The sequence below is a fragment of the Solanum lycopersicum genome, chromosome 1 (genome assembly GCF_036512215.1).
Source record: "Solanum lycopersicum chromosome 1, SLM_r2.1".
Taxonomy (NCBI): Eukaryota; Viridiplantae; Streptophyta; class Magnoliopsida; order Solanales; family Solanaceae; genus Solanum; species Solanum lycopersicum.
In genome coordinates this window covers 76294931-76353233 of record NC_090800.1, presented here as the reverse complement: position 1 = coordinate 76353233, position 58303 = coordinate 76294931, and the positions used below count along the sequence as shown (strand labels likewise).

The following is a 58303-nucleotide window of genomic DNA, read 5'->3' as shown; positions in this document are numbered from 1 at the left end:
AAAAATTGTAGATTGAAATGTTATTTTATTTATTTGTGAACTTTTGACGTTAATTTATATTTTTTCATACTTTTCATATTTTTTATTAATCAATTACTCATTTCCGAGATTTATCGAAAAATAAAAAATTTAAAAAATTGAAATATTAAATTTAAGGTTACTAAATTTATTTGTGAATTTTTGGCGTTAATTTTATATTTTTTTTCATATTTTTCTATATTTTATTAATCAATTACTCATTTTCGGGATTTACCATAAAAATAAAAATTCAAAGAAAATTGTTAAAAATAGGCCAGATAGTGAATTTAAAAGGAGCTGATTTACGGATCGTATTAGGTGTTTATGAGTCCAAATATCTTTTCATTTTCATATCAATGTTATGTGGTAAGATGAAAATGACATGACAATGTCATGTGGCATTCAAAGAAATAAAAAATGAGTTAGACATGTCCAAAATGACAACTAACGCCCATAAGGCATTTTTGGACCAAAAGTTGGACAGCGAGGGCATGAGTGAACCAAACTTTAAACGGATGGTATATTTAGACTTTTTCGAATAGTTTAAGGGCATATTTGACCCTTTTCCCATTAATAATAGTAAAATGATAAATACTTTTTTAAATTAAAATTAAAGGTGCAAATGTTTTTTGTTCATAATTATGACGTAATCTTTGTTCGAAAGCAGAGCGTGGGGTACCTGAGCCGCCATTAATGCATAAAATAGCGGTTTGTCTTATACCACATAAACAAATTTGGGGGTGTAACCGGATATTTGGATCGGTTATTTTTTAAAAAAATATATTATTATTATTTTTTCTTTTTTTGTTATTTTGTAATGTATAATTAAAATTAAATGTCTTAAAATTATTGTATTCATATATTTTTCTTTGATATCGATATGATTCAGTTAATTTTTGATTTTTTTACTTTAGTAATATTACGTAAAAACTACTATTATTAAAAAGAGTCACAAGTATGTTCTTGAAAAAGTGCTGCGATTCTTTACCAAGAAGTCAAGGATATAAAATTTTATCATTATATTGTTTGATCTTAAATATTTAATAGGAGTGCTTGCATAAGTTTTATTGTATTATTTATTAGAGAATCTAATATAGTTTCTTTTGACTTTAAACTTTATTAATTGAAAGTTAATTAAAGAGCAAATACTCAAAGTTGTCTAGTCATCAGTGGCCTAGGATATATATTATATTTATATTTAAAAAATATTATACTTATGTATCAAATTTAATATATTATTAATATATAAAATATGTTTAAATATATCGTAAAATTATTCGGTTTGATTCGAATCGAAGATTTTTTAATTTTTTATTTATAAATTAAAAAAATCATCCCAAATATTAAAAATGATTAAACAATTAAATAAAATTCACATTTTAATTAAAAAAAATAACACAATTCAATAAATTTATCATATTCTTTTAAAATCCCTAATAGCATTCACTAACCAGCCATAATATTTTACTATTGTTCTTCCTTTATTTTGTGGTTGTGAATTGGACGCAAGTGCTGAGAAGGGAATGAATTATGTGAGGATCTAGAAGGATTCATAAATTTTTTAAAAAAAAACAAATTTATGTATGTAAAATATATTTTTTATATTTATGTATTTGAATATAAATGTAGAAATTGGCTCACTAATTTAAAAAGTTCAAAACTTAATTTTAAGGTTTCAAGCTCAATTTCAATTATTTTTTAAAAAATTTTATAGTGAATTTACTTTTAAAGTTGTCCCAAAAAAAGTCAGATCAATGCTTAAACCATTTTAACAATTTATTACACACTAATATTTTTCACAAGTGAATTTGATATCACCCTTAAACCTATTTTTGTGCCTTATATCTGATCTATATTCTTCTGACTTCTAAATCAATATTTTTAATATAAGCATTTTACTAACGCAAGTATTTCAGTTGTTTCTCAAGACATCTCATTTTTTTTAATTAAGATTTTAATTGGAAAATTTTTATTTCAAATTTTACTTCTTTGTCGAGATGTAATAATTTCTATCACCCCCTTTGATTTTCTCGACCATGAAAGAATTGTCTCCTTTCGATCTCATCAATTGAAATAATTTTTTGTGGTGAATTTGAAAATAAGTGATAAAATTAGTAAAGATTTGACTTTTAATTTCAATAACGACAATAAAAAAATTTATGATTTTGACATAGATGTTGAAAATTATGGTTATGATTGTGATGACTTTCAACGATAGTGATGTGATTTTGATGGTGATTTAATTAAGTTTATTGTTGTTGTTATTTTTTTTTTTTATGATAGTAGTAGTTGTAGAAAGATTTTGATGGTAAATTTGATTATGAGTGGTGAAATCTACGATGATGGAGAAGTGAATTTAGTGATAATGACAACATAGTATTTGACTTGTAGATTGATATAATTGGACGAAGTGCGGTTCATTTACATTTAGGTCTAACGTCATCTAATTTTCTACCACATAAATTTATTTATTTCTTTCATATATACCACCAAACAAACATTCATAAATTAACAATTTCAAAATGACTTTGTTTCTTTCTTCAAAGTACATCATTTCTCTTATTTTATTTTTTTGTTTTTGTATTTGGAAATTTGCAAAAAATAGAACGTGACATGCCTTTGACTCTTTGTAATGTGCTTAGTCCTTGGCTTTTATAATTTCAAGGGAGATTGCAGCTTGCAACAGTCAAAATGGACGTCCAAAGTTGTTTCCAAGGATTAAGCTATATTAAATATATTTACCACCAAGGTTGTGGGGAAAAAGGAATAATAGATGTATACACTGACACTAAAATAAAATAAATAAAGGTTGTTGATGTAACAAATACGGCGGTAATTATAATAATATTTATATGAATATTTATAATCAACAATCATTTAATCGGATAATAATATTATATGAATATTTATAATCAATATCAAGTCCATCGGGTATGCTAGAGTTTCACATAAAAAGATAAAAATTTCACATCCCACCCAGTGTGGAACTTAACACTTGCATACTTTAACTCTTTGATATTACGATGAGAAATGAATTTTAACTTGATACTTATTCAATTAAAAATTAAAATTAATTAGTTTATGGAGTGATCATACTCAAGACGGTATAAGGACGCCAAAGTCTCACATCTATCTCATCTTATATCAAAATCGATCAATAAAGTAGTTTTCAAATTTGAGCATTTAAATGAAATTGCATTTGATCGAAATTTCAAAACAACCTTCTCATATTGTGAATAGGGGTGTAGAAAAATCGAATTGATGATAAAATAAATCAAAAAAAATGATATTGTTATTGAATTTTTAATGAGTTTATAATAAATATTCATTGGAGGGCAAGTAAATCGATAAATCAATAAGACGGTAATAATTCATTATTTTACGCTTTCAAATTATTAAATATTAATAATTTAATATATATAATTAGACACTATAACTATATCAGATTATTAGTACTCTACCAACTTCACCCTAGGCCGCTTTACTAGATTTACTATATACTCAAAACCTAAAGATTAAAGTAAGGGGTTCACAATTACAGCTATTTGATATTAGTTTTAGTTTTAGTTTTAGTCTTGTCGGACTAGCTTATTTTAGTTTTATTTTGTAATTGTAGGTTGTAGCATTTGCAAGTTTGTAAAGGTCCGTAATTTGATTAACATAAAAAATTTCATACTATGGTGATAAATGTAATTATTAGCCGTCGTACTATATTTTCTCTTATTGATTTAATTTAACATTATCTTTCTTGTTTCACTATATCAAAACATTTAGAGAAGTGAGAATACATTTGCGGACATTTTCTTATTAGGTAAATCAAAAATCGAATCGATAATGATTAAAAATCCATAAACCAAAAATCAATAAAAATATCTTATTAATTTGTTATTGAGTTAACCTATTTAAAAATCAAAAATCAATAAACCAAATTAATAATACATAAAATCAAATCGAACCGACCGATTCATTAAATCATAGCCCATTAAATAAACCTCCGCCACTACAGTTGAATGTCACTTCAAAATAATGTTTAAAAATAGTGATCCCTTTGTCAACCTCTTCGTGTCTCTTTTCAGTACTCTAGATTAATTCTATTAGAAAAGATTTGCAATCTTTTAAAATTGAAGTGGTACCACAATATCTGTGTGTTAAAGCAATGACAGGAAAATGGCATCGTGTACTAGTTTTTAGATTTTTGTTTGAATTTTTTGGAGTAGTCTATCTTGCTTTAGTACTGATTGTGACTGAGAATTATCTTATCAATATCACCTACTAGACTCCTCTTGTCTCTAGATAGAAATAAAGCTTCTCTATTTTGCTTTTCATGAGTATCTCGTGACAACCACCCCATAATTCTTTCGTTTGTCTGATATTAACTTGATATAAGATATAAGTTTTATCATTTGATACATTTTATGTAGCTTTGATTTAAACAGTATCAAAAAAAAAATTAGACAAACAAATTTAAATGAAGAAAATAATAGTTAAATCATTTTCTTTTTCATTCTATAGATTGATCGTCTCCAGCTCTAGAGAATATTATATCGACCAAGAGGGTGTTTTTGTTGATTTTTTAAATAGCTTATAAGTTAAAAAGTTGATCATACGAGCACTTTTTGTCTTTCCAAACACCTAAAAAATAAAATAAAAAAATTTAAAAGTTGAAAGCTAATTAAAATAAATCAATTCAAATTCTATTAGATATATTACTTATATTAAGCAATAATAATCAGGTAATATTATATTGTGTCACAATTAGGGTTATTTAAAATTGATAATTCGAACCGAAAAAAGTTATTGATTTATTAATAATGAATTTATTGATTTAGCGATTTTGATAACGATTTATTAATATGAAAAAAGTTCTTGATTTTCTTAGCAGGTTAACCGATAATCCGATAGTAAATCAAAATAATCATATTATACCATTTTGTATATAAAGTCATCCACTTAGAGTTTGATTTCCTACTTTTATTTCTGGTTATGCCAAATATTATTCAATATAAAAGTGTTTGACTTTGAGAAAGATGTAACTTGTGAACTCGTGTGCATAATTTATTTGGTTTGTCACCTTGTTTTAAAGTGATTTTCAATATTCATTTTATCAAATCTTAATATTAGATCGATAACTAAATATATAACAATTAAACATATAAACTAATAACCGATAAGTAAATATCGTAATACTTTTATAATAATTTAGCATCTTGATAATTTCTTGTAGAATTATATTTCTAGATGAATATTGTGACAAGTGCGATGACATATGTAGTGTGTATATATATGCACATGTTTATCTTCTTCTATTCCTTCTATGCAAGTCTTGGATAATGTAGGCAGTAATCATTTGAATATTTATGTGAACCCATTCCCAATGCAAAATTTGTCATAAAAATTGTAGAGATAAGAAAAAATGTAACTGGAAGTTGATGATGATAAGCAGTTTAAGTAGAATAACGAACTGTCAGAAGAGATTAAATAGTTAAAAGCAGACCAGGAAACTGACACATACCATACATATTTAGAAATCAATAACGTAAGCTATAGCCTATGCAATGTTTCATTTGACAAAATCAAACATATACTCTAGTTTATAGAATAAAGTATTAAGTAATATCATTTCAGAATGACCAAGGGTCAACCTTACTCTTGAAGGAACAAGATGAAGCCAAACATGTTTTAGCTTCCCTAGCTTCAACGACGTATGTGTCGAATCTGAGATTTCATTAAGGAGATTTGTATTATACAAATAGACTATTTATGTATTTGATATGGAAAGTAAATTTCTTAAGAATGACCAAGGGTCAGGCTTACTTTTGAAGGAAAAGATGAAGACAAACATGTTTTAGCTTCCCTAACTTCAACGATGTATTTATCGAGTTTGAAATTTTATTGAAGAAATTTGTATATCAGTAGATTATTTATGTATTTCATATGGAAAATAAGTTTCTTTAAGTATGACCAAGGGTCAGGCTTACTCTTGAAGGAACAAGATGAAGCCAAACATGGTTTAGCTTCCCTGGTTTTAACGACGTATTTGTCGAGTCTGAGATTTCATTAAGGAGATTCAATTTGTGTACAAATAGGCAATTTTGTATTTCACATGGAAAATAAGTTTCTCAAGAACGAGGAAAAGAGATTCACAATTTTAAATTTTGGAAAAAATAAATCGTGTCGATAAGAAAAAAATTATTCATATTTTGTAAGAGGATTTTATCGACATAGCTAGTTTCGACTTCTATTGATTTTATTGAATCAATAAATTAAATCTAGGGATATGATTCATTTATTTGATAAGATTAGATAAGAGCCGAGAAAGTATCAATAATTTTTACGTATATTAATAAAAAAAATATAATTTTAGAAGATTCAATGAAGTCCTTAGTATACTCTAATGTTTTTCAGATATTTGCACGACCTTTTTTGTTGTAATATTCTTGAAAATAGAAAATCAGAGTAGATCTAAATTTGTTATTTAGGAAAAAAATAAAAATAGATAGAAAGTGATAATTAAAGCCTTGTTTTACAAATAATTTTTTGTTCTGGCACATTCTATTACAATAATTTTTTGTTTTTTGGTACATTCTGTTGCATTAATTAGACGGTAGATGGATTCTGGCCACAATTTAAAATTTAAAAGACTATTTTTGTTTTTGTGCATTTCTGACCCTTCTGCCAACTTGTGTTTTGTGCATAAATCTTCTCTATCTGTCCTTCTCAAAACTTCTCTCAAAGGAAAGTTAATTTTTATTATACTACCAATTGTATAAATGGGGAAATCAAGCCCTGTTAACAGTAGTGAATCCTTCATAATGACTTTATGAAGGATCAACAATCAATATTAATTTGTTCAAATTAAACATGAATTCAATTTTAAAACTTACGCAAAGCGAATTTTAAAAATTATTTTATTATTGATATAGAGCAAGTTTCATGTATAAGCTTTCACGTTGTCTTAGTTGTTGATATTTAGTGATTACATTATAATTTGGTGTAACACATGATATGAAGGCTTTTGTGATACAGATTGAAACACTTTGTCAGGTGATTCTTGTTCTACCACTGGTTATGTCTTTACTTTAAGCGGTGATGCTGTTTGCTGGAGATCAAAAAAGTAAACTATAATTGTTAACTCTATCATGGAGGATGAACTTATTGCTTTAGCTTCAGCTAGTGAGGAGGCGAATTAGTTAAGAGATTTATCGTTTTAAATTTTTTATTTTAAAAAATCAATTCCTCCTATTTTAATTCATTGTGATAGCACTGCTGCAATTGGTAGAGTTCAAAACCGTTATTACAACGGCAAATCCAGACCTATAAGGAGGAAACACAGTAATGTAAGATCATATTTGACAATTTGTACCATTAATGTTGATTATGTCAAATCTTGTGATAATCTTGCAGATCCTCTTACTAAGGCCTTAACAAGAAAAAAGATCTGGAGCACATCGAAAGGGATAGGATTGAAGCCTATAAATCCTTGAGTCATATATGAGGAAACCTAACCTGGGGACTAGAGATCCTATAACCAGGTTCAAAGGGAAAAACTAATCATATGATGACTTGTGAAAAATGCACTATATTTTTATTCCCTCTCTATGATGTGAGCATTGTTTTCTGTAGTTTGTGAAGGTTGAGTTGATAAAACTCTTAATGAATATTTGTAGCCCGTATGGGTGGAGTGTTAATCTTACAGGAACACTCTCGACAGATTTCACCTATGTGATGTGTGGAAGTAGGTCGCTTCCTATGAGAATGGGGCTTATTCTCAAATGCACTTATGAAATCGGGATAGCACATGGCCATAACGTGTTGGTTGTTAAAGCTCATGTCAACACCTTGATTATTATGTGTGAGCAGTGATATTTTTTTTTCCTTAAGCAGTCATAGTTCAAGTCTGAGACCACTACGACTCTGGAGTAAAAGTTACGGTTTCACTAAGTGGAGGTTCAATGCAGAGCACACCTTCATTATGCATAGTAATCTTCCTTCAACTGATATACTCTCTTATCTAAATATTAAAATGAGTGGGGGATTGTTAGGTTATTAGTATTTTAATATTAATATTTGACATATTAAATTGCTTTTTTTTGGAGTTATAAGAATGACCGTTAATAGGCATTTGTGTCTTAAACTACCAATTTAATCATGTTATTAATCTTTGACTTGGTAGCCATGTAATGTCATTACTTTTGGCTGAATTCATTGTGAGATAAAAACATTCCAATAAACATTGGAATGGATAACTTCTGCATCATCCATTAGCATTGGTTATCCATCGCTTTATTTCATTCTTAATCCTCCATTTAACCTATGTAACTCTTATTGTAACCTAGATAACCTATGAAACTATTAAGGTCATTATCTTCACTATTTACTACCTCCATTATCGTCCTATTCATTACTACGAAGACTTCTTGTAGTATAAATAGTAGTGGTCTTCATTTGATTTGGTACACACAATACACAAGGAAAAAAACATAGAGTGAACGTGTTAGTCTAAAAGAGAGTTCTTATTAGTTGAAGGGAAGTGTTTTTTTTTGTGGAGCTTTGGACTCAACTCTTGTCCAGAGTGTTGAGTTATAATTTGTGAAGGTTGTTGTATCCTGGAGGGGACAAGTCAAAGAGGATTACTGCTAGACCGGTGAAAACATTTGCTGCAATGGGCTTGAATCTCCTTAAAGAGAGCGAGATATCCGCGCCTCAGCTTGAAAAGATTGGTTTTCTCCATTTTTTATTTTCAATTGTAATCTTGTATTTTTTGTTATCTAGTAAGTTTTTCACTAACAATTTTTTCTCAATAGTGTAAACATAGGGGGCCCATTTTGTCATTTTCTCTCTCCTTAATAACTTGTCTATTTTTAAATTGACACACCTATTAAGAAAATTATTATTAACATAATAAATTTATCATTTTACCCCCTCCCTCCTCCCCCCAAATTCCCTCTATTAATTATGAAGTAGATGAACAAAAAGTTTAAAATTTTCAAAAAATTCTATCTATTTCAAAGTAATATTGAAAGTATGATATACATTATTCTTTGTTGATAAGTTAAGATGGACAAATAATTTAACTACAATTTAATAAATGGACAAAGTAATTGAAGTTTCACGTATAAGCTTTCACGTTATCTTTATTGTTGATATTTATAATTTGGTATAACACATGATATGAATTATTTCACTTTTTTTATGTTCTCTATAAAACGCTATATAATTGTTATATTTTACCAAAAAAACATTTAAAAGTATCAAGAAAACGCTAAAAAAAATGAAACATAAAAAAAAAACACCAACGTTTATTCATTTGAAAATTGGTTATATTCGTCTTCATGCAAAAAGAGAGATGGATTGAAATTACCGATTTATTTCATATCTTGGGAATATTTTTTCTTTAAAAAAAAAGAATTCTATACTATGATTTATTTATTTTTCCAAAAAAAAGATGCCATAATCTATTTTAGATAAATATAAAAATTTAAACCAAATTGACGCATCTACACGGTACATCCCCATCTAAAACTCCTCAGGAGTGTAAACATAGATGGCCCATTTTGTCATTTCCTCTCTCCTTAATAACTTGTTCATTTTTTAATTGACACAGCTATTAAAAAAAATTATTAATATAGTAAATTTATCATTTTATCCCTATTAATTATGAAGTGCATGAACTAAAAACTTAAAATTTTCAAAAAAAAATTGTTCTTTTTTAAAAAGTTGATGGCGTCAGATTGATATATGTTATTCACAGTAACGTTTTAGGAGTAAAACGTTACTGAAAAATATGATTTAAAAGTAAAACGTTACTTCCAGTAACGTATATCAACCTAATGCTGTTAGTTTTTAAAAAATAAAATATACCCTAAAATGTATTTGTCCTTCTCGTGCTCTTCCAATCGCATGAGATGCAGCAACCCATTAAGTTCAATCAGCCTAGTTTTGTAAAATTTTAGAAAAATGTATTACTTTGGTAAATTATTTTATATAATGACTTAGTTTGGTTAAAAATTCAATTAATTACAAGTATGATATATATTATTCTTTCTTGATAAGTTAAAATGGAAAAATAATTTAACTACAATTTAATAAATGGACAAAGTAATTGAAGTTTAGAGAGAATATTTTCTTGAAAATGTGTATAGTTATAGTCCAATAGGGGAATCCTTGGCAATTGTTTTAATTTGTGATTGGTAATCAGTGAATCCAATGCTGCTATATATATTCTGTTTGAATATGTCTAGAATATTCTTCCATGTTTTTCTGTTACAAAATTGAATTTTTTGAAACTAGTTAAAGGCGGTGGGTTCGTGATAAACATATTAATTGGTCATTGTATTCACCACAGCTACATTCTTTTTTTCTTGGAACACAACTATATTATTATCCACCAATGAATTGAGTAGAAACTTCAGACTATGGTTTATTACATGTTACTATTAGTCGTCTAAAGTGGCACTTACAAGTTGCATGTGATATGATACATGCACACAACTATTATACATTATCATCAACTAATGAAATATTATATCCGTGTATTGCACGTGTATCTCATGTTAATTTTTTAAAATTCCACGCACACGTGCAAGTCCTATTTTGACAGTGGCATGTGACTATAGAACACAAGAATAATAATGGTGGAATACTATAGATCCACCAATGAAACTTACAGTTTCTTTAGCATTTTTCTGATAACTTGCAGAATGAGTCGTTTATTGGATGGTTCTTGAAAATGGCAAAACCCCATATCCCATACCTAGTGTTGATTAGGCCTAAATAAAGAAAAAATATATCTTATTACATAAATATTTTTATTATATTTATTAATTTTCTTGAAATAATATGTGTTTGTCTCACTCATTTGTAATTTCATACCATATATATTTTAAGTTAGATGCATTTGAATACATGTATTTTTGTTAGCAGACGAATTAAAATAGGAAGGGAGGCGAGTGAGAGAGTCGTGCGAATTCACTTGGATATAGTGTTCTAGAACAAATTTTATTGCATGACACTATGTATGTGAGTCCTGAGATACATGTAGCTGGTCATCGCGATGGATATATTCAAACTCCAAAATATAATAAGATTCGTCATATTGAAAACTAATATTCCCTCTGTCTGGAATTGTTTGTCATGTTGCGCTTATAAAAGTCAATTTGACTAATTTTCAAAGGTAAATTAACTTCAAAATCCGTGAATTTCGATAAAATAAAGGATGAACAGACCATCTGAGGTCTCCTATTGCATATATGATAGGTGGTAGAATATTGTATTTGCTCATCACATTTATTTTTCTTGTGAAATTTATCATTCTTTTTTTTTCTCCCACACTTCAAGTCTCAAGATATTTCAATTATTCTTTAAGTCCCAAGGACATCTTAATTAACATGATTATTTCATGAGCTTATAGCTTTTGACTTTTTAAATTTTTTTTTGGCTTAAACGAAAGTATTTTGATATATATATTATATTATATTTAACACACACAAAAATGCTTCAAAAATATATTACTTAAAAACACTTAAAATAAGTTAATTCGATAATTATCGTTATAAAGTTCCAAGTTAATTTAAAGTTGCTTAAACTTGCAAAAAAGTTTATAAACTTGATTAGGTCTTAAGTAGGGTCCTAAATGGCTATTTGTGCACTTCGTTCCATTTGAGAATCCTAGGCCCAATCATCAGAAATGGGCCAAAGGAAGATCAATTGGGTCAGTAAAATCAAAACTAAGATCTAAATGTTTACCCAGTGTGATACACTACACAAATTTCATAATAATAAGATTTTTTGGATAATTTATCTTTTTAGGTTTAATCTCATAACACTAACCTTCTTTGCGATTTGGATATCATGCATATCTCCTTAATTTTTTAAATCATTTATTCTGTTTACATACAGAAGAATCTCAATTATCCTAACGTAGATATTGAACAGTAATGTATGAAAAACTCAGCCAAAAACTAAAAGAGAAGAACAACTTTGTATAAGAATGGAAAATAATATGTAATTTAACAAGGCTAGTTTATTTAGACTATAAATTTGAAGCTCCTTAATGAGCTATAAACTCTAGTATCAAAAAGCAGTTAATTAGCCATCAAACTGACCATTCAATTAAGGGAAAAAAAAATTAGTCATTAAAAAAAATAAATTGGTTGTTACAGGAGTTTAATGCTGAACGAATCTTGATACATTATTGTACATATATTTTTGGTACACTCAAAAATAGTAAATCGACCCATTTCCCGAGCCCAATTTTTATGTGCGCCAGACTACCTTTTTACTTATGCTAACAGTTATCCACTATTGATTTGACATATTTCTTAAAAAACTACAATTATAAAAATAATTTTATTAATGATTAGAATAAATTAGGAATTAAGTACTGTAAAATTATCCATTGATTTCATAAAATGAACTGATATTGTTGGATATCTATTTTTAATATAGTGAATAAGTATCGTTAGACGGATGGAATAGCTCTTTACAACTCCAAAGAAGACCATATATAAAGGGACCCTTGAATTTTATAATGTGCAAGCTATATTTAAATATTATCAAAAATCAACTATAAGCAAGTTTGAATTTGAGATTGTAATGCTCTATTAAAGTATTTATATCACAAATTGATATTTACTTTGTGTTATGTTTAAGCAATGCCAACCTATAACAAATTATCTACACATATTACCTAACTTTTCTGCCAAGTAAAAAGTGCCTCCCCCAATGATTACAACAACAGACTTTATAAGGTGTAACACATGAAAACATTACAAGTTCAAACAATGTCTAGTTCTTTATGAGTAACAACATATAGTAAAGCAAAAAAGAGTTTTAACATGGAGTTGGACTACAAAACTAGTAAATTATCTATTAGTTAGCCCTTCAACTCTCCAGGTTGAACTTCAGTGTCTGGTGACTCTTCATAGGATATTGAGATCAACTCCGACCTGTATTTATCATCTCTTGCGTCGTTAAGAGATTTCACCACGTTCTCGTAGTTGGAATTTACAGGTACAGATTCAACAGAAGGATCTCTCTCTGGTTCACTATATGATATGGCGATTAGTGACTCCCGAGTCACTTCTTCAGAAATTTCCTTGCCAGATTCTTTCTTATCCATAAAATGATTCTCCTTCTCTGGTAAAATTACAATACTGAATGAAGATATAGATCAGTGAGACATGATATACAAAGAAAAACTGTAGTAAGCAGGAATAATAACATCGGTAAAATGCAACAAACATCTTGATGGACAAACAGGCAACGAAACATCAACAACTAATACAACATCAACATTATTAGATTTCAAATTCAGATAATGCTTATTGGTTCCCTCTTCAAATTCTACCACTTTCTGTGTCCTAAAGCAAAACTTCATGGGGACTATATGCACTACATTAAGTCGATCTCATCAGTTCACCACATGGAACACATGATTTAACATATTAAAGGCTTTAAGAGCCCCGTACTTCATAATCAATCTTTTGATCGCTAGCTATTTCAATATCAGTGTTCTTCAAGAAACGTTATAGGTGAAACATGAGTGTGCCACTAGGCCCAAAATAACATAGACAGGGGTTGTCAAGATAGAGATACATCACTTTGAGACAAAAAGGAGCACTTGGTTCCCACATAAACCACCAAACTTGAAAGTTGAAACTATACAAACGATAAAAAGTAAAAGGAAAAGGGGTATAATCTCACAAACTTATACATGTTATACACTTTCTCTAGAGAATTCTATAAAACGCAGCATGATTAAGAAGATGAACAAAAGAACATGAGACTTGCAAAAGAAGAAGTAGAGCAGCAGACTACTAAAGTTTGTTTACGGCATTATGTTAAGTGGAGCCACATCATAAGATCACTTACAACCACCTCTTCTACCAACAAAGAAACCAAATTCCCTCAGCATTGTATCCCTTTCACATGTTTACGAAATTGCACAAACAAGCTCTATCAATATTCTACCTTCTTAGCTAACTAGCGGATAAGTCTTAGGAAAGATAATAATATTGATGAATCAAATGTAAGATCCTGTTTACATTCTCAAGAAGCTAAACTTAAAAGAAGACACAGAAAGTCTAACATACTGAGTAGGTAATGCTTGGCCAACTATGTGAGTCCTATTGGAAGAAGTACAGAACAAAGTTCCAAATTCAAGAAACATGCATAAACAACACCATCACGTTCAGCTTAGTCTCCCTAACTATCCTAAACTTTCACCGGCAAAAGAAAAGAGACCTTCAGAGTTCCTACAATACCTATAGTGTCTTGGGAAACACATGTAGAAAAAGGACAGCAACTCTAACCAGGCGAAATTCATGCCATTAATACTTATGTTCAAGAACAACATTAGAATTTCAGGTATAGCAACTAAAAATTTTGATAAGCCACAAATTTTTCCATCCCTTAAGAAAACCTAAAAGATCCCTCTAAGTGGAAACAACAAAGCATTTAGGAATAAAAGTACAGTTGTTACCAAGTCAAACTCAAGATCCTGAAACAACTTCAAGGAAAACACAAAGGACAGATCATTTCATGAAATGATTTGAACCCTGTACTAAAACCACTATGACCAGAAAACCACAATACATAGTGCTTTAAGAGCTCAAATGACATGACTGATAGCTGGAATGCTATAACAAACAACTAGGCAAGCATAAGACCAAACCAATTTTAGTTGCTATAATTAAGTAACAACCATTACTTTGAAGGGAAAAAACTCTTTGCAAAAGGGGTTCACCTGTTATAACATCATGGCCATTCTGTTCTTTGAAACATCTTTTTTCTATCTACATAATTGACTTAGTCAAGACTCATCCAAAAAAAATCAAATATGGGGATCATGATACTCATTGACCCCTTCAGACTGGAAACTCTGTCAACTGGCTACAACAAGATCATACATAATATACTGAAAAAAGCCCACAATATTTATCAATCAAGAGATTTGTTGAAATAACCTAGAACCCAAAACTTGCAGAACATTCCCTTTTGTTATTCCAAACAACTTTTTTCCATCTAATTGACTTAGTCAAGACTCATCTGAATCAAACATGAAGATCATGATTGACCCTTTCAAACTGGAAATCTGTCAACTGCCTACAACAAGACCATAATGTGCTAAAATCCCCATAACTTTATCCATTACATACCCCCACAATTTGCTGAAACAACACAGAACCCAAAACTTGCAGAACAATACAGAAAAAAACAAACAAAACCTTTTTGAAACCCCCCTTAAACCAGCATAGTTGACCAATCTCATCAAACAACAACAAAAATCAAGAAAACTACCAAATCCCCCATATGCACCCCCAACCATCAAAAATCCAAGTTAAAAGCTCATGATTTTGCACAAGAAGAAAGGATATAAGATAAAACAGAACATAAATTCATTGATTCGTTACATACATGTAAAAGATTTAGCGAAAAGAGAGAGAAGAAGAGGGGCTCTGTTACCGTTCTTGAGTCTTGAAAAATGCTCCGAATCAGTTCCAGCTCACACCTTTGTCAGCATATTTCATGTCTTTATACTAATTGCTAGTGGCCTGGCCTTCACCTCACCTACACTTTTATTTTATTTTCTGTGTGAATATAATAAAGACAACTTGGGTACACGCAAGTTGCACGTTTTTCCAAATGTGGAAAATTATTTGTTCACATTTCAAACTCTACCATATTAATATTAATAGTTTGATATGGTCTATAAGAATATATATTTATATTATTTATGAATTAGTTTATGGTATAAATAAAATAGCATAATGATAAAATAAGCGAAAGATTTTGAGGGACAATTGCGTGCAATAAAATAGTTGGCATTACAAATATCATGAATTTGCATGTCACAATAAAATTTAAAATTTCTCTAAATTAGTAAACGCCATAAGATAATATTTTTTTCCTGATCCTAACTAAGCCCCGTGGAAAAAAATTACTGATTTTGATGAAAGATAATATATTCTCGAAAGATCTTTATATAAATACATGTCTCATTAATATTATAAATTAATTATTTCTTAAAATTATAAAAATATCTAAAACAATTTGGTGGTAATTTTGTTGATTATATGAGATAATTTAATGAAATATGAATTTTTATAAATTAAATTATATATATTTAAGAGTTTGTTGTAGCTATAATGACAATACTTATCTTAGAAGAAAGAAAGAAAAAAAATATATATATATATTATTATTAAGTTTTGGGATTAGTATTTCCATGGGATCTGTTTTTTGCTGCCAAGTTAGCTTTGTTTCCAGAAAGTGCTCCAATATTTTTTTACAAAATAACTTCCAGTTTTAATCCAAAGTAATTTAGTATTTCATTTTTGGCAAAAATTGAAAAAGAAAATTAATGCTGTTAGTTGATGATTTTTAGTTTTTTCTTTTTTTTTTTTAGAAAATGATAAGAATTAAAAAAAAGCACTTTTTTTTAAAATGACAAAGTTGATTAATGAATTCAAATTTTATCACGAACAATTTGTGTAAGTAGATAAAAAGAGGAAAGAAACAAATTATTTTTCTGCTGAATTTCGTGTCGTGTTTAACTAGCATATATATAATTTTTTATTATAAAATAAATTCAATTTTATCACTAACAACTCGTGTACGTAGATGAAAAAGGATAAAGAAACATATTATTTATCTATATAGTATTGTGTCGTATTTAACTAGCATACATAGATTTTTCGATTATAAAAGATACCAAATTGTATCACTAACAACTCGTGTACGTAGATGAAAAAGAGTAAAGAAACACATTATTTATCTATTTAGTTTTGTGTCGTGTTTCACTAGCATACATAGATTTTTCGATTATAAAAGATATCAAATTGTATCACTAACGACTCGTGCACGTAGATAAAAAAAAGTAAAGAAACACATTATTTATCCGTCGAGTTTCGTGTCGTGTTTCTATAGTTTTTTTCAATTATAAAAGAAATCAAATTTCATCACTAACAACTCGTGTACATAGATAAAAAGAGTAAAGAAATGCATTATTTATCTGTTGAGTTTCGTGTCGTGTTTCACTAGCATATATAGATTTTTCGATTATAAAAGAAATCAAATTTTATCACTAACAACTCATGTACGTAGACAAAAAAGAGTAAAGAAACACATTGTTTCACTAGCATATATAAAAAATTTATCATAAAAGAAATCAATTTTATCACCAACAACTCGTGTACATATTGTGTCGTGTTTCGCGAGCATACATAGATTTTTTCAGTTATAAAAGAAATCAAATTTTATCACTAACAACTCATGTACGTAGACAAAAAAGAGTAAAGAAACACATTATTTATTTGTTAAGTTTCGTGTCGTGTTTCAGTAGCATACAAAGATTTTTTTATTATAAAAGAAATCAAATTTTATTACTAACAACTCGTGTAAGTAGATAAAAAGAGGAAAGAAACATATTATTTAATTCTTGAGCGTGTCGTGTTTAACTAGCATATATAGAATTTTTTATTGTAAAATAAATCAAATTTTATCACTAACAACTCGTGTACGTAGATGAAAAAGGGTAAAGAAACACATTATTTATCTGTATAGTTTCGTGTCGTGTTTCACTAGCATACATAGATTTTTCTATTATAAAAGAAATCAAATTTTATCACTAACAACTCGTGTATGTAGATGAAAAAGAGTAAAGAAACACATTATTAATCTGTTTAGTTTCGTGTCGTGTTTCACTAAAATATATAGATTTTTTTATTATAAAAGATATCAAATTGTATCACTAACAATTCGTGTATGTAGATAAAAAAAAGTAAAGAAACACATTATTTAATCGTTGAGTTTCATGCCGTGTTTCTCTAGCATACATAGTTTTTTCAATTATAAAAGAAATCAAATTTCATCACTAACAACTCGTTTACGTAGATAAAAAGAGTAAGAAATACATTATTTATCTGTTGAGATTCGTGTCGTGTTAAACTAACATATATAGAATTTTCTATTATAAAAAAAAAATCAAATTTTAACACTAACAACTCGTGTACGTAGACATAAAAGAGTAAAGAAACACATTATTTATCTGTTGAGTTTCGTGTCGTGTTTCACTAGTATATATAGATTTTTTTTATTATAAAAGAAATTAAAAATTTTATCACTAACAACTCGTGTACGTATCGTGTCGTGTTTCACTAGCATACATAATTTTTTTAATTATAAAAGAAATTAAATTTTATCACTAATAACTTGTATATGTAAATGAAAAAGTGTAGAAAAACACATAATTAATGGATTAAGTTTCGTATCGTATTCCACTAGAATACATAGTTTTTTCTTTTATAAAACAAGAAGATAATTTTGTTTGTGCTATAATTTGCATTATTTAGTTGTCGACTAAAAATGAAATTTGACAACATGTAAATAGACTAATGTTTTGTAGAATCTTCAAATGTGGAAAAGAATAGTAGTTAGAAGTAAGGACCTATTTTCATGAACCGTAAAATCTTTTACAGCTCAACCAATATAATTAATTTAAACTAAAACAAAATACTCAAACGCTAGTTAAAGATATTTTATTTTATTCTATTTGCAACAAAATATAGAATTAAGAAAGAAAAGAAAAGAAAAGAAAAGAAAAATAACTCACTTATTTTTTAAACAAATAAAAACGTTGATCGCACAATTGGTTTTTTTTTATACGAAGGATTAAACACGTGTTATGAATTATTATTTTTATGAAGGGTAAAACATGTGTTACGGATTATTATTTTTATGTAGGGTTAAATACCTGTTACGAATTATTATTTTTACGTAGAGTTAAACGCGTGCTACGAATTATTATTTTTATGCAGGGTTAAATGTGTGTTACGAATTATTATTTTTATGCAGGATTAAACGTGTTACGAATTATTCTTTTTATGCAAGGTTAAACGCGTGATACAAATTATTATTTTATGCAGGGTTAAACGCGTGTTGCGAATTATTATTTTTATGCAATGTTAAACGCGTATTACAAATTATTGTTTTTATGCAGGATTAAACATGTGTTATGAATTACTATTTTTATGCAGGGTTAAACGCGTGTTACGAATTATTATTTTTATGCAGGATTAAATGCGTTGTGTTACAAATTATTATTTTTATGCAGGATTAAACGCGTGCTACATATTATTATTTTTATACAGAATCAAATGCGTATTACGAATTATTAGCTAGTTTTATACAGGATTAAACTCGTGTTACAAATTATTATTTTTATACAAAATTAAATACGCATTACGAATTCGAATCTTGCTCAACATGCAAAGATCGTGCAAGCGAAGAAAGGTAAGAAACATACTTACCTTTCTTGAGTTTCATATTGTGTTCCACTAGTCATTTTAATTTAGCTTTATTAAAAAAATAGATATTATTTATGTTCTATTTAGCGATATAAGTTATTGTATTTAAATGTAAAATAGATTATAAATTTTTTTTAAAATGATAATATATTAAGATAACCCTAATCGTAATAATGTATGTATATAAGACCAATATTAGATTATAAGCTTCTTTGATAATATCATTGTGGATCTCAGGCTCTTAGCAGTACATTATGCTATGGATTTGGGGAAACTAGAGAAAAAATTGGTTTCGAATACATTACACTAATTATTTATATTAATTTAAAATAAAGAGTATACGTATAGTTGATAAATAAGTACCTTGGAAAAAAAAAAGAGAGAATATGTACATATGTTATTTTCCTTGAAGATGTCAAATTAAATAAAAGTAAATATTCTGCATTTAATAGAAGCCTTGAAAGGAAAAAATATATTTTAGAATTATGTAATCTGTGTCTTTAATTGTTTTTAGATAATTCTTTTAATTATTCTTAATAACTTGTTTATTATAATAAATTAAGAAAAAATAAAAAAAATTTACTTGTTATATCCTTAATTAGTTACTCTGAAAAAAATACATTTTTTTAAAAAGGCATAAACACATAAATGTGTCATTTAACTTGACTTTAAATCATATTTATGCCCTTCAAGTTTGGATGTGCACAAATAAATATTTAAAATTGTATAAAGTTGAACAAATAGACACATATGTCCTACACGTCATTTTTTGTCCTACGTGTATTGTGCCGTGTAAAACTCATGTGTTTATTTATTTAAAAGTTGAATAGTTAAAACGTCTTTTTGTTTATTATAAAAGTTAAAGATCAAAATTAAAATTTAAAGTCAAATTTAAATTTTAATATATGAATTATACCTTTTTAAAATATCAATAAACTAAAAAGTTAATATTCAGCTATTAAGGCAAATGGTAAAGTAAAAGCCTAAAAGGAACATTAATGCAAAAATAACTAAAACCAAATATGTAGACGGTCATTTTTTAGCATATTAAGAAAATACAATTATTATTAATTCATCATTAACATAAATTGTCTATTTCCCAAATTACTTCTCACAATCTTAATTGATATATAATTAATATAAGTATCAAAATAAATATTTATAGTTTTTATAGTTGTGAATTGTGATTGAATTTTCCAATATTGTATTTTTGCTTTGCCTTTCCTGTATTAGATTTTTATTTTAGGGAAAAGGCTCAATATGTCATCGAATTTTTAGAATAAATTTATTTGTGTTATAAGTTAAAAGTTTGACTCATTTGTATCATTATCGTTAAAAAAAAAACTAATTCATGCCATTATTTTTTTAAAATAGTTTTGAAAAACTATTTTTAACACGTGGCCAATTGTAATTCGGCCACGTCATCTGTTTTTTAAGTTAAAAAAATCATAATTCTGAAAAAGAGTTGAATTAAACTTTCTTTTGATTTTTTTATTAAATAAATTGATGACATGGCCGAATTATAATTGACTACGTGTCAAAAAAATGGTTTTGCAAAATTATTGTTAAAATATACTAGCATGAATGAACATTTTCTTCAACGATAATGATAATAATGAGTCAAACTTTTAACAAATGACTCAAATAAACTTTTTCTCAAAGTTCAATGACATATTTAAGTCATTTCCCTTTCTTTTATTATTCGTTTAGCTTTAGGCATTTAATTCATCACGTGGTAGAAAGGGTATTATATTGTATAAGAGAGTAAATGGCTTCTAATTGGCATAATTACACTATTTATTTTATTTGATTGAATAGAATAATTACTTGGTCATCAGATAATTGATATAACTGAGAGAGGGTAATTACGCTCTTCAATTCACAAGCAGAGGCCGTGAATTGCTGATAATTACATGGTGTAATTACCGATTAATTACTTTTTAATTTCCTTTTTTCAAATTCTATTTTGATTATTTTGTTTTTAAATTTTTGTTACTTCAATTATTTCAAGTTATATTTTTATTTTTATTATTCGAAAAATTTCTACAAGTTTATTTTTTATTTTTATTATTATATTTCATTGTCTTCTCGTTCTCAATCTTACTTTACGTGATTCTACGCAACTATTTCGTATTATCTACTTCTTTATTCCATACTTATTTTCTCATTAGCATAATTTTATTAGATTCTTATTTGTAAATAAAAATAGAATTTATTGCTAAGTAAGGTTCTAAACTTATGTTTTCTTTTAAAAAAAATAAAAATAAATTATATTTATGTAGGCTATGTTGAAATTTCCTATAAGAGTATCAAGTTAATTTTTTTTGTTTTGAATTTTTATAACTTATGTTATACTTTCATTTTCATTTGTTTAGTAATATGAAATTCACATTGCAAATCAATTTTTAATTAGACTTGATAGATTATTTTTTCGTCGAATATTTGATAATTTAGAACATATTATTTATATATTAATCATTTTATCAAACATACCTTTCAAAATTTTCATACTTTTAGTTTGAATAATTAATTTTAATTTTTGAAATTTTAATAAACTTTTATGATTGCAATTGCGCATTCAAACACAACATGTGTAAGTACACTGAGACATTCAAATTAAACATGTGCAATTGTAGTGTAATTACACAATGACAATCAAACACATAAATATAACTACTAGGCTGATAATTATTATTTTAATAATTACACAATTCTAATTATTAGGTGACTTTTCGAACAAGACCCTAAACTAGTGTTTGCCCATAGATTTTCAAATATTCTTAGGAAATATTACTCTCTCCGTTTGAAATTGTTTGTCATGTTGCGCTTTTCAAAAGTTCATTTGACTAATTTTCAAAGTTAAATTAGATCACATTTATTCGATATTTTAAATAAAAAAATTAGATATTCTAAAACAATATGAAAAGTACTATAAATTGCAATTTTTTTGCATATTAATATGATGAAAAGATACATCTTAAAATGTTAGTCAAAGTTTATATAGTTTGACTCTAAAAATAGAAACAATGACAAACAATACCGGACAGAGGGAGTATTTGGGTGAAAATTTAGGTGAAATTTCACCATGTGTTTGACCATAGTATTTGGTTAATATATTTCACTTTTTTCAAAAAATATGATTTATTGAAAATATCAAAACTAATCATAAGTTTGTATTACAAGTCAATTGGATCTTTATTACAACAATAACAAATAGTGTCCATAACACTATAGCATTGTGGTAATTTTGAGTGAGTGCAACAAACATTATTTCATACATTTGAAGTAGAAAAAATGATGACTTTGTTATCTTGAGCCGATTATTCATCAATTTCATCAATAATCATATTATCATTTCACATTCACCGAATGTTTCATCACTACTTTAAAATTAATGTAAAAATTATGTAATACAACGTAAGGAACAACTATAGATGGGTGTTTTTGTAAAAGATTCAAGTTTGGGATAAACTTTCAATTTTTTAAATATCCCAAATAATGAGATTTGACCCAAATACTAGAAAGAACTAGCATTTATAAATTTAAAATATTTGCCAAAAGTATTTATCAAATAATAACAAAATATATAGACAATATTTACTAAATTTTTTCTCAAATATTAAAATTGTATACAATAGCAAACTAATAACCTAAAATAAATGGAGTAGCTAGGATTTGATTTAATTGTGTTCCATTGCAAACGTTAACCAAAGTTTGTCAGGCGCCTCTCTCCCAAAATCTCGCTCGCCACTCTCCCATTCTCGCTCGCTGCTCTCCCTCTGCTCGCCTCTCTCGCTTTATACACAAAAGTGTATAAATTCTGCTTATGTTTTGACAGCGAATTATACAATTGTGCATTATACAATTGCAGTAAAATAGGATAGCGAATTATAAATTGTGCATTATACAATAGCAGTGAAATAGGATAGCGAATTATATAATTGCAGCGAAATAGGCCAGCGAATTATACAATTGTATATGTATAGCGAATTATACAGTTTCTATGTTTGCTATGGAGCGCAATAATGCAAACTTTGCTGTAGCACACAAATATGATTTTTTTTGTTTGTTATATGTGAAAGTTGCCCTTTAAAAAATCTATGACCAAACAAGCCCAAATCAAATATTATATGTTAACAAAACATTCTCAACTCGTTCTAATTCAGAAAATAATTGGCCAAAAAATAAACTAAAAGAATAGTTACATAAACATACACAAAAGTTCATATAGTTACATTTATGCCCCTATATGATAGACAAAGAAGACTTAAAATACGAAAGATTTGTCAAATAAAGAACAAACGAATCTTCCGCGCACGGTTCAATAAGATCAATTCAAAGTATATACTATTATTTTTTTCGTTCAATAATAATTATTCAGTTGACATATTTTTAAAAAATTATAATAAAAAATATTTATTTTATAATTAATGATAAATTATTCATAAATTTCATAATGTAATTAAGTATTATTAGATATTTATTTTTAATATAGTGAACAAGTATTATCGGACAAAAAAGGTATAAAATATGTAACAAATTTGGGTTAAAAAAAAATGAAGAGAAGACAAGACCATGTTGAAATCTTTTAATAGTTGGGAGTTATTAATGAATTCACTTTCTAATTTATGTCCCCTTCTGACTTTCAGATTGTGACTTTTCTTGGTGTGGGTGATAAAAGATGATGATGCACTAGGCAAATTTTATAAATAAAATAAAGAATTTATAAAGTTTTCCTATGTGGATATTGATGTGGAGGTAGTACTCAACTTTCACACATTATTAATTATATTTATTGTCCACTAGGTGGATAATAATTTCACTTTAAATAAGAATAATTGATATGTCCATTGGTTGGAAAATTAAAGTTTATAGTTGTCTCTTTCAGAATAACTTTTAGTATACTTTCCCTATTTCACTCTAGGTTTAACGGTGTGTTTGATCCAAAAATGAAAATATTTTCTTGAAAGATAAAGTAAATTTTTTATTTTTATTTTTACGATATGATAATTAAGTAAGAAAATGTTGTATTAAACGCATTTGTATATAATTAATTTGGATATGACTCGTGGCAGGTTCAGAAGTAAGATTTCAATAAATTAGAAAAAGCTAATAAACTTGAAAATGAATTTTGCAAATTCTACTTCCTTTAAAATGGTTATTTTCTTCATTTTTAAAAAACTAAACATAAAAAAAAAATTAAAAGTTTTCCTCCATATTAAAATAGGTGTATGAATCCATCATAATTTTGAATTTGTCACGTATCGTAATGAGACCTTTTTCATAGATATGAACCACACATTCAACTTTTAGAGTTTGGACTCTATTTTCCTTTGGGAAGAAAAGCCCATTAGTGTTGGTCCATTTGCATTCGTAGCACTAATTTTTGTCTTATAAAATAGTGGATTCCAAAAAGAGTAACTTTCCTGTATAGTAAATATAAAAATTATATTTGTATGTTATAGCTATATTTTATATAATTATGCTTTATTGAAAATGTAAATATGTATACTTCGTTATACATATACAAAAAAAAACAGTTGTATAATTCGTTACACATATACGAAGAAACCAATTATATATAATTCGCTATACATATACAAAAGAAAACAGTTGTATATAAAAGATAAATTGTACAGTTTGTGTATGTATAAAACGAGAAAGAGAGAAAGACAAAAGTAAACTGGGCAGAGAATAGCTGTATTATATAATATGTATATAGGACGAAGGTACATGTATTTGCATGTGTATATACAATTTTCTCTCTCTTATACAAATAGAAACACATTTTATACATTTTGTTTCAGAATTTTATAAGCGAGGGTGACAAGTGAGATATGGGAGAGTGGCGAGCTAGATCTGGTAGAGGGGAGAGAGGAGAACGAAAACATATGTATATATACAATTTTCTCTCGCTTTATACAAACACAAATACATTTTATATATTTGTGTTTGTATAAAAGCGAGAGGGAGCGAGAGAGAGGATGACAAGCGAGAGTTTGAGGGAGAGAGGCGACTGACAAATAGTTTGCTACAAAACACAATTAAATTAAAGTATAGTAATAACATTTAATTTGAATTATTGATTTATCATTATATATAATTTTTTATTCGAAGAATACTAAAATTAAATTCATTAACTAGTAATACAAAATAACGAGAGTATCCAATAATTAGTGTCAGTTGTGTGCAAAATTCTTTGAACATGCTTCGCCACATATCACATGAACTATGCCAATTTGTTTCTACTTAATAAAATAATTATAAGGAATTTCGTTATACTATTTTTGCAATAAAATTGATCACAAAATTTCTAAATGAACAACTTAATGTTTGATCATAGCAACATTTAACTTTCTTATATTACATTACATTAACTTTACAAAAGTATATGTAAATACCTACTTTTACAAAGGAAATCATAAATTCGCACGTGTCATAATTTACCGATGATTGTATATACATGAAAAAAAGGATAATTATATTCTCGAATCATCGTATATGATATGTAGATATCTTCCGTCGTACTTTTGAGATATTGGTATTCTATCGCTCAAAAACTAGAGCATATATGCCCTTCACTCTAACGGAAAACTAAATAGGGACACGTGATACAATCTTATCTGTCGATTTGTTATCTAATAAATATCGGATCGGCGGATAAGATTATGATACATGTATGTCCGTTAGTATAAATGGTATATACTCTAGTTTTTGGACTACAGGGATATCAATGGCCCAAAAATATGACAGACGATATTTACATACAATCTACGATAATTTAGAGATATATATATCCGTTTAAACTTATCCATATCAACATATTTAGTTAGGACCTGGGATGGATTTGCTAGTTGTGTCATAGACAGGATGTGGGCTCACAGACATATCTCAAGCCCCATAAAAATGATGATTATCAACGAGTGTTTGGGCATTTGAAAAAAAGTTTATACGTATTTGATTTTGAAATCATCATCTAAATTATATTTATAAAAAAATTATAATTGACTTGATTAAATATTTAAAATTTCATATGATTCAAGTTTACTTATTTTTGTTTCAAGTTCAAACCTATTTCAAACTACATATATTAGAAAATGTTTCAAAGTGGATAAATATGTGAAAAAGTTAAAAATAATTACATGTTAAATAGAAATGTCCAAATAAAATATCTCAAAAAAAATTATGATATAAAGATGAATTTATCGATTTATATATTTAATTTTAACTTTATATGAACCTGATATAAATCTAAAGTCGTTATATCGAAATATACATATTCATACCAATAAATTGATCATATATACTTTTTTACGTTGATATTTTTGTTATAGGTCCTGCATTCTTTAGAAATAAAATAATTTTAGCACTGATAGAAATCCACTCAACTTGCTTGACGTTAAATCATAATAGTAATTGTTGTATAAAATTTGAAGATAAAAAGTAACAAAAGGAAGAGAAAGTAATAAAGATCCAATTTTATTAGAACACAAAAAGTATTTTTGATAGTAATAGAATATTCAATGGACAAAAGAAAAAGTAATACTAGTAAAATTGAAGTATCTTTTTTTTTTTTTCCCTTTGCATTAAATTTCTTAGTATTAAAAAGGCAAAAACTCTGCAAACTTTTTTTTACTTCACTGTCGGGTGCCGCCTACACGTCTCTCCCACACACTGCAACAGTACCCCTCTGAAAATGGCTACATTAACACTTCACATTACTATACTGTTCGAATTGATAAAAATTTTAAAAATAATTTATATGTGACATTATGTAACGAGAAAACTGGATGCGAAAGAAAGAAAATTGTTTTGACGGTGAGAAGTGTTAAAAAGCATTTAAGGCAAAGTCCAACAGAAGCCCCACCCCACGTTGTTGTTGGAGTGTCTCTCTCTTCACGTGCTGATCATCAACTTATCATGTGACTAAACCCCTCTATTCTCGGTGTCTCCTTCTTTGGCGGCCTCTCTTTCCTTTTTGTGTTCTCACTTTCTTCCATTACATTCACTAATAATTACTATCTAGCTCATATTTGTTATCCCTTTTACTTATCTAAAAAAAAGATTTGATTTTTTCAAACACCCATTCTTGATTCTTGTGTGTTTGAGTTAAAGAGTTTACCGAGTGTCTATTTTTGTCTATGTGAGCTGATGAAAAATGGGCTGTTTACAGTCCAAAACTGTAAATGTTCAGTCCCCTGATAAAGAACCTTCTCAAGATGACTCAAAAACAGATCTTGGTATTCTTCATTTTAGTTAGTTTATTGTATAGTTACAGTGGTTTTCTACTGTGTGTTCTTGGTGTATCTGTTTGTGTGGTGGGGGTGGGGGGTGGGGGAGGAGGTTTTTACTTGCTGGTTTTTGAGTTTTTGTTGATTGCATGCTTAATCTTTGATCTGGATTTTACTTAATTTGTCTCCCTATTTTGGTTATTTGCTCATATACTTCTTCTAACTGTACTTTTTTTTCTTTTTTAAGCTTATATTGGGAGTTTTGATCCATGAATTTTGTGGAATGTTCCTTGTTTGTCATCTTGTCCTGCTGCTTATTTTTCCTTACACTGATTTTTAGATGAGATTTTATTTGGTTTAGTTCTATTGTTTTCCTTTTTTATATGTAGGGTTTCTGGTTAGTATTTAAATTGCTGTGGTTATTACTGGTTTCTTGTTTCTGTATCCGTAAACAAGCAGGTAAGACAGGACTACATGTGCCTGAGCTAAGATTCTCAAGTTTTAGTATATGGGAAAATGTTAGCAATGTAACTGTTGTGGTTTATGACTTTTATCTGTAATCAATTTCTTTGTTTAATTTGCCTGTGTTGTTGATGAAGCTAATGGGGATCAAGTAGACCAAGATCAAGTGCCTGTATTCAAGGAATTTAGTCTTGCGGAACTCCGGGCAGCAACAAATGGCTTTAGCAGTGAATTAATAGTTTCTGAAAGTGGTGAGAAAGCTCCCAATGTTGTCTACAGAGGGAAGCTTCGTAGCAACAGGCTAGCTGCCATCAAGCGCTTCTCCAGACAATCGTGGCCTGATGCCCAACAGTTTGTGGTAAATCTGATTACTAGTCTGTAGATTATATAGTTTTGGTCCTTTAAGCCATTTTCATTGATGAACGAGAAGGGCTTAGATTAAATCTTGTGCTCTAAATTCGACATGACTTCATTGAGACGATATAATTAGTAACTGACAACCTCTTGTCCTTTATCTCTTTCATTCTTTTGTTGCTTTAGTGTGATCTCTGTTAGCCTTCATTAAGAAGGGGACTCTACAAATACCACTTCCACCCCAGTTTCCTATATTGTCATTTGGTTTCTAGTTCCCAAAACACTCGGTATCAGTTAATGCCATGTTTTAAATACAATTAGTTTGTAAAACGTTGTGTATATGCATGCAAGTTACAAGTAAGATGTAGAACTCCAATATTCAGAATATCTTTGTTTGTTCATTCAGTTGTCTCTATATTCTTTTGGTTTAGTCCTACTCATGTACTGCAGGCAGAGGCAGCTGGAGTTGGCAAGGTTCGGCATAAGAGATTGGTGAATCTAATTGGCTGTTGTGCAGAGGGAGATGAGCGCCTATTGGTTGCAGAATACATGCCTAATGATACTCTCTCGAAGCATCTCTTCCACTGTATGGTTTAGTCTTTTGCCTGGTCTAGAACTTTTGAATGTTGAATTGAAAAAAGGAGAACCATTTTTTGTGCTATTTCAATAGTGCGATTCCGGTTTTTTCCGCGTACTTTATTTGGTGATGGATTTTTATATAGTTAAATTAATGACACTACTTTTGATCTCTAACTCCAAGGTCATGCCATAGTAAGGCTTCATGACCTTTGATGTTTATTTGACATCAGTAAGTGCAACTTGCAAGAGCTTCCTGCTAAAAGCTTGCTGTGCTACACTAATCGTTAAGGTTATGCCTGCTAATTCTGTTTCCTCTGAAGTCAGGCTACTGCATCAACTTGGTGAACTTTATAACTAACAACGAACTGATCTTTTGACATAACATCATAGCTTTGAGATTAGTCGTGTGGAGTTAATTATAAGGCTACATGAATGATTAGCTTGAGAAGAGTTCTTCTTTTTATAAAAATTGGACTCACATTTTGATTACTTCCGGTTCTTCCCATAGCTTGTCAATACTATTTTGATTAGTTCACATTTAAAATGAATAAAGAGCCTCGAATGCACCAAACAATGCTGTAAGACATGGGAAGAAACATTAACAAAACTTGACTTCGTCCGAATATTGACAAGCGATGGGAAGAATTGGAAGTAAGTTCCAATGATATCAGCATAGCATAGTGTACTTGATTGGTACTTAAGTTTAGCTATTCAAACTCAATCAAATGGTAATTCAGTCAGTCTTCTGTCTGGAAATTGACTTAAGACAACAGGAAATGGTAAAGTATGATTATGAGTAATACGAAGACTCTGTGGAGCAGTAAAGGTAGTACTTTTGCGTAAGCAGCTGGTACAATTTTCACTGTGCTTTTTTGCAATAATGAAATACTTGTCAATAGATAAAATAATTAAGCAATTACATGGCTGTCTAGTAACACACTAAGAGTTGGCTTGTATTAAAGCTTATTCCAGGGTTAGCACACATTTAATTGTTCAATATGCTAAAAAATAGTATGGACTTTATAGATGCATACTGTTAACGCCTTCCATACTTTCAAATCTCCTGAGCTCCTTCACTTACCTTTTATAAGTTTTTTTTGCTCTCTATACATGTTTAAGCATGTATACAACATCTCGGAAGATGAAGCTAAAATTAATTTTAGATTTGTGAGCAGTTCTATATTTTAGTCACTACACATTCAGGTTTCTTATTAGCATGCATGTCTTTTGGTGGTGCAGGGGAGAAACAACCGTTGCCGTGGGAGATGCGAGTAAGAGTTGCATACTATATTGCTCAGGCTCTGGATCATTGCAATACTGAAAACAGAAAAATATATCATGATTTGAATGCTTACAGAATTCTTTTTGATGAGGTATTCAAACATAAAATAGGATAATTTTAATTCATTTTCTGGTTCTTTTATTTGAAAGGAATTAGATAGCATTGATTCTTGTACAAGTAGGTAGCAGGAAGTGATCATTTTTTTGTTCTAATGTATGGTTTTACAATATCTTGATACCATCAGTTTTGGGTGGTCTGTTCTTGAATTTGCTTAATTTAATTGATATTTCAGGAAGGTGACCCTCGATTGTCTAGTTTTGGTCTAATGAAAAATAGCAGAGATGGAAAGAGCTATAGCACCAATCTTGCTTATACACCTCCTGAGTTTTTGCGCACAGGTATACACATCACTAAACACCACATTATAGATGGATGAACTGGTAGTCATTTTAAAAATGCTTTGAGATTTTTGATTATTACAGAGAACCAATTGCATAAAAGTATAAGCATTCTCTGCTACACGTCAAAATAATCCTCTCTTTGCTTAATCCAAAAAAACATTCTTGTGAAAAGAAGTATAAGCATTCTCTGTTGTTCTGGCAGTTGTGTTGTCATGATATAATTCTTGGATTAGAAACTCTAAAATGATAATATTAACCCTCATCATCCTATTGGGAAAAAAATATTAACCTTCATTTTGTCTAAGTGGTAAGAGTGCTACTTTTGATGTATGGATTAGGTGTTCAATCACTACTGTGAACAGAAGCTTCATATTTAAGTGGAGACTGAGTATTGAGCCGTGCACCATTTACCCTTGGGAATTTTCTCTGGAAAAAAGAAGGATGTGTAGCTAGTCTTGTTCGGACTCATTTCTTCATGTATATAGTAAATAGAGGTTCTTTTGTGACTACATTACCCACTTGTGGGTTGGTTGAACTCTTGGCAAAACTATTTTATTTGCCATAGTTGATGTGAAATACTTTAATTTCACAACATCGGGACCATTTTCAGTTTCCTACCTTGTTTCACCTTTCACTTTTTGGCTTCCCCATTAATTTCTATCTCTATCAGTTCCCTAACTTGTTTTCTTCTTCCCTTTCTCTTTTTTCCCCTTCAATTTTTATTTATAGGCCGAGTAATCGCAGAAAGTGTGATGTACAGCTATGGGACTGTTCTGCTGGACCTGTTGAGTGGAAAACATATCCCACCAAGCCATGTAATGTACTCTGAATCCTTGAAAATTTTAAATACCTTTGGTTCAATTTCTTCTTTCGTTTATAATTGTTTACTTATTGCATGTGGAATCTCTCAAGGATGTCAGAAACTAGATCTAAAGCTGTTTCACTCTATTACTATGGGTTACTTGATAATCAGACCCAGTGAAGACTGTCACCACTGAATCATTAAGTATTTGACTTTTACTATTTGATGGTAATTTTAATTACCTATTGTTGTGCCTATGTTGTCTAGAGGGTTACACTGATTGTAAAATTCAATTATTCTTCTCTATTTATATGCAAAAATTGTAATGAGTGTTGCATGAATAAGTAAGCTTTTGTATTTGTCCTCCGAATGTTGTATTGAAGTCGCACATTAAATAAGTATCCAATACATGAGGCGAAGTTTTTACTTGGTCAATGAGAGTTACATGTTGATCACACATTACGGACTGTGTTTATTGCCTAATGATCGACCATTTATATGCTCGCTTTACCCTTTTGTTTTTGTCAGGAACTGTATGAAGTATTTTCTTCCTCTTGCTTGCATTGTCTCACTGTTCTTGGACTTTTCTCTCTTTCCAGGCACTAGACTTAATTAGGGGTAAAAATGTATTGTTATTAATGGATTCATCCTTGGAAGGACAATATGCCAATGAAGATGCAACAGCATTGGTTGAACTTGCTTCAAAGTGTCTCCAATATGAGGCAAGGGATCGACCTGAAATTAAGTTCATTCTAAATGCAGTGGAGCCCCTTCAAAAGCAGAAGGAGGTATGCTTATTAGAACATCTTTGATCTTGATGCAACATTCCCTATATTTCTGATGGATTAACCCCAAGTTCTAGAATCTAAAGTGTTTCTGCACATTGTTTATCTTAGGCCGCGTCACATGTCCTGATGGGTCTAACAAAAACTCCAGTGGTGCTTCCAACCATGCTCTCACCTCTAGGAAAGGCTTGTGCGAGGATGGACCTCACTGCTGTCCATGATATCTTGCTCAAAACAGGTTATAAAGATGAGGAGGGTGCTGAAAATGAGGTGAGCTCACTCGTTATTACTTTTTAGTGATGTAAAGGGTACTCGGAAATCATCGAACTTGATGCAGAAAGATCACGACATGGGGTATAATATACAATAAGAAAAAGACTAATTGTCCTCTTATGGCATTCAATGTGTTTCTTTTTTCATAGCTTTCTTGTATTTTCTCATGTTGGTCCTTTTTCTTCTTGTCCTCCAGTTTAAGCATTTATCATTCATTAAAAGAAGTTAAGCAATTTATATGAAAGAGAAATCTCATCTAGTTCTTTTCTGGTGGAGATTTGACATACTTGCTACCTTATCTTTTGTAAAGCTCTCATTCCAAGAATGGACACAACAAGTTCAAGATATGTTGAATACCAAGAAATTTGGGGATATTGCTTTTCGGGACAAGGATTTTAAGAATGCAGTTGACTATTACTCTAAGGTAATCTACTCCTTTGTTTGCTCATATTCACTTAATTTCTTGGGTGTTACACGTGGATAGAATTGCTTTATTCTCAACCGCTTTAGAAAATTGCCATTTTTATTCATCTGCTCCTAGGTTCATCTGTTACATTCACGGGAAATAGTAACATCAGATGTTTTGCACACTAGAGACTTCTAATTTTTGTTTGGAGGGAGAACTTCTTCCGGTGATTTGAGTGTGCTGATTGTTAGATCCAGCTAGCTTGATTGTTTATGTAAACCTTTTCTTCTTGCAAAAAATTCTGCTCAGAACTTACGGTCATCTGCTCACTAGAATCCATCCCCAGAGAAAGAATGGGGATAACAGGAAAAGAGAGAATGGTATGAAGCTTGAATTTATCAACAAAAAAAATGGTATGAGCTTGATAGAAAAGTATTGAGACCTTTCTTGCCTTTAGAAGTGGGAACCTGGGTATTGCAATCAATCTATCGTGCTCTCATATGCAGCTTCTGGTCGTGGTCATCAGAGTGTCTGGTCTTTTGATCTGCTGACCTTGATTCCGTAATTAGCTACTATGTCTAATCCCAAATTAATTGGCCTACTTTCTGTTTCAGTTTTGCTAAAACTTTATCCACTTCTCTAAAGGGCAAAGTTTTTTCCAATTCTGAGGACAACTCCTTTCTATGTTTTAGCACAGATGTGTTGTAACTTGACACTTACCTCCTCCCCCCGACCGAATTTCAAAGTATAATACTTGTCTCATGAATCACTCAATGTTCTATCGAATCTATTATTTATCGTAAGCTCATTTTTATGTGTATGCCTAATTTTGTCCAGTTTATTTTTTCCCAACAGTTAGTATCAATGATGTCTGTTCCTTCTGGCACTGTTTTCGTGAGGCGAGCCCTTTCCTACATGATGAATGGCCAACCAGAACTCGCACTAAGGGACGCTACGCAAGCCCAGGTGTGCTTGCCCGAGTGGCCTACTGCATTTTATATGCAGGCTCTTGCCCTATCCAAGCTTGGTATGGAAACTGATGCACAAGACATGCTCAATGATGGTGCCTCCTTTGAAGCAAAGAAGTTAAACAGTTGGCGTAACTGATTCTGGCACGTTTCATGTGTCAAGAACCTCACAGCCTATAATGCAGCTAGAGGTAGCTATAGTAAGGATGAGATAGGAGGAGGAACCAAAGGTAATGTGGTGTTTGGGGATTATATTTATCTCGTCCCTTGCTCTTCTGTAGCCAATACAGTTCCATACAGAAAATGTATAAATCACTCTAGTGAAAACCCTCGTAGTTTATTCTGCGATGAATGCCAATTTTTAGTTTTGAAACTCATCAAGAGTTCTTTCATTGGTCATGTTTAAGGGTAAACATTACTGCCAAGGCTTGGGTTGTTATTTACAGTTATTTTACCAGTTAATCAATCGTATTATGCAGGCGATGGTGATCTCAGAGTTGTTAATCATTTAAGATCTAGATACTGTTTTCCCCCTTTCTAATCTACCTTTATGAATCTTTTGGAGCTTAGCTTGTTCATGTAGAACATGACCAGAATGATTATAGAAATATTCAATAATTTTCATAGCTTAAAAGTTAATTGTGTCTATTGTACAAGCAAATGAATGGACTACTTATGGTAAGAGTTAAGCTTTTGGATTGAGTTAGATCTAGTGTCATGTCTTTACTTGACGTTATCAAAGCCAGATATATTCATTTTTGTTTGGGCTTCCGTTCCACAGTGTTACAAAGGGTTAGAGAGTTGCGCTATTGGTTGGGAAATGGACTAGTGATCTACTCAGGTTTGAGGGAATGACTTGAGTTTGATTCACGTGTCATATCTTTTATAAATTTGAAACAACTACTTAGCGGTTTTTGTGTTCATATTTCTATCCAGGTCGCCTATGTGATGCTGGTTCCTATTGTGAAAATACATATGGCCCTCAAATCAACTGCAAATGTAACTATGAATGTTGAACACCAAAAATATCACATCCATACCTAATAGTGATATAGATTGTTGTCTACCTAATGGCTAAATTGAATGCTGTAGTTATCATAATTACTTTCTAATTATTTTAGATCACAAGTGTCAAAAATTTTATTTTTATTCGCTTCTTCAGTTGAATATTTTCACAGAAGTGGAACATATAGAGTGACTTGTCGAAAAAAGGCCTTATCCCCAAATGTCATCCAAAGAGTATCACAATAATTGCTAATGTTGTTGTTCAAAATTAATATGCATGACATATTTCGATCATGCTTAAATTCTTTTGTTTATTTTTTAACTCTGTGTTCGTTCAAACATTTTCACATAAGTTGAAATGGAGAGAATATGACTTGTCAAAGTATGGCCTCAGCCATGAAACTATGGGCGCCCAATGTCATCCATGAGTATCACGATATTGGCAAATGTTGTAGTTTTCATTATAAATACTCGAAATTTATTTTACATCGATCACAAGTTTTAAAAATAATGTTTCTCAGTCAAATACCTTCGTATAAATTTAAAGATAGGGAGTATGACTTGTTGACAAACGAGCCTCAGCCATCAAAGTACGTGCCCCTAATGCGATTCATGAGCGTCAAAGTAACAAATAGTGTTGCAGTTCTCATTATTAATACTCGTGTGTAAAAAATCTTATTTTCATTCAAATTTTATATTCAGACAAACAAAATACATGAATTGAAATGGAGAAAAATCAAAGCTCAACCATTAAAATACATCGCCAATGTCATCCACAAGTGTCACAATTATATATACGATAAATCATATAATTGCCTGTCGTACTATATGTAATATACTTGGTTCAAATCAAAATTAGTCAAAATCAAAAGCAATTGTTTGTACCATAGAATGACGAGGACTAGTCAAATTCAACGCATGTCTTTAGTCAAACATCATGCTAGCTATAAGAGAAGTTATTATTAATATATATGCGATTTGATATCGCAACTACCTTAACTTAGATCAAATAATTGTGGCCAATTTAATAACAAAGCCCATATCACCTTTTAATTCAAAGTTTTGTCAGACAGACACAGTCACTTTACATTACCAAAAAGAAAATTCATAGAGAAGTTCTTATTGAAATTTCGATTAAATCTATATCGCGTATTGCAACGTTTATTTTGAAGGTGACACTTCCAACACAATATCAAAAATGATTATTAGTGATAATTAATTATTAACTGTCGCTAAAAATGTACTTTTAGCGGCAATATACACTCTTTGTATATGTTCCTAAAGCATTTAGCGACATTGATTCTGATGACACTTAATTAATGCCGGTAAAGACTTTAGCACTCTTTATTAATGTCACATATTTAATGCCGCTAAAAGTTATTTTTGTTACAGTGCAACTGAATTTTTTCCATAATCAAGGGCTCGGATCTGAAGCCTCTGATTACGGATAAAACATTTCGACCACCGCACCACATCTGAGTGACTTTGGATAAGTTTTAAACCTTTACATATTCCAACTTGTCATTTGTCTTGTGATGCTGCTGGAGCTATCTGTAATCTGTATGCTTCTCTAAAGTACTAACAAAAATGCTTTTACAAATGATCTTGACAAAACATAACTTGTTATACAAATCAAAATTTGAAAAATATGAATTAGATAAGCATAATTCCAGCATCACAAGTTGGAAAAATGTGGTTTAAAAATCATCCAAGTCGTTGTTTAAGAAAAGTTGTGGCTGCCAGATGATATACACTCAGATTATCATATTTAGATATGCTTAGTAAGTTTACGCGTCATCACACATGGATGCTGCTCTTTTCCGTATTTCACTAACACGAAATATTTATACACTGTATTTATTAACATAGTAAAATATTTTATACATTTGATATAGAGTCGTTTTTATTAGTTTTTCACTATGAAGTTTTTCAATGTAAATTTAAATTTAATCGAGATTGAATATAGATAATAAATACCGAGTGAAAAAAAATGGTATTCACATACAATAGCCTAATTAATAGGTGCCTACTTTAATTATCAATTTCCTTTTGGTCACTTAGCTTTGAAGAGAAAAAATATATAGTTGGACTTAGAAGTATAATCTAGTAATAAAAGAAGTATGTTATTCTAATACTTAGCTTAATTTCATCATTATCTCCCTAATTCATGGATTCAATTTTAGTTGATTGTCAATTTTGTCACCCAATATTGGACGACATGCCCTTTTGGTGCAAAAGCATAAAATAAATACGTTAACTATTTATATTATATACTAAAAAAATGGACAGATTTTATATCATCTTTTAAGTCCAAGTAGCAAAATTGAAGGGTCTTTGGGGCAGCTTTTTTTTTTTTTCCGTTATAATTTAAATGTTTAAATGAAATATATTGATAAATTATTTTTCCCTATCATGCACCAAATTTTACTTGTAAAAGTGTCATTATTTGAAAAAGGAATTAAATTTTTTTCATAGAAACGTAATTAGGTTGATGTATTACTTCACCTTTATTTCTCATAAATGTCGATTGACAAAATTTAAATTTTTTTTTAGCAAAGTACTTTTACAAAAACACATGTTGCGATCACATGAAATGGATTATATATATGTTTTTTTTAATAGAAGATCTTTAAAAAAAATAAGTTCTTCAGCCCCAATAAAAATATGCATATACACTCTTTGGCCTTTGCTCCAAAACTCATTATAAGTTATAAATACTGAATATATTATTATTGTTGGATCATAAAAAAAATATTCTATTATATTATATTGCATTAGCTATTATAGTTCTGTTTGTTTATTCATATATATCCACACCATCTGATAGTTTTAGTTTTCTACGTGTTTAGTTATTTCTCCCCTAAATGTAGTATTTATTTAACAACCCTTTCCTATCGTTAATTTATCGATAAATTGGTATTAAATGGCTGCCAAATATTCATGTGGATTGTTGCCATTATTTGGCTAAGTAAATAATGTCATTACTAAGTATTTGTCTAATAAACACCAATTATTTGTGAGATTCAATAGGTGGTGATTGATAGAGAAAATCCAATCATAGAGATGTGTAACAATGTTCAAATTAAATAAACATCAGTGTCACATGCAATGAAATGTTTTGATATTAAATTCTAAGAATTTTTTTTCCTTAAATAAATAGGATAATAATTAATTTTGAGTATCGAATAATTATATATATAAAAAAATCAACGGCCAAGCTAACACCTTTAGTTGTTAATAATTGTCTTTTTTTGTGAGGTCTCAATTATTCTTCTCCTCACTTTCTTTTATGTCTCCCTCAAAATTCATTTGCGTGTTTATATTGAAGTGGACATGAACACCTCCACCACTTGAACACAACTTTTTCTTTAAATTTTTGCAATAATGTGAAGTCTAAAACTTCCAAAATTGAAACTTTATTACTGCTCGCGCTAACCTGTTAAAAAATGACAAAAGTCTCACATCGGTGGTTAATGAGATGAGTGGACTCCTTCAGGTTTGGGCATCCACCTCCCTTTTAGCTAACTTTTGAGTGTGAATTAGACCTAAAATCTAGTTTCACATGATATCAGAGTGGGGCTCGTCTCACCCGATGTTGGAGCTCCCCAAAATTAAAATTGTCCACATACCAGATGCTAAAACTTGGATAATGACAATCAACATATTATATCAATAGAACTAGAGCGGTCAAATTGAGCTCAAAATATCGAAAGTTATGTTTCGACATCAACACAATCTTATCACAATTCACAATAAGTTTTGATATGTGTCTCCTACTTCGTGCCTATGAATTAGGATAATAATGTTTCCCAACTCGGACTTTAATCTTTTCATTTACGTACGTAATCTTTTCACAATAATTTTTTTTCATTTTCTAAAGTACACATTTAGATATGTAACATTATCTAATAATTTTTTTAAAATCTAAAGATCAAGATTGGATCAATTTAACAAAGTGATCTTAAACATACATGATTAAAATGTTAAAATTTTGGAAGGCATCCTTTAATTTGGTACTTTATTTGTAAATTATATATGAAAAGATTAATAAATCAGAAAGTCGTTCATATATTTAAAATCTTGATTAAATTTTAATAACATCAAATTAAGTATTATTATCACAATGCTTTTCCCCAGGTCTTTTCATATATTCATCATTTTAACTAAATTAAATGAAAGAGAATTAGAGTAAATATTACTTATCAACAGTCTAGTTTGCTTTCCATTTTTCAATTTTGAAAAATTAAAAATATGATTTCATTCCCCTCACACGTTCTTTTAATTCATTTTTTCTTACAAATTGACATTAATGAGACAGTATCAAAATATTTGGGGAGATTTATATTGCTTACTAAAAAATCAAAGATTGTTTTCCAAAATTTAATATTTTAATCATAGTTAAAATTTATATAAATATATTTTTTTATTTTCAGATCATCCTTTATAAGATTTTATTTGATACATTATTATTATTGTTAAGATGTTTGTCACATTAGTTTAATCTTAACCTTTAAAAATTATAAAGATCGTATAAGTGTCATTCATTTAAACGTATTAATAAATGAAGTATAATGGAGAGAAACCAAATCCGATTTAATATGTGCATTGAAACATGTATAAATAGACCACCAATTTCCATCTCCCCTCCTTGCTTCTCTCCACATGCATTTCCTTTACTTCCTATGATTAGAAAACAAATAGTTTCTCTTCCAACTGAAGTTCAGCTAGCAAACTTTGTGGTCTATAACACAAAACAAACAATGGAGTGCTTAAACATTGGCAAAATGGTAATTTTGTATTTATGCACTTCCCTTTCCATTATTACGTACTCTTCTAGTTAATGAATTCAGAACGAGTTAATATATTTAAAGTTACTTTCTCAAAAAGTTACTCAATTTTGATTTTTAACTCAAAAGTCAATCAATTATAAGCGTTTTACTTATTAAGATTATTGATCTCCTACATATATACCAGCCTTTGTTTGTAACAAAATATAATTTATTCGAAAGTAATGAAACAAAATTTAATTACCATTCATATTATTTGAACTCGAGTATATTAACGAGAATTAAACATCTTATGGTGCACATATCATTTCATTAATTTCCATATCGACTACTTTTATTTTGGACGTTTTTTATTTCACACACAAACTCTCCACAGACCGGTCTAAACGATTTTACATTATTAATAGATCTTCATCAAATTTAAGATTGTAACTTTAATAAATTCAACTTTTAAGGTTTTGAATATTTTACCACAATTTCAATGAATTTATACATATAAATTTATGTTTTACATTGAACATATAGATGAACCAAATAAACCTAGTGTCAGAATCAAGGGTGGAGCTAAAATACAATTTAAAATGTCATAAAAATTTAAATCAAAGAATTGAAGGCATGTCAGAGTTAGCTTGCCGTGTAGAATTTTAATTTTTAATTAAATACTACAAATTTCAGATGTGCAAGTACAAGCAAAACGTGCAGTATTGGCTAGTGTTATACTACAGCAAAATTGATAACATAAAAATGTGTCATGGCTTAATTATTGCCTTAATTAGATACACATTCTGATATTCATGAGTAATTTTTTTTTTATAAGAGAAGCCAATCACGTCAAGTAATATAATGACTCAGAAAGAGATACTACTCCATTGATTGTTGCAAATGTACATTTATTTAATGTTGTAAAAAGAGATATATGTTATATCGATCATGTACCTAAATTGACATATTCCTTCACTCTTAACCGGAGAAATCTTCTGAGAATTAAAAAAAAGAAGAAGGAGAACGCAGAGGAGAAGTAAAGTGTTTGTACTAAAAAAGAAATATGTGTGGATTGAAAACAAAAACAAAATGTCTTTTTTATTTTCTTTAATTAATACATGAAAAACATATATTTATTTAATTAACCTTTAGTGATAAAAGTGATATATCGAATATGTGTCAAATATTTACGGAATAAGTAAAAACATGAGAAACAAGTTAGCTTTACCTTGTGTTTATTTTATTAGAAGGCTTGAACAAAACCTTTTGATATATCAGACGAAGACAACTTTTAACTAACAATATATATATATATATATATATATATATATATATATATTTTTTTTTTTTTTTTTTAATTTTAAAGGAAGTCAAGTTAGGTAATATGCCACATGAAGAATTCACCCTTGATGGAACTGTAGATCAGCATGGCTGCCCTGCTGTGCGTGCCACGACTGGAAAATGGTTTGCTGGTGTTCTATTACTTGGTAAGTTTGTGTACACTTTTTTTTACACAATGAACATGTAACTATTTAAAGTAATTTGAACTTTACATGTAATAATTGGTTAGAATACACTGATAGTATGTCTCAATTTGGTGACTTTACTTTGTCTAGTAGTATTTATTTTGTTTTTGGATGATGTATATAGTGAATCAAGGTTTAGCTACACTAGCATTTTTTGGAGTTGGAGTGAATCTAGTCCTATTTCTTACAAGAGTTATGGGGCAAGATAATGCTGAAGCAGCTAACAATGTTAGCAAATGGACTGGAACTGTTTACATCTTCTCACTTTTGGGTGCTTTCTTAAGTGATTCCTATTGGGGTAGATACAAGACTTGTGCCATCTTCCAAGCCATTTTTGTCGCGGTAAGTCACATATGTTTAGAGTATCAATTTTTACACCAGAACCATGTAATTTAACCTTAGTAGTTGAAAAAATAAAGTGAGAATGTATATCATTAATCATGTGTGTATGTTATCAATTCATAGGTGTGGCGCTAATAAGTCGTTACCTAACTCTTTTCCATGTGTAGTGTAGTATGAAAATTGAACTCATGTTGAAATACTAAAGTACTAAGAATTTGAAATTTGTGTTCATTGCAGGGACTAGTGTTATTATCATTATGTTCATACATTTTCTTGATCAAGCCTAATGGCTGTGGAGATGAAGAAGCCCCTTGTGGATCACATTCAAGTCTTCATACTATGCTCTTCAATGTGTCCATTTACTTAATTGCTCTTGGAAATGGAGGGTATCAACCTACCATTGCAACATTTGGATCAGATCAATTTGATGAAGATCATCCTCAAGAAAGTCACTCAAAATTATCTTTCTTTAGCTATTTCTACTTAGCATTGAATCTTGGATCTCTGTTTTCAAACACCATTTTGGTCTATTTTGAGGATAAGGGAATGTGGACATTGGGTTTTTCAGCATCAGCTGGATCAGCTATTTTGGCATTAGTTCTGTTTCTTATTGGGACACCTTGGTACAGACACTTCAGGCCAACCAGGAACCCCATTTCAAGATTTTGTCAAGTGGTTGTAGCGGCAATTAGGAAATGGAACATGGAGAAACCTTCAAACGGAGATGAGTTATATGAAGGTGATGGAAGAGAGCTTGCAGATAATAGCAGTCGAAACATACTGCATACCGAAGAGTTTAGGTAAGTGATTCTTCTCTAAGTGCTTGCATTGCTTCCTAGTTGTTGCCGTGTTGCGCTTTGTTTACATATACAAAGGAAAAAGTGGATGTGTTTATAACAAATATATTTTTGGTAACAGTTTTTTGGATAAAGCAGCTATAATTACATCAAAGGAGAGATTAGATAATCCTTGGCGCCTTTGTTCAGTGACTCAAGTTGAAGAAGTGAAATGCATCCTAAGACTATTTCCAATTTGGCTTTGTACAATACTCTACTCTGTTGTGTTCACTCAAATGGCCTCTTTATTCGTGGAACAAGGCGATGCCATGAAAACCACGGTCTCAGGCTTTCACATCCCTCCTGCAAGCATGTCAAGCTTTGATATCCTTAGTGTTGCAGTATTCATTTTCATCTACAGGCGAGTTCTTGACCCCCTCGTTGCAAGCCTAAAGAAGACATCTCCAAGAGGACTGACCGAGCTCCAACGTATGGGAGTTGGCCTCATAATTGCTATAATGGCAATGGTAGCAGCTGGAATAGTAGAACATTTCAGGTTAAAACATGCCAACAAAGATTGTTCACATTGCACAAATTCGAGTTCTTTAAGTATTTTCTGGCAAGTCCCACAATATGTACTAATTGGAGCATCAGAGGTTTTCATGTATGTTGGACAATTGGAGTTTTTCAATGGACAAGCACCTGATGGATTGAAAAGCTTTGGAAGTGCACTTTGCATGACTTCAATTTCACTAGGGAACTATGTCAGCAGTTTGCTTGTTTCCATTGTTATTAAAATTTCGACTAACGATAAAATGCCTGGATGGATACCAGGAAACCTCAACAAAGGCCATTTGGATAGATTTTACTTCCTCTTAGCAGCATTGACAATAGCTGATTTTGTGGTCTACCTCATTTGTGCTAAGTGGTACAAGTACATTGAGTTTGAACAAAGAAGTAGTGGAAAACAAGATGAAGAGAAGCAGGGTGATTTGAGATTCTATGCTCAAAACTGATAAAAGAAAAAGATCTCATCTCCATGACACAATGTTAGCAGCCTGGTCGTCTATTCGGATGAAGGACTCATTGGTACTACTACGAATAATAATGTAAAAATTCTTTTACGTGCACTGTCAGTGTATATAAGTTAATAGTAACAGATTAGAGAGAAGGTTATGATCATAGTTTATCTAAGTTGAGCAAAAGATGTTACGTTGAAATTAGCCATTGAGTAAAGTGTAAAGAAGATGGCTAGCAGAACCTCAAGAAGAATGATATCTATTCTTTGCATTTGTTAAAATTACTTCTTGTTCTATTCAACATATTCTCACATACCTTTTTCTCTCTCAAAATTTGACCAATTGAGCATAAACCAAATAGACCACTTAAAATATGAGAAATCAACATTCTGGTTCTATTCCTTTGACCAAAAAGTAGTGTGAATTTTTTTAGCATTATCTAAGATGGCAGTAAAGTTTCTTTACAAATTGCTACCACAGCCAAATCGCAATGCTAACGGTCAAATAAAATTTCAATTTCAAATCATTAATTTGAAAGCCTAAAATAAAACAGTTGAAATTATCATGTTGACAAAGACCTGTTTCTTAACTACATATAGAGTATGTGGGATATAAATCACAGTTTTGTAAAATTTCAGGGGCTCAAGTAGAAATACCCCACCCTTAAAATCTAAATTTACCCTTGTTGGTTCTTGCGAAAGGATAATTCATGAACAAAACAGAGGACTTGTGAAATTTCATAGGTCAAAAAGATCAAACTCTAAAACAATTGTCAAGACTCGGCACCATGTGGAGGAACTCGGTGGGTTTCTCTTCAAAACTCCTCACATCCAAATCTTCATGCAGTCGTCTTCCTTTGCTTAATCATGGCGTTGCCAGCAGATCCACTTCTACAGCCGCCGGCTCCGGACCGGAGTCTACTGAAGCAGCCGGTACAGTAAAGGTGGGATTTTCATCGACGGAGTGGGTTCGAACCGGATCTCCGACTTCTTCAGCTGTCGATCTTTCATCTTTTGCGGCTGCATCAGTTTTGAAAGGTAGGGATATTGTGGACATGGCTAAGCATTACGGGCGGTGTTATGCGGAGCTTTCTAAAGCTCGCTTAAGGTTAGGACTTTTTTTCGTATCAATTCTCTTATTGAATTGCTAATTTTGTGTAATAAATTACTGTTTATTCAAAGTAGTGTATTGAAATTATGTGGACCGGAATGGTTACATAGGATTGATTAGCCGCCCCAGCTCTATTTGGGATTGATCGTCTAGTTGATTGATTGATTTTGTAATGGAACTGCTTATAACTAGCTAATATAATTATTGGAATATGTATATTAACTCGTGTATCTATTGACTTCATAGAGTTATTGTGATTTTTAGGCCTGTTTGATTGTGCTTATTGAGACAACCTAAAGTTTTCATTTTGAAGAGGCATTTATATGGTTTTCCAATTGTAGATTAGGAAAAATCTTGATGGAATAATTGTAACTTTAACTTCTTTTTAAAAGAATATGGGATATTGATAGTGTAGCCCATGTTGCCTGGTTTGATGGATAACTTTATTCAGCATCTGGGCATGTGTGTTATCGTAGGTTGTTCAGTGGGTTGGTTGAGGTGCATTAAAGGGATATTGATTTGGGAATACTTAAGACACATTAGCCGATTGTAAGGAGAATATTGAATTCTCTATGCTCCTTTAGATTTAGAGACACTAAATAACTGCTTGTTGTGACTGGAACTTCGGTTTCAAGTCGCTTTACATATCTCAGATTTTTATGAGAATTAGGTTGTGTGTAGTTCTAGATTCAGTGCTTCCACAGTTCCACCCCTTGTTTTAAATTTCCTTTTCAATTTCGTGTGTCTTCTTTCTTTGTTTCTTTTTCTTGTGATGGTTAGGAAGCACGAGTCAGTGTAGAAATAAGTTCCTATAATAGTTGGCTGCTGCAGGATAGTCAAAATTTTATGGGGTCAAGACCCAAAACTTTGGTAATTTGGCTGAGTTATAGTTATTAGTTGATGTTTCTATGATAAACAGGAGCCTATAGCTATACATTAAAGGAAAAATTCTTTAGAAGGTCAATGAGTCTTGCTAAAACATGATTAAATGGTCTAGCCAAGGGTGTGGCCTAGTAGTCAATGAAGTGGTTGAGAGTCATGATGTCTTAAATTCAAACTCAGCATAGACAATGAAACAGTTGGTGGTTCTTCCCATTTGTCCTAGCCTTGGTGAACAGAGTTAGTTGGTACCTGCTGCTGGTGGCAGGTTGCAGGTATCCCGTGGAATTAGTCGAGGTGCGCAAAAGATGGTTTGGACACGACAATTATATAAACATACACGATTAAATGGGTGTCGTATAACTGCTTGAGGTTGTCTGTGGGTAGAAAGTAATCTAAGCCTCTACAATGCCCAATAGAGGGTTACCTTTAAACAGAATGCTTCTTTTTAGTCTAATTTTTGCTTGCTGGGTGATTCTAGGTCTAGTTCAAACCTTAAAACATATTACGAGGGTCCAAAAGTGAGAAGAAAAAGTTGAGCGGGATATATATTTATTGTTGAACTAAAAGAGATCATTAAACACTCAATTCATATTCTATTCTTTTTTATTTCTGTTTGTATTATAGTTACATTGCAAACATATGAGGTGAAATGATAATCAAAATAAAGCTAAGAAAAACAACAGAACAAGTCGGGCATAGTAGGCTGTGGGCCAAAAGTAAGAGGAAGGAGTGCAGTGGACAAACCAATTTTAGACTTAGGTTGTTGATGCTAAGCTATGGGAACAAGGGAAGCAACATTGTTATCCAGGGAATTTTCTCCTAATGGGGTTAGTGCTTTAGTAGTAGCTGTAGTAAGAAGATTAAAGCATATAATAAGGCCTTGCTTGTTTAAGATTAAGATGTATGGTTCTATACATATTTGAATATTAAGATGTTCTTTTCTACTTTGAACACTAAATAATTAAGATTCTTTGTTGTTTCAACATCTAAATGTGTATAAGCAATTAATTAATATATTTAACCATAATTTATTCTTTACAACTTAAATTAAATAGTAATTAAATGATTTAGCAACAAAATATTAGAATAATCTTAATTGAAACAAAATAAAATCATTATTTGTTTAAAATTCATTTTATCCCAAATGAATTTTTCAGTATTTCTAGTACTCCAAGAATTCCACCCTTCAATATCTTCTTGGCTGATTTTGGTTGGTTCCATGGCTCTTCTCCTCAATCCTCTTCCTCTTTTGCACCTGGAGTCCATCAATCTATGCAAAAGTTGAGCTAATTCGTTTCTCTTAATCAAGTTATAAATTTTATCATTGACCCACCCACAATCGTTAGTCCTTTGTGATTTTTTTACCTTTGGTAAGTTGATCAACTCTAATCGAGGCTTCTCTTTCAATTGCATTTGGTAAAACTAGAGACACAATTCTCTAATTTGATCCAAGACAGCAACTGCATATGAATCCAAGGGCCCGTTTGGCCATAGATTTCCCAAATAAAATTTGGCAAATAGTGTGTGTCCATACAATTTGCCATTATTTGGCAAATAACCCAAATACTAGAAAAAATTAGTTTTTGAGACAAATCTCATTATTTGGGAACTTTTAATGATTCAAAAATCTACACCAAATTTTTATCTTTTACAAGAACACCTCTATAATAGTTGTTTGTGTTGTTTTACATAATTTTTTTACGTGAACATATGAAAGTGATGATATGGTTGTCGATGAAAATGATAACAATCCGCTTAGGGTAACAAAGTCACGTGCTATGTAATACAAACATATGGTTAGTTTTGATAGTTTTTAAAACTTGCGGGTATAAATCATGTTTCTTAAAAAGGTGAAATATATTTTTCAAATAGTATGGCCAAACACATGAAATTTCACCCAAATAATATTTGGAATTCTATGGCCATATGCTAGCTATATGTAGTTAGATACTTGGAAAGATTTTGATATCTTACCTATTCTAGAGAAGAGATTTGGTAGGTTGATAGTTGAGAGAGTACAAGAAGTGTGAAGTTCTTTGCAGAAGCGGATAACAATGGGTGAAGTTCTTTTCCCAAAAAAATTATGCTTTTAGAAAGTCTGAATGGTATCAAGACTTTGTTGTAGATTTGATTCATTCAGATTCATTTAGACCCTATTGAGAGTCTTTAAAAGGAAAACAATTGCTCTTAGGCCTTATTTGTTTGCACTAAATGGGGTCTAAATTTGAATCATTCAGCTATCAGCCTATTAACTGCATTTGTTTTTTTCTTTTAAAACCTCTTATATCACCCAGCCAACTGAATCTTATGTCTTGAACAAGTAATATTTCAAATTCTTTACCTATAAGTTTCTTAGGTTCACATAATTTTCTTGGTCTTACACCATAAATCTTGATTGGTTATCCAAAGGGCGGGTCACAAACGGATTTCTCGGTTATCAAAAACAATAAGAGGCTTTGGTATAAGTTGTGGGTTTGTTGGGTTCGGTTAGTTCCAATACAAAGAAGAGATTTTCTAACATTTTGATGAATCTAAGTACAATGAGTTTGTGACACTAGTTTTCTAGCATCAGAAACATAAGCTTAAGAGTAAGACGAGTTGGTTTAACAAATTTCAATAGATTAAAAAAGTAGGAATCTTGATTTTGATAATAACAAGTACCAGTTTTTATCCCTCATTTATCTGGTATGGATGGGTTACTTTACTAGTTTTGGGCTCGTACTCAATGTTATTTTTAATAATTATAAAAGAATTAATAGCAAAGGATATTCGTAACCTTGCAAGTAAATTTATATGGCAATTTTTTTTGCAAGTCCATCTTCATGGTTATGAGAGTTAGATTTATGTTCATTTTCATGGCTGATCTAGAAACATTATCTGACTTTTCAGATGTATGCTCAAATTCGGACATCATAATCTTAATAATAAAAATAAAGGGCCCCTCAATGGGCTGAGATATGAATTATTTAGATTCATATCTCTGTTAAGTACAAAAGAATAGGGCCTAGGATCCAAATTAGAAGTAGAAAAAGTAGACAAGATGCTTGTTGTTCTTGTACACTGGCTACACACTCATCTTTCTGCGTTCTGATACATAATTATTTTATCAAGGAAAAAAAGAGTTCTCACACTATTCCGAATTTCAAATCTTATTAGTCCTTGGCTTCCTTGAAGGCTTGAAGTAGAAGAGCTTCTAGGTTCTTTTTACTTTTGCTAACTACTGCTTAAATGTGTTGCGTATTCTGATTGTTCAGACTCTCTTATTTCCAGAATGTTAGCAAATAAGCTACACAATATAGTACCGCCCTGTATTTTTGCTGCTTCATTTTCCTCTAATTGAACTGTTATCAGCATGCTTGTAGTTGCAACCTCTGGCACTGGGTATATCCTTGGGAGTGGTAGTGCCATTGACTACATGGGACTTTGCTGCACATGTGCTGGCACAATGATGGTTGCGGCATCAGCTAGCACATTAAATCAGGTATAATACTGGAATCCTGCTCATAATGCTTTCACCTAAACTGTTCGTAAAAAGGAGAGTTGTTGGCATGTCTCCAGCAGGGATGGGAACAGCCTTTGGGACTTACCTGTTACTAGAACTGAACTTCCACCTAAATGAAAATTATGTTAGCTCCCCTCCCCATTGAAAGTGAGAAAAATCCCTTGATTGGCTGTAGAGAAATATTTCCCTTCTTTTTCTATGTTTTTCTTTGCAAAGCAATTAATGAAAATGGGATTGTATCCATCAGTGACATTTCATACTGCATGTACTTTCACATACATTTTCAAGAATTGGAACTCCATGCAATTAATTATTCTTATGTTTGCTCTCAGGTGTTTGAGGTGAAAAATGATGCTAAGATGAACAGAACCAAGAAAAGACCATTGCCGTCAGGACGAATCAGTATACCCCATGCAGTAACATGGGCAGCTTCTATTGGCATCCTGGGCACTGGTTTACTGGCTAGCAAGGTGGCCACATATCCTTCACAACTAGTCTAACAATATGTATTGCAATTTGATAATTATCTTTCTGTTGCATGGATTAATGGGGAAGGGACTGATGTTGCAATTTCTATGACAAGGTCTGTACAGGCTAATATGTTGGCAGCTGGCCTTGGTGCGTCGAATCTTGTGTTGTATGCATTTGTATACACACCACTAAAGCAGATACATCCAATTAATACATGGGTCGGCGCAATTGTTGGAGCTATTCCTCCCCTGCTTGGGTAATTGTCTTGTTATACACCTTTAGGCTTCTGCTTTATCAATCTCGGGTTTATGTATCTCTGTGCAAAGGAGATGTGATTGTATATCGTTCTATTCTTGCTAAAAGTTCCTCCCAGTGATATTTGATTTGGGATTGTTCATTGATAAGCAAATCCATTTGCTGTAGAATGCAGCAAATTTATTAGAGCAATCATTTCGGCATGCTTTGATGTCTATACTTGCTTTGAGTTTCCTTCGCAAATTATTACTGGTTTGCCTTCTGTACGTGGCTACACTGCATGTAAAATAACAATTCCACTTTCAGAATGAGACTCTACATGGAACGTCATTAATTTGACTTCAGTGTCTGAAAAATTCACTAGTTATTAGTTGCAGAAAGGATGACATATTTTAAATTCTGCTGAATTGCATGTTTTCGTTTTGAAGTGATTGTTTCTATGCAAATGTTATAAGAGTATAACTAACAGCAGATTATTGAATTTAGTTTTATGTTAGCCATGTTTTCTGGTATTTTGTAATTGCTGTTTTTGTCATGGTTCTGAGGCTGATGTACCATTCTGAAAGATTCTCTCTCCTTGTAAAGGTGGGCTGCAGCTTCTGGTCAGGTGTCTCTCAATGGAATGCTCCTCCCAGCTGCTCTGTATTTTTGGCAAATACCTCATTTCATGGCCTTAGCCTACTTGTGTCGTAAAGATTATGCTGACGGAGGGTATGCATCTTCTCTTTTGAACTTTTGGCCATATTAGTATTGATTATGTAGTGATATTCAATGTTAAGGCTGTTGTGTAGTGAATGTAGCCATATGTTATTCAATGGCCATATGCATCTAGAGGCCAAGGACTGTCCAAACATCTGCTATCTTTAAAGAGGTTCTCAGCTAGTCATCACGTGATGATTTGTGAACAAAAATTTTGGGCTTATAGAAGCTTATTGAGGGGTGTGGGTATGGGAATCTTGAGTATTTCTTGATAATCCTTGCAATGAAGTACATGACCAGCTTGACGCCATGTAGCATCTCTTTCTCTCATAATGTCCAATGTTATATTTTTTCTAAGTTGGTCCTAAGATTTCTCCTCGACTTATCATTTCTTATTTTCTGTACAGGTTCAGAATGTACTCTCTTGCTGATGCTTCTGGTCAGAGGACTGCCTCTGTAGCCTTCAGAAACTGCCTATATCTACTGCCATTGGGTTACCTAGCCTATGATTGTGAGTAATTTTTTCTATTAGAAATACTCCCATTTATGCATTGTGCCATGTGAAGAATTATTTGGCACAATTTGAATTATTAAGTTTTATAAGGTAATTGGACTTGTATGTTTCTCTGTCCAACTTTTGGTCTTAAGTTAAACTTAAATGGTACAATTGAGCCTTTATTTAAGTTATTTCGATGTCAATTCTTCAACACTTGGGCAAAATAAAAATAAAAATTAGACATATCAAAATGAGTACTGAAAATTCCAATTTTTTTTACTATTATTTGTAAAATCTTGCTCTATAATCTGGTTTGATCTTGTAGTCCAAAAGTATCTCCTAGCATTACGTATTTGAAATCCTAGTAATTAGTGAAACAAAATATATATACAAATCATCAAATTAATTCCATCACCTACAGTCCAAAGATGAAAATCTCTCAATATTCTGAACCATTTATGGAAACCCTGTGTTAGATCACCAGATTTCAACCTTTCATATGTAATGCAACTAATGGATCTCCTTCATTCAACATTACCTTTAACCAAAGAAAATGTATCTCCTTTGTAAAGGGTTTCCCCACAATGGCCATGAATGATTGCTCGGAGGTGGCCAAATAAGGCTAAAGAATAAGGTCCCAAGGCCCTAAATAAGTAGAATTTGATAGTCAAATGTCATAATTTTGATTACCATCTGAACTTGTATCAACTGTTTGAGACAAATGAAATAATACTGTCAAGTGTCAATATTCTTGTGGGCACACTAGTGGTCAAGAATGTTTATTTTTAGGATTAATCCAAAAATAGTTTAATTAATCCATCAGCAGCATGTAAGTGAAGATGTACTAATGAGTGACATTTGTGAAGTTATTTAGATTGTATTCTTGAATTCTACTTCTTTTCTCTGCATCCTGTTGAGATTTGAGGTTGATGAGAGTTATGTTTGACCTAGATTGTCAGATTTATAAGGCTGGTGGTTCTTGATTTGTTTACTACTGATTCTTCAAGAGTTGAGTGTGGTCTAGATTCACTATGATAATGATAATGGTGTGTTAACAAGGACATGTGAATACTTGTCAAAAAGAGATCTGGTTTGTTAAGAGGGGACAAAGGTTTGTCCTGTAAAATTCTTATGATATAAAATGTATTTATATTTCTTTTCAAAGAAAGTGGACATCATCTTGGGACTGCTGAAAGCATGAATATCCTTTTTGGGTGGAAGTGTTATTTTTTCGAATTATGTCAAACATTTCAAGTCATCCTGGAGCGGAAAAATGTGAAGGTTTCAGTGAAGTACATAAAATCATGAAATTGTTTACATCATTATGGAACCTGAATTGTGCACATCTGGTGTTGGGTTGTTAGTTTGATTGCACGTTCTTAATGTTCAATCCTTGCTCTTCATGCTTCTATCTAGACTACCTTCTGTGGCGACCTTGTGTGTGCAGGGAGTTTAACATCTGGGTGGTTTTGCCTGGAATCGACACTTCTTGCTCTGGCAATCAGCGGTACAGCAATATCATTCTACTTGAACCGTACAACCAAAGATGCTAGGAGAATGTTCCATGCCAGCCTTCTGTATCTTCCTGTATTTATGTCTGGGCTTCTAGTTCATCGTGTTACCGAGAGTGAACAGCAAATGACTATTGAACACATGAGTAAGATTATCGAGCTGTCACCTTCATTGGAAACTGCAGAAGCGGCACAAGAAGAAAAAAGAAAGCAGTCCATAGGAAATGGTCAACGCCGGCCACCTGTAGCATATGCCTCGGTTGCTCCATTTCCTTTCTTGCCAGCTCCTTCATATGCTACATTTTAAGTTAATGAACCATTCCTCCAATTTTATTGTCTTACTACTGTAATAAAAATGGGAAGGGAACTGCCTCTTTACAAGGTTTATTGGATGTTATATTTGATAAAGATTTGAGTTACCCATGGTGTGGGATGTCTTAACAATTTTGTTGTCTTACTGTAATAAAAACGGGAAGAGAACTACCTCTTTATAAGGTTCATTGTATCTTATATTTGATATAGGTTCAAAGTTACCCATGATGTAGGATGTCTTAATAATTTTGTTACCTTACTACTGTGATAAAAATAGGAAGAGAACTACCTCTTTATAAGGTTTATTGATTGTTATATTTGACAAAGGTTTGGTTAGGATGTGTTAACAATTTTGTTTTTTTATTACTGTGATAAAAACGGGAAGAGAAATACCTCTTTATAAGGTTTATTAGATGTTATGTTTGATAAAAGGTTTGAGTTACTGGGGATATGAAATGTCTTTAACTTTTAAGAATACACAAAAAAATTGATAAAGTTGCGTAGTTCCTAAAAAAGAATTGTAAATGCGGAAATGAACGTTAAAAAAATGGTGAGGATATGTGATGGTTCCCCAACTCAATACGGAGGTCCTCATGAAATTTTTTTGGGTGCTTCGAGGCACAAGATTTATAGGCTAATACACACGAAAAATTGATTCATTTGCGTAATTCCTTAGAAAAGCTTTGTAAATGTGAAAATCGACGTTACAAAAATGGTTTAAGTATACCCGGTGGTTTCCCAACTCAATACAGAGGTCCTTATGAAGTTATTTCAGAATTTTTTTTGGATGTTATCAGGCGCTAGGCGCTAGATTCATGACCTAATACACATGAAAATCATGTATTTACGTAATCTTTAAAAAAGAGTTTGTAAATACGAAATTAAATATTTAAAAATGGTGTGAGTATACGTGGCGGTTTTCCAACTCAATACGGATGTTCTCATGAAATTTTTTCTATAAAAATGTTTGAGTGCTCTGAGGCGCCAGATCCATAGCTATACACGAAAAATTGATTACTTTGCGTAATTCCTAAAAAGGACCTGTAAATGCCAAAACAGGATTTAAAAAATTGTGTGAGTACATATAGTGGTTCCCAAACTCAATATAGAGATCCTCATTAAGTTTTTTCAAAAAAAAAAAATACTTGGGTGCTCCGAGGTGCAAGATCCATGAGCTAATACATACGAAACATCGATGAATTTTTGTAATTCCTAATTTTTTTTGTAAATACGAAATAGGCGTTAAAATATGATGTGAGTATACGTAGTGGTTCCACAACTCAATACCAAAAGTCCTTGTGAAATATTTTTATAAAAGATTTTTCTCTGTTTCGAGGCACTAGATTCATGGGCTAAACCATACGAAAATAATTGAATTTGCATAATTCCTAAGAAATGGCCTTTAAATGTGGAAATAAGCGTTAAAAATGGTGTGAGTATGTGCAGTAGTTCCCGACCTCGACACAGAGGCCCTCGTGAAGTTTTTTCAGAAAAATATTTTGGTGCTTCAATGCACCAGATCCATAGGCTAATGTATACAAAAAATAGACGAATTTGCGTAATTCCTAAATAGGAATCTAAATGCAGAAATGAGCATTTAAAAAGTGTGAGCATACGTTGTGGTTCACCAACTCAATTTGAAGGTCCTCTTGAAGTTGTTTTAAGAATAAAATTGGGTGCTCCGAGGCGCTAGATCCATAAGCTAATACACACAATTAATCAATTATTTTGCATTCTCCAACTTACTACAGAGGTCATCATGAAGTTTTTTCAAAAAAATGCTTGGATGCTTCGAAGCACCTAATCCATAGGCTAATGCACATGAAAAATCGATGAATTTGCGTAATTTCCTAAAAAAGAGCCCCTGAATACGAAAAAGATGTTAAAAATGGTTTGAGTACAAGTAGTGGTCCCCAACTCAACAAGGAGGTCTTCATGAAGTTTTTCCAGAATTTTTTTTGGGTTCTCTGAGGCGCCAGATCCATGAACTAATACAAATAAAAAATCAAAAAATTTACGTATTTCCTAAAAGAGGTCATGTAAATGCATAAATGGGAGTTCAAAAATAGTGTTAGTACACATGGTGGTTCACCAACTCAATATAGAGGTCCCTATGAAGCTTTACCATAAATATTTTTCGGGTGCTTCGAGACACCACATTTTGTGCTAATACACACGAAAAATGGATCACTTTGCATAGGGTATGTAAATACGGAAATAGGTGTCAAAAAAAATTATATTAGTATATGTGGTGATTTCCCAACTCAACACAGAGGTCATCAAGATATTTTTTCAGAAATTTGTTTTGGTGCTCTGAGGTACCACATCCATGGGCTAATACACACAAAAAAAGTTTCATAAATTTGTGTAATTTTATAAATGACATGTAATTGCTAAAATAGGCGTTAGAAATTGTGCGAGTATATGTTGTGATTCCCCAATTCAATAATGAGGTCCTCGTGAAGTTTTTACAAAAAAAATTTTGGGTACTCCGAGGTGCCAGATCTATGGGCTAATACATAGGAAAAATTGATGAATTTATGTGATTCCTAAAAAAGAGGTCACTAAATGCGGAAATGGGCGTTAAGAAAATGGTGTAAATACACGTAGTGGTTCCCCAACTCAATACGATAACCTCATGAAGTTTTTTCAGAATGTTTTTTTTGGTGCTCCGAGGTGCCAGATCACTGGACTAATGCACACGAAAAATCGATGAATTTGCGTACTTCCTAAAAAAGGATCTGTAAATGCGAAAATGAGCGTTAAAAATGAAGGGAGTATACGAGGTTGTTCCCCAACTCAATACAGAGACCTTCATGAAGTATTTTTAGAAATATTTTTTGGGTGTTCCGAGGTGTCAGATCCATGTGATAAAACACATGAAAAATCGATGAATTTGCGTAATTTCTAAAAAAAAATAAGGTTGTAAATGCGAAATAGACGTTAAAGAAATGGTGTACGTATATGTGGTAGTTCTTTAACTCAATATAGAGGCCCTCATGAAGATTTTAGAAAATTTATTTCAGTGTTCCAAGGCGCCAAATCCATGGGCTACGCTGATACACATGAAAAATCAATTAACTTGCTTAATTCCTAAAAGAAGGGTCTGTAAATGCGAAAATGTGCATTAAAAAATAATTCGAGTATACTTGGTGGTTCCCTAAGTCAATATGGTGGTCCTCATGAAGTTTTTTTCAGAAAATATATTTGGGTGCTCTGAGGCGCCAAATTCGTTGGCTAATGCACACAAATCTGCGTAACTACTAAAAGGGCCTTCAAATGCGAAAACGAGCGTTAAAACTTGTTGTGAGTATATGTGGTAGTTCCCCAACTTATTACGAAGGTTCAAATGAAGCTTTTTCAGAAAAAATACTTGGGTGCTCAGAGACCCTAATCTATCGGCTAATACACACGAAAAATTGATGAATTTGCAAAATTTCCTTAAAAGGGCATGTAAATAAGGAAATGAGTATTAAAAAATGGTGTGAGAATAGGAAGTGATTCCAAACTCAATAAGGAGGTCCTCTTGATTTTTTTTAGAAACTTTTTTGTTGGTGTTTCAAATCACCAAATCCATCGGTTAATATAAACGAAAAATTGATTGAATTTGTGTAATTTCTAAAAAAATATCATGTAAATGTGGTAATATACATAAAAAAAATGGTGTGAGTATATGTGGTAGTTTTTCTATTCAATACAGAGGACTTCATGAAGTTTTATCAGAAATTTTTTTTGGGTGCTCCGATGCGTTAGATTCATTGGCTAATACGTATGAAAAATTGACCACTTTGCATAATTTTTCAAAAATAGTCTGTAAATGTGAAAATGAGCGTTAAAGAAATAGTGTGAGTATATGTAGAGGTTCCCAACTCAACAAAGAGGTCCTCATATGTTTTTTCATAATTCTTTTTGGGTGCTCCGAGGATCCATTGGCTAATACACAATAAAAATTGATGAATTTGCGTAATTCCTAATCAAAGGCATGTAAATGGAAAATGAGAGTTTAAAATTGTTTGAGTATATGTGGTGATTCCGAAACTCAATACAGATGTCTTTCTTCATAAAGTTTTTTTAGAAAAGAAATTTGAGTGCTCTGAGTCGCCTGATCCATGGACTAATACACATTAAATATTGATGAATTTGCGAGATTTCTAAAAGTAGGTGCGTAAATGCGGAAATAAGCATTATGAGTATATGGTGGTTCCCAACTCAAAAAGGAGGTTCTCATTAAGTTTTTTTCAGAATTTTTTTTAGTGCTCCAAGGGCCTAGATCCCATGGTCTAATACACACGAAAAAATTTATGAACATGAGAAATTCTTAACAAAATATAATTTGTAAATGCGAAAATGAGCGTTAAACAAATGGTGTGAGTATACTTGGTGGTGCTCTAACTCAATATAGAGGTCCTTGTGAAAATTTTCACAAGAACTTTTTTAGGTGATTTGAGGCGCCATATCCATGGGTTCATACAAATAAAAAATCGATTACATTGAGTAGTTCCTTAAATATGGCTTGTAAATGCAAAAATGATCGTTAAGATTGTTGAGTATATGTGGAAGTTTTCCAATTTAATACAGAGGTCTTTGTGAAGATTCTTTTTAAATAAAATTGGGTGCTCAAAGGCATAAGATCCACGGGCTAATACATACGAAAAATTAATTAATTTGTGTTATTCCTAAAAAAAGCCTTGAAATGCGAAAATGATCATTAAAAACGGTGTGAGTATACAAGGTTCTTCAACTAAATATGGAGTTCCTCATGAAGGTTTTTTAAAAATATTTTTTGGTGCTCCGAGGCACTAGATCCATGGTCTAATACAAATGAAAAATTAATAAATTAGTGTAGTTCCTAAAAAAGGGTATGTGAATGCGAAAACGATCGTTAATGGTGAGTGTACGTGGTGGTTCCCAAGTCTATACATATAGCCTCACAAAATTTTTTTGGATACTCCTGAGGCGCCAAATCAATGGGCTAATATACATGAAAAATTGATAAATTCACGTAATTTTAAAAAGAGAATGTAAGTGCGAAAATAGACGCTAAATATGATTTGAATATATGTAATTTTTTCCCTGAACAATATGAAGGTCCTCATTAAGTATTTTCACAAAGAAAAAAATGTGATGCTCCCAGATGTTAGATCTATGAGCTAACACACATAAAAATTGATGAATTCGGGTGATTACTAAAAAAAGAATCTGTAAATGCAGATATAAGGGCTAATAAAATTGTGTGAGTATATGTGGTGGTTCCTCAACTCAGTACAGAGGTCTTCATGATATTTTATCAAAATTAGTTTTTAGGAGCTATTAGTCCCCAGATACATGGACTAATACACACGAAAATGATGAATCTGTGTAATTCCTGTGAAAGGGTCAGTAAATGCAGAAATTGGCGATAAAAATGTAGTATACCTGGTGATTCCCCTGTTTAATATGAAGATTCTCATGAAGTTTTTTAAAACTTTTTTGGGTGCTCCCAGGCGTCAAACCATGGGCCAATACATACGATAAATCGATGAATTTGTGTAATTCCTAAAAAAAGCTTGCAAATCCATAAAAGAGCATTAAAAATTGTGTGTGTATACAAAATGGTTTCCCAACTCAATACAGAGATGCTCATGAAGTTTTTATCGAAAAAAGATTTCGATGCTACGAGGTGTCTGATCCATGGGCTAATACACAAGAAATATCGATGAATAGACGTAATTATTAAAAAAGAGCATGTAAATACAAAAATATGTGTTAAGAAAATAGTGT

General features: G+C 31.0%; 3 protein-coding genes and 1 non-coding gene across 4 annotated transcripts; 3 read left to right on the top strand and 1 right to left on the bottom strand.

Annotated features, from left to right (window-relative positions):
- Positions 1-12742: 12742 nt before the first annotated feature.
- Positions 12743-17453, bottom strand: LOC101251813 (uncharacterized). Its single transcript, XR_002028376.3, has 2 exons — positions 15484-17453; positions 12743-13172 (listed from the first exon to the last, which is right to left on the bottom strand). It is a non-coding gene; the product is annotated as an uncharacterized protein (transcript).
- Positions 17454-26959: 9506 nt separating this feature from the next.
- Positions 26960-34293, top strand: LOC101251509 (serine/threonine-protein kinase BSK2). Its single transcript, XM_004229460.5, has 10 exons — positions 26960-27565; positions 28156-28376; positions 28823-28958; positions 30191-30324; positions 30526-30631; positions 31364-31449; positions 32036-32224; positions 32333-32491; positions 32805-32918; positions 33756-34293. The coding sequence occupies exons 1-10, from the start codon at positions 27484-27486 to the stop codon at positions 34005-34007; spliced, it is 1479 nt and encodes a 492-aa protein (XP_004229508.1). The 5' UTR covers positions 26960-27483; the 3' UTR covers positions 34008-34293.
- A 5124-nt stretch (positions 34294-39417) lies between these two features.
- LOC101250924 (protein NRT1/ PTR FAMILY 7.3) lies at positions 39418-43586 on the top strand. The gene is made up of 5 exons (XM_004229458.4): positions 39418-39660; positions 41009-41129; positions 41293-41510; positions 41748-42310; positions 42429-43586. Exons 1-5 carry the CDS (start codon positions 39445-39447, stop codon positions 43300-43302), a joined length of 1992 nt encoding a protein of 663 aa, XP_004229506.1. The 5' UTR covers positions 39418-39444; the 3' UTR covers positions 43303-43586.
- Positions 43587-43925: 339 nt separating this feature from the next.
- On the top strand, positions 43926-52771 carry LOC101251220 (protoheme IX farnesyltransferase, mitochondrial). The gene is made up of 7 exons (XM_004229459.5): positions 43926-44412; positions 48649-48778; positions 49132-49269; positions 49393-49526; positions 50111-50236; positions 50632-50735; positions 52168-52771. The coding sequence occupies exons 1-7, from the start codon at positions 44093-44095 to the stop codon at positions 52536-52538; spliced, it is 1323 nt and encodes a 440-aa protein (XP_004229507.1). The 5' UTR covers positions 43926-44092; the 3' UTR covers positions 52539-52771.
- Positions 52772-58303: the final 5532 nt, after the last annotated feature.

Coding starts and splice junctions, on each gene's coding strand:
- LOC101251509 (XM_004229460.5), top strand. CDS start 27,484: ATGGGCTGTTTACAGTCCAAAACTGTAAATGTTCAGTCCCCTGATAAA. Junction 28,959..30,190: donor CTCGAAGCATCTCTTCCACT/GTATGGTTTAGT, acceptor TTGGTGGTGCAG/GGGAGAAACAACCGTTGCCG. Junction 31,450..32,035: donor AACATATCCCACCAAGCCAT/GTAATGTACTCT, acceptor CTCTCTTTCCAG/GCACTAGACTTAATTAGGGG.
- LOC101250924 (XM_004229458.4), top strand. CDS start 39,445: ATGGAGAGAAACCAAATCCGATTTAATATGTGCATTGAAACATGTATA. Junction 39,661..41,008: donor GCTTAAACATTGGCAAAATG/GTAATTTTGTAT, acceptor TTAATTTTAAAG/GAAGTCAAGTTAGGTAATAT. Junction 41,130..41,292: donor TGCTGGTGTTCTATTACTTG/GTAAGTTTGTGT, acceptor TGATGTATATAG/TGAATCAAGGTTTAGCTACA.
- LOC101251220 (XM_004229459.5), top strand. CDS start 44,093: ATGTGGAGGAACTCGGTGGGTTTCTCTTCAAAACTCCTCACATCCAAA. Junction 48,779..49,131: donor CAGCTAGCACATTAAATCAG/GTATAATACTGG, acceptor GTTTGCTCTCAG/GTGTTTGAGGTGAAAAATGA. Junction 49,527..50,110: donor GCTATTCCTCCCCTGCTTGG/GTAATTGTCTTG, acceptor CTCCTTGTAAAG/GTGGGCTGCAGCTTCTGGTC.